Genomic DNA, 72,089 nt, shown 5'->3' with positions numbered 1-72,089 from the left:
TGCAATCCTCAAGGATTAAATCCTTGACTGCATGCATGAGTTTTCTCCATGAGAAAACACATGCAACTGATAGTACAATGTCCTTGACTTTAATCTCAACTGGGTCTTTCTCAAAATAGACATGCATGAGTTTCTGATGAGGGAATCTTCAGTTAACTAGAGTAGCACTAGTTGAGTGCATGCATGCATCAACTCACTGTTAACTCTCTATTAGTTCCTCAAACAGTTTGGAACTAATTTAACTGGACTTAACTCAGTAAACTGAGTTAACTAATTACAACTCAAATATAACTCAATCCTATCTCCTTAATTTAAGGGATAACTCTTGCATGACTTCAAAAAGACTTCTAAATTGAATTTCTCGAACTAATTAATTCAAAATGAATTAATTAATTATTTCCAAGTAGTTGTTAAGACTAAATTCAATTTTAATTCAAATTTTAATTAAAGGAAAAATTAAATTGGAATATTCTTGTTTCCATATTTCAACACTCCCTCTCAACAAGAAAGGGATTATCTGCCACCCCGATCCTGTCTCTATGGAACTCGAATTTACACTTTGGCAATGTCTTTGTCAAAATGTTAGCATCTTGATCCTCTGCCGAAATATATTGTAGCAACATGATCCTCTCGACCTGTGAAAAGCCATGGGCAAAAAATCTTGCCTTATGCTTCTCCACACTACCATCAGTAGGTTGCTTTACCTTGTAAAGCCAACAGGAACTCACAACTGACTTGTTCTCCGGTCTTGGAACCATGTCCCAAACACTGTTACAAATTGTGGAGTCATACTCCTCCACCATAGCATCAACCCAAATCAGCTGATGCACTGCTTCCTCAAAGGAAGATGGCTCGGTCTCAACACATTCCCAGCAAGGGCCATGTATCTAGTGTACCTCTCAAGTGACCTCCTCCGACTAGTAGGCAAGTACACCCGATAGTTGTGAGTTGTATCAGTGTACCCCACAAATATCCCCAACTCTGCTATTGGCTCAAGCTTCTTCCGTGCATCCTTTATCACATGGCAATATACCAATGAGCCAAAGATCCTGAAGTGACCCACATCTGGTCTCTTACCGGAGAAAGCTTCCTCTGGTGTCTTCATCCCAAGTATGTGATGCGGGCTTCTATTTTGCAAATAGACCATTGTGTTGCATGCCTTAGCCCACAAGTGAAGTGGTAGGCCTTGGTCATGTAGCATTTCCTGTGCTGCCCCTACAATAGTTATGTTCTTCCTCTCGGCCACCCAATTCTACTGTGGGATATGAGGTGCCATCAACTCTCGTTTAATTCCTTCCGCTGCACAGAAGTCCTTAAACTAATGAGAGACATATTCTCCATCGTTGTCGCTTCTCAAGGCCTTGATCTTCTTCCCTGACTCTTTCTCGACCAAAGCTTTGAACTCACAAAACTTTGTGAAAGTTTGGTCCTTCTTCTGCATGAAATAAATCCAGCATTTATGAGAATAGTCATCAATGAAAATCACATAATACCTTTGCTTCGTTGTGGATGTCATCGAGAATGGTCCACACAAATCAGTATGAACTCGCTCTAAGATAGCCTCTGCTCGACTGTCTCTTTAATGAAAGGAAGGCTTGGTGTACTTTCCCAACGTACAACCTTTGCATGTGTCAACTTGCTCAAGTTTACCTTTGGGAAGTCCTGTAGATATCTGCTGCATTATCTTCAAATCCCCATGATGCAAATGGCCCAACCGCCTGTGCCACAACTCACCAATGTCTTGGCTTTGCACCAATTCTGCTTTCGTACTCAATGCTGCACAATCATCTACCTCTAGTTTATAGAGATTCTTCACCTAAAGCCCTATCCTCTTGGTCTGACCCGTGGCTATGTGTCTTAGGAACGCCTTTCCTTTACTGAAGACAACATCGTAGCCTTTGTTCTCCAACATCGCGACAATACCAAGTTCTTCTTCAGTCCAGGCACATACATCAGATCTGTCAAGGTGAGAGGAGCTCCATGCTCCCTCTGAAAAGAAACCATACCCACTCTTGAAACACTATACCTTCTGTGGTCACCCATCTTTATGCGCATCTTGAGGTCTTTCTCCTCCAAGGCACTGAATAAATTTTTATCACCAGTCATGTGGAATGAGGCTCCACTGTCAAGATACCAGACACAACCCATAATCGATGACACCATGCATGCGATGAGGATAAAGTCCATTTCGAACTGAGAGGCTAATGCCTCAGCTTCTGATCCTTCCGAGGATCCCTTCTTGGACTTCTTCGATGGGAAATTAGTCGCATAATGTCCCATCTTGTGACAATTAAAGCATATTACTTTAGACATGTCACTCTTCTTCCCTCCATGACAAGAATTCGATTTGAAATGGGAAGTCTTCCCCTTCCCTTTCCTTGCCTTACTTGCTAAGGCCAGATTTTCTTCATCATCATTCTTGGATGAAGAACCATCTCATGTTCTCCTCTTGATTTCCTCCTGCATAAGATTCGACCACAGTCATTCCCAATCCGGCAGTTTCTCCCTTCCATTCACAGAGTCCTGGTAGCTATTCTAATTCTTTGGAAGGCTAAGGAGAGCGAGGCTCACCATATCATCATCGGAAGTAGTTATTCCCACACTGCCAAGCTCATCTCTGCAGGTGGTGAGCTTGTTCAGATATGTGGAAATAGTATCGCCTTTCTCCATCTTGATTCTTCGAAGCTTATCCTTGAGTGCCAATTTCCTCTGGTCGCTATTGTTCTAGTAGAGGTCCTTCAATGTCTTCCACATTGAAAATGGAGTATCCTTCCCATGGATACTCGAGACAATATGGTCTCGAAATCCCTCAAGGATGATCTGTATCACCTTCACCACACACTTCTTCCACTCATCCAACTCTTGTGCATTAGTTGAAGCTGGCTTTGGGATTTCTTGATCAATGAATTCCTTCAAGCCATTGTCTTCTAATACAGCCTCCATTTTATCTTTCCATGCTATGTAATTCGAGCTACCTTCCAAGGCATACTCGAGTCTTAAGCCATAGAATGCCATTGGCCAACCTTGAAGTATGATATGAATTTGATTTGCACCTGCAACCCCGAACTTCAAACTTCAAATTCTCTTCTCAGTATACTGTTCACAGCTCTGATACCATGTAGAAAATCTCTACAAATCTAGCTCTGATACCATGTAGAAAATCTGTGTAGGTTAACCCGATAATGCAATATAAATTAAAGCAGAATACTATAACCTACTTCTACTATCAATTTGCGGAAGCTTAAATATCAAGCTGAACAATATAACCAGAAGAAGAAGAATCAGTCGCACAATACACATGAAAATACTTTGGGGAAAGCCTCAACTAAAAAACCCCACTATATGTATTATCATACAAGGTGGAAATAAATAGGAATTATACAAATCCTTAGCTCTCACAGCTAGCCAGCTCTCAGTATAATCCTCACAGATGCTCACAGGCAATCTTGACTTCTCTCTAGCCTTCCTCTCTGCCCTCCAAGCTCCTATTTCCTTGCATTGTTCCTTGTGGATGATTCACCTTCAACCAAGTGCAAAACCTCCTACCAAGTGGATGATCTCTTGCAAAATTGTGCAATCCTCAAGGATTAAATCCTTGACTGCATGCATGAGTTTTCTCCATGAGAAAACACATGCAACTGATAGTACACTGTCCTCGCCTTTAATCTCAACTGGGTCTTTCTCATAATAGACATGCATGAGTTTCTGATGAGGGAATCTTTAGTTAACTGGAGTAGCACTAGTTGAGTGCATGCATGCATCAACTCACTGTTAACTCTCTATTATTTCCTCAAACAGTTTGGAACTAATTTAACTATACTTGTCTCAGTAAACTGAGTTAACTAATTACAACTCAAATATAACTCAATCTTATCTCCTTAATTTAAGGGATAACACTTGCATGACTTCAAAAAGACTTCTAACTTGAATTTCTCCAACTAATTAATTCAAAATCAGTTAATTAATTATTTCCAAGTAGCTGTTAAGACTAAATTCGATTTTAATTCACAATTTAATTCAAGGACAAATTAAATTGGAATATTTTTGTTTCCATATTTCAACACTATGGAGATCCTACACTAGAATCAAGGAATGTGTGGATCACTTCATCATTCAAATTTGCCAAGAATGCCAGTCGCTAGTTGGCAGTATGAGTACATGTTCGAGATTATCTTGGAGTCATTTGATAGTCGAAGGCACACTTATCTCCTACTGTCAGTAATAGGCCGAGAAGAAGGGGTCATTTACTAAAACAATCTCTTCACTACCAGATTTGATCCCCTTATTTTGATCGTGGCTCTATCATATCTATATTGATGGAAAAGAGTTGTGATTCATCTACTTATCTCGTTTGTAACATACTGGCTTGTCTATAGTGATTTTTTTACTGTAAAATGTATATAATTTAAGCTATGGCTTTTAGCCAAACTAGCATACCTTTGTTAAGGAGATGTTACTAGTTTGATAAGGTGTCACTCCTCAACTGGATCTGGTTTTGTCTTCTGATGTAAAAGATTGTTTTTATCTAATATAAAGGCTTCTAATTCTAGGTTCCTCTTTTTATTTCTTGTGTATTTAATGATCACTTTGGCTCTGTAACTTAATTTTTTTAAACATGGGTGCGAGTTGGACTAGTAGGGCCCACCAAACCAACTTGTTATTCTTTTAGTTGTGTATTTTCTGTATGATTTGTAGATATTCTTTTCGTGTGTATTTCATCTTTATAGTGGTGTGTTAAAAATAAATATTCTTTAATTGGGTTGATATATCTTTGGATGCTTCTGTTACACTTGTTTTATTCATATATGAATGGTGCTTTGACTTGTGATTGATTTAGCACTCAGACCTAGAAGGATCTAAGTTAAAAGTGTGAGATTCTCTTAAAACATTGCACTTCTTTAAACTATCTGATCAAAATAACTATCATGTTGTAATGGTACCCTATTTTGTATGCAAGAAATATTTGGGTTATTTCATTGTGATATTGGTTACCTTGTAATTTTGATTATATTATAGAATTGATATATTATGAAGCGTTATTGGGATATCTTTGAGTGAGTCGAGACTTGTAACTCTTCAACCATTATTGGTTTGAAGAGTGAATAAATATTCTCAACTTTGAGATCTTATGCCATTATACATATATATAAGCACTTGTTCTAGGAACCTTTGAAACTATATTGTTGTGTTGTAACTTGGGGTTGTAGGGAGTTCAACGAGACCCTTAAGATCTTTAATGAGTTGAAAACCCTGTTAGGTCTAACTGGTGTTGAAACTCGATCTATAACTACTTGAGGCTTGTTAACATTGATAAAACCCTTGTTACTAGAAAATTCCTCAAGACACAGACCATTCAAACCCTTCCATAAGAAATCAAATAACTAGCCAAAGACACCTAAAATCTCAAGCGTTAATTTGAACCTAGATGATTTTAGCATGGGAAAATTTTTCTCTTATCATCAAGTGAATCATTTCGAGGAGACATGCCCACAATGAGTTAACTCCATTAAACTAGTGACAAGTCAGCTCTTAGAATAATAGCCACTATTGTATGAACTTTCCCAAGAAGTTAAAGTTGAACCAAGTAAAACAAAGGAAGAGACAACTGAGGGCTTAGCTATGTTCTTGTGGGACTGGGTGGTCAATACAAACATAGAGTACTATATAAGTTTCATTTGGGGAGGCACATGTTACACAAACAACCCTAATAAAACACAATCTCAACAGCAAAGGGCAAAACCTGATAATTAGTGAACTACGAAAGGAAAGTCCTTGCTCAGACAGGTGTTTCCTCTTCAAATAGCTGTCAAGATTGTGAAGCATTCTTCCAAGCCAAAGCCAACTTCTCCTTACAATACTAAGAAACCTATGTCTCCTACACAAAAAAATAAGGAATCTACCTTAGCTCATAACAAATAGCCTTCAACCTTTACTGGTGGAAATTCACTGGAATATAATGTTATTGAGGATATGAAGAAGACTAGGTCCAGTGTGTCCTTGTATGATATTTTCCATCTCTCACAATAGAGGGACCTTATAATGAATACATTAATATTTCTTCAACCCAATCAAAATTACTATCAACTTCAGAAACTTCCAGAAAAGCTAGTACTCTAATTCAAGACAGTGGAAATATGAATAAGTCTACTATGAATGTTGCTAGTATTAGGACTCATTTGAAGTCTTAGACTCACCATTAATTTAACATTTGAGATTTTTTATCATAATGTTCATAATTTCTTTGTGGATTCGACAACATCATCCAACAACAAGTTATATTTTGTCTTCCAAAAGATAAATGTTGTACCAGCAAAGGCAAATACTAAGATTATTTAGTTAGATAGAATTGAGGTTGTTACGAATACAATTTATGTAAAAATAAAATAAGTATGAGTGAAAAAATAATAATCATAATTATAGTTAATTAATGATTAGTTAATGAAGAGGCATGTTTTAATGAACATGACCATTCATGAAAGGGAACCTTCCTAGGTATATAAGCAAGCCCTCATTATAACATTCAATATCCTTGTACGTTCATCTTATTAATAAAAATATTATTTACAAATACATTTGTGTATTTTATATTTAAAGTCAACAAGCTAAAATTATGTTGTTTTAGTGGCATCAGAGTCATGTGAGCCTTTGGACGTTATCCGCTACACAATATTCCATTAAGTTTATGTCCTGAAATCATTGACCAGTTAAGTGAAATTCAAGGATCGTTTCAGCAATTAAAAAAATCATTTGCAGAATATTCAACATGTCTAAAGGAAGAATACATTGACATGAAAGGAACTAACATTAAAGAATTTTATAATTGAGAAAATGATGTTGAAACTGCTGAATTACGATCTTCTTAGGGTGACATGAATGAGGTTGAAATCAAAGTGAGTGTAAGGCAATTGAAGATGAAGCAGCCAAAGATGAGACTATCGGTAAAAAAATTGTTGAATATGATAAACTTGACAATGCAAACCAGGAAGTAATGAAGTTAGATACTTCTCCAAACACAAGGCATCATATAGAAAATGGGTCTAATAAAAAAAATACACAAAAGGTGCAAATTTTAGTTGGTGTCGAACCGTCCGCAAATACATTCAATCACACAAGTCATATGTTGTTTATTAAAACTAAGGTAATTGAAAACTACAAAGACTCTTGTACAACAAAATCAGTTGTGGGGTTTGATGTGGATGAGAAACGGGAACTATTTGTGGATGAACTTCCATATGATTTGATTGAAGATCCGCTTTACAAGTGTGGGTGAATCATAGACATTGATTTGATGTTGACACCACGTCCAACCGGTTATTTCTTCATTAAGTATGGTAAATCTCTAGATGCAAAGGATGCAATCAGAGGCATATATGGCTACAATTTTGATGGACATAGACTTCGGGCTGAAAAGGATCATGGAGTTATGATAACATGGGAAGAATTCTTGGCTATGGTCTTTGTTGGTATCCAAAAATTGAGAAACAAGATGAAAGGAACTAATTGCAACGATGAGTTACATTTGGATGAGAACATAAGAATTTATGAAACTATCCGCAACATGTCCAACCATAACACTTACAAAAGCAAAAGTGAAAACTACTCACATCAATTTTACGATATGCACAAGAAGTCACTTCAAGAATACATCTCTTGGGAAACTCCTGGTCAAACAGTGAACTCTCGGGTCATGTATTCAAAATAAACGATAAAGATGAAGATGAGGAGGAGGATTTTTGGAGCAGTGATGGTGATGGTGAAGGGTATTTGATGGCCCTCAATATGAATGAAAGATAACAAAAAAATGGTTGTTTAGAGTAGCTTATAGAGGACACAAATAAAAAGTGAGATGGATCTCAATTCCACGTGGTTGAAGTGCCTGGAAGCGATCACAACATAAAATATCACATTCTCAGGTGGTGTAAGTTGTATTCACCTTCTCACAATGACTGTTGTGTTGGATTTCATATTGAACTCACTGGAATTTTGTCCCATCACTCTTAGCATCACCACCAGCATGTGTATGAGGCACTTGAATTTTCATGTGCCACGCCACTGGTAATTGAAGTAACGTTTCAACCCCTTTGTAGCAACTTTAAAAGTACAAGCCTGGAAGCGCCGGGAGAGTCACTAAGTGGGGCCTTCGAGAGATTATTGACAATGCACATGAGAGACATGGAATTTAAAGAAAGGAATTTTGTGTTTAGTACTACATGTGATGGTCAAGACGACTTAGATGAACAAATTAGTAGAACCAATCCAATGCATTTGTATGGTCTTTGATCCTTGTTTCCTCGAATTACTAAATATTTCTTCACTTGAGGGGGAAGGGATAGGGATCCAAATTTTTTATTGGCATGCGAGGACAATATATTTGTGAGGTTTGTGCTCTTCACTGGAATTCATCTTGCCTCATTTATTAAGCGGTGTATTTTCTGCGACAAAGAGATCCCATTCATTGTCTCCAGACTTTGTAATTGTGTCGACGAATTATGCCTTTTCGGCTTCGAAGTTTTGGGACTAGGAACTCTGGTATTGTAAGAACCAGCCAATTCCACTGTAATTGATCGATTTAGAAATCTCCCTGGCTTGCATTGCAGAACACAACTATTGTGATGTGTTTGAACCATTTCCTCCTTTTCTCTTGAACAAAAGGGAAATTCGTCACCATTCATAGTTCTAAAATGATAACGAAAACCCTACTAGCAAAATTATTGATCAAAATGAAAACAAGAATATGTGTGCTTTGATCAATACTATAAAATCATTTCCTTCACTTAGAGAGATGAGAATAGTTGTTGATGAAGCTGAGTTAAAAGAAAAGCTAGTGAAATCTTGGTTGTCTATTGCCCAAGGTCAATCAGTGCAGAAATTGGGAGACAAATATTTTGGGAAGGAAGCGTGGCAACTTCCTTATAACGTTCTTAGATTCATCTTGTGCACCAACAAAATATCGTTGGTATTTTTATCTGAGTGTGATGACAAACTTTTCAAAGTCGAGGAAATTTCATGTTCAAGATGAATTTATCAATTTGCAATGGTGCAAGATTCTCCTGAGAGGGAGCATGCATATACCTCTATAAATAATAAGCATGAAGTTTCCAAATTTGGATTTCATGGAAGTCCCAGGGAAAAATGGCATTCCATTATAAGAAACGAATTGCGATGCTTAAGTGATACCAATTTAATGTCAACCGAAAGGAATAAGGGAGAGGGTATTTATTTGGTGGACAACTTAGAACTTGCTATGGCATATGCATGCTACTGGAAATTGAATAATCATTGGAATGATGACATGGTTTCCAGCACAATGATTGTATCCTCACAAGATTCGATAGAAGAGACATGTCATATGAAACGTACACGTTGGTATGAGACAAGATATTAAATAGAACTTAGATAAGAAATTAAGTTAATTGATTATCTATCTATCTATATATATATATATATATATATATATATATATATATATAATTAAAGGATTAAAAATAATAATAATAATTAATATTTAAAAAAGAAGAAGGAATAAACCCCAATTCCAAGGGAATATTACTGACGAGTTATACATGCTGAGACAATTGACGAATTATACATTTCAAGATGACAAACACAAGGTGAAGAAAATTATTAGCATTAAAGATTTGAGGACAAAGCTTTTTGAAGAAAGGGGAAATGTTACAAATACAATTTATATAAAAACAAAATAAATATGAGTGAATGAATAATAATCATAATTATAGTTAATTAATGATTAGTTAATGAAGAGGCATGTCTTAATGGACATGGCCATTCATGAAAGGGCACCTTCCTAGGTATATAAGCAGACCCTCATTTTAACATTCAATATTCTTGTACATTCATCTTATTAATAAAATATTATTTACAAATACATTTGTGTATTTTATATTTAAAGTCAACAAGCTATAGTTTTCTTGTTTAAGAGGTTAAAGTTATTGGTGAGATAAAGGATGTGTTGATCATATTATCCTTAGACCCTAAGGCACTCGAAGTCATCGACATCATAGTGATTGATATCTCTGAGACATATGTCTTGTTGCTGAGCAGAGACTAGTCACAGAAGTTGTAAGGATATTTTCTATAAATTAGTCCCATCTTTGGCTTTCATACAAAGGAAAGAGCAACCAGAGAGGGGTAAATAGAGAGCCACATATGAAATACATAGTGACTGAACTATAAGGACCAAATGAACAAATTAATTTTTCTCATGTCAGTTTTAGGAACTAATTTTTGGAAATAGATCTTGGTTGTTATCAAACCCATCCATCTCCCATTTCATTAGAAATTCAGTCTCACCTCCTTTAATGTTCGCAAACTGGAAGAAATGACCCTTGTAAATTAGTTGTAAATTAAAATAAGTGTATTGATGTAGATGTAAAATATGATTGCTTTGCTAGGTTAGCAGTAGACACTAACATTTGAACTTTATATTATGATGGTTTTAAGTCACATCATGGAATTGGTGTAGGGTGTATTTGAATCGATCCATGTAGATAGAAACCCTGATACCATACAAGCCAGAATTTGAATGTAAAAATAACGTTGGAGAGTATGAAGGACTCATATTTAGTCTTAAGAAATCCATTGACATGAATGTATAATGCTTGAAAGTTCTCAATGATTCAAAGATAATCACATGCTAGGTACACAAGACCATTCATTATTTATCTACACGTAAAATCTTACCAGCAAGAGGTATCAAATTTGATTTCATCTTTTAAAGCATCTAACATTGTTTCCATTCTTTGCTTTAAGAATGTTTCTTCTGAAACTCTAGCAAACATTGTTGCTATACTCTCCCCATTGTGTCACAATATTTCAATCAAGTTAGGTTTTATATCATTGTTTCATAATGTGACTAATTGGTAGGTGTTTAACAATGACCAAGGGTGTTGCAATTCCTTAGGAATGAAAATGCATTTAAGGATTCATTCGTCGATGAAGATCAACATGAGGTGTAAGGGAAATAAGTGAAGCAGGAAGATCGATGTAACCCCATCCCCAAAGGAGTGACTTCACTTGAGAAATATTTTGATCTCTAATCCAGACTTCGAAAGCCAAACAATATGAAGACCCATAGTCTCGCTCTAATGCATGAGTAGATTGACTTAGGCGCTAAAAAGGACCCCAAGTATGTGAACTTGCGTACTTTTTCACTAACAGAATAAAAAACATACATCCAACTGTTTGCAAAATATGGGGATATTTTTTCCTAGACATATGATGATTTGAAGAAACATGAAACCTGCATTATTCGGCATATTGTCTTGATTAGAAAAGGTGCCAAACCTCTTTAGCAAAATCTACACAAAGTTTGTCCTTTGTTGGAGCCCTTAATACAAAAGTAACTCAAGACGAGGTTATCTTTAAGGTTATAAACTCAACTTGGGCTTCCAATCTAGTGTTGGTTCACAAAAATTCAAGTGAAATAAGGCCATGTGTGGATTTATGTAAACTTAAGAGAGCTTCAAACAAAGATAACTACCCAATTCCCCCCATGAAACAGATCCTCCAACAAGTGTTGGGATCAAATAATTTCTCATTGATAGATGGGTTCTCATGCTATGATAAGGTTTTGGTTGTCAAAGAACACAAGCTAATGACTACATTTTGCACTAAATGGGGTATTTTCGCATACAAATGAATGTGATTTTGATTGATTAATATTGGCGCTACTTTTCAAAGGGCAATGTATATTGCTTTTAGAGGGCTTATGAAACATAGTGTAGTATTCTATCTAGATGATGTAATATTTTACTCGAAACATAGAACAGGTCATCCCTACCACTTGAAATTGATATTTGAGAGGTGTTGCAAGTGTGGAATTTCCCTTAACCCTAGGAAGGTAATATATTGGTTCATGTAGTGTCCAAACAAGATATAAATATTGAATCATAAAGAATTAAAGCATGCAAATCCCCTACCCCAATAGTAAAAATCCAATGTAGTATTTTCTAGGTAAGATTGTTTTTGTGAGGACATTTATCCTAGAATTTGCTTAGATTGTAAAACTCTTACATGATATGATCAAGAAAGATGTGCAATTTAAATGGAATTTCACTTAAAATAAGGTAGTCACCAAAATCAAAGAAGTCATTTCCTAGGCACCTACCCTTTACAGTTTGGATTTTACTAAGGAAATTTCACTATACATCTTTGCTTTTGACTTCTCTCTAGAATTCATACTCACATAGAAAGATGGAAAAGGAGAAGAAAATCCCATTTCATTTATGTGTATGGAATTACAGGGCCATGAATCACATTATCCTAATATTGATAAACAGGCCTACATTGTGTACAAGGAAGTCAAGCACTTTAGGTTATACATCCTCAAAAGTCATGTGAAAGTGATTGTACCTAACCTCACATTAAGTTAAGTATTTCTATAGCAAGAGTTGGGGGAGAAAAGGGTAAATTGGATGACCTCATTGCGATGAACTCGAATTTAAACCTATTCACACCATAAAAATCCATAGCTTATGCAAACTCTCTGCAAAGGCTCTAGATCCTAACAATGAAGGTGAAGAAGGTTGGGAGAATGAATTATCCATATATTTATCTGAATACCCTTGCATTCTCCGACGTGAAAATTATTGGTACCATGATTTGAAATTATATCTTCACCAAGGTGCAATGCCCACAAACTTGAACCCTAAGTAGAAAAGAGTGGTAAAACTAAAAACCTCGGAGTATCAGCTTGTCAATGGAGTACTCTTTAGAAAAAATTACAATGGAGTTCTATTGTGTTTCATAGAAAAATACGACGTCGACAAAATTATTTTTCAGTTGCATGGTGGACCAGCAGGTGGGAATTCGAAAGCGAGACTACAACCCATAAGATCCTCAAAGTCAGGTGCTACTATCCGACAATATTCAACGAATCACATACATATGCTAGGAAGTTCCCAATATGTCAAAAGTGTGCTAGTCAAGAAAAGAGGCTCATTGTTCCCCTACAATCAATCAAGATAGAAGAACCTTTTCAATAATGTGAATTGGATGTGATTAGTGAAATCTACCTTCATTTATCCAAATACCACTGATACATCCTAACAACCACCGTCTACTTCACCCTATGGATGGAGATTGCACCATTGAATATTATCAATGATTAAGTGGTCAGTCAATTCCTGGAATAGAAAATCATAATTAGGTTGGTGTTCTTGTTTATTTGGTTTTTGATGATGCAACATATTTTTCATGTTTGAAACTATGATAATCTGCATTAGATAGAGGTGTCATCCTAAGACACTCTACCAACTATTACGTGCAAGGAAATGGTTTAGTTGAGTTCAATAAAAAAAAAATTGGTCTACATCCTTAAGTGAACTATAACCAATTAATAAAGAAAATGGCATAATGACATGCCCAATGCACTATGGGAAAACAAAGTCACACCTAAAGTTGTGCTAGGAACTTCCCATTTCTTCTTGGTCTATGATAATGAAGCCATACTTCTACCTAATATCTTCTTACTCTCTATTCATTTTTCCCAATAATATCTAGGACAACCATGCCCAATCATATAGAAGAGAATTAACACCTTGCTCAAACTCGAAGAAGCATGAACCAAAGATCAGTAGAAATTTTCTTCCCACCAGTGGATGATGGAACGATGGTTCAATAATAAGTCTACTAGTGAAAAATACTTCCAAGTAAGATATAATATACTCCTATGGGATAAACTTCATGAAGAAAAGGGTAGAAATACCTTTTGAGGCCTCAACAACTCCCCTATTTTTTCTCAAAAAATAAAGGGGCCCCCATATAAATTGTAAAAGTATCGCCTTGGTTTTCGTTTGGTTTCCTATTTTGAGTTATTATAATGTTCATGATTCTCCACTTTTAATATTTTCATCATATTCTCCTCATTCATACCTTTCCGGTGATATAAAATTTGTCTTATTTTTACTTTTGGATCAAAAGTTATGACACTTAGAAGTTTTGTGATTTTTGCTTATTTTGATAACGTGGTAGCCTACATGGTGCGTTGATGTGGTAATACCTTGCATTTGGACTCCGTTAATAGTATTTTAGGAGTCTCTCAACCAACAGGGGAAAGGTAAGTAACTTTTGAGGTAGATTCTCCCTCTGTGGTTGATTTTTCAGGATTTGGTTAACCTTCACACAACACGGGGTACAGTGTACTTGGAGGGAAAGATATGGTAGATCATGAAGATGGCATTAGTGAGGGAGTTGGAGAAAATAACTTGCAGAATGATTAGCATGGAGAACTCACTTTTGGATTTCCAATTGTGGACCTTGATGCTATTTTGCAAATGAAGAACATCCTACCATCAATTCTCCCTCATTTCTACAGTAAAGTACATGAAGACCCTGATGCTTTTCTTTTCAAGTTTGATATATTGTGTATGATTTATGATTATTCATTAGATGCCCAAAAGTTGAAGTTATTCCTCGCTACCCTTAATGATTCAGTTTTACACTAGGTTATGGGATTGGGGGGAAATGCCATATGTACCTGAGATCAAATTAAGAGTAATTTTCCTGGTAAATATCTGAAGTATAGTAAAACTCGTGAAATTTAGGATCAAAGTTTGGAGGATTATCTCAAAAGGTTCTTATATATTCTCCAAAGTTATAAACATATATTGGATCCTGCCACTATTATGTCTCTATTTTTATGTGTAATTTTGGATGTATCAATGAATACTTCAAATTTATTAGGACAAGGAGATATTTCCCAACTAACTTTTGATCAAATTTATGACTTATGCAGGAAATATTCATGCAAGAAAGAAACATCCATTGCGTGAATGCCTTGCAAATGTTCATGTTGCTAAAAGTTGTGTTATTTGTGTAGTTAAACATCCTACAGAGGAGTGTCCTTCTATATATGGCTTCAAGGTGGTGATGCAAGAGGATCATTCGGTACCTAAATTGTTGCATGTTATGGGAGTAAAAAAATCATGGAAACAGGTAAGTACTGGTATGAATTTTTAACCTACACCTTATTTCCTTGGTTTTCATGGTCCACCACAACATTTCGTTATGAATAATATATATATAAAATAATACAAATAATGTAAAACAATAATAATAATAAATAATGGTTAAATTAGTAACTAATTAATGAAAATGTATGTCCCTAAGGACATGACTGTTAGTGAAGAGGTACCTACCTAGGGTATATAAGGACGTCCTCACCCTCATTTGTAATCTTATATCTCATCATTTTTTATATAATATTTAATACACAATTACTATCCTACTATGGATGTTTACGTCTTCCAAGTATTTTGAAGATTAATCTGGTGTGTAAACAAACCTTGTTCGTTACATTGGTATCAAAGCATTCCTCTGAGTATACAAAACTTGTTCGTTACATTAGTATCAGAGCATTCCTCTTAGTATACGAACCTTGCTCGTTACATTGGTATCAGAGCCACGTTGGAATATCCTGGTATTTGGCCATCAACTTGTCATCGCAACTAAAGCGTTTCGCTACACAAGTTGGAGTTTCTCCATTTTCGGTCAGGTCCTTGGCCACTTAAAAAAAAATGGAAAAAGTATTATAAAAGAAAATAGTTAAAATAATAATAATAATTATTATTATTTAATTAAAATAAAAGAAAATAAGGCCTTTGGCCATTGACATTTCAATTATTCTATTAAAAAAAATAGTCTAATGTAAATTTTGAAGGAGAACATTCATATATTAAAAAAAGTTCTACATTATTGATAAAAAGTGCATGATAAAGTCCAAAGGGAATCTTTCCAAATATCTTTAGAACTATACATAGGAGAAGGAAGAGTAGATAAGATTATATTGATTCTTCATTAAGTGGTTTACAAGCTCGTGGTTTTAGCAACCCATGGTAATTGCCGTGGTATTTTCAGGGTAAAAGAAGAACAAAAGGAATACAAAATCTCTTTCTACGAATGGTAAGTTTTACTTTTTACATGGAGAAAATTATTCGAGTCAAAGGCACATAAGTGGACATATATTTTATATTATACCCCTAAGAGGTGAATAGCCACGTTTCACTAGGGTTGAAACTTTTCAAAAAGAAAACAAATGATAAATATATATAGAAAAAAAAAAAAAAAAGTTCATAAAAAAAGGGGGGGGGAGGTGGGGGGGTGTGGGTTTAATCAAAATAAAAGTTATTTACCCATTATACATAAGAGAGTATTTAAAGTTAAAGATATAAAGGTTGAATAAAGAGAAGTGAGAGTTATAGTTAAACCATAAAAAGTGAGCAAAAATATTTAATATTCGACAAACAAAATGGAGTCTAATTAAAAAATGATAAAGGAAGGAAGATTCTCTTATAAAGGCATTCCAATTGTAGATTTTAGATTATTTACATTAAATGGATGTATCCAAGGGAAAGAGATTAGTATCGCTATTAATCCAAGCATCGAGTATAATCACATCAATATTAATTTGGCAAATCAACTATTAGTTCTAGAGTCAAATATAGGCGAATGAGAACGAATTTTTGGAAAAAAATAATATGAAATTAATTATTTACAAGTGACTGTTGATCATTATGAGTACATATCTCAATTCTGTGTCGTAACTATGCTTGACATAATTCCCGATCAACCTTGGTTCAAGTAAATAGTTACGTTCATGTTAAACATAAAAATTTAAATTAAAAAAAAAAAAAAAAAAAAAAATCTTCATGTTCCCTTACAAGAAGAAGATGGTCATGTCCCAAGATATGATAATGAAATCAAAACTGATAATGCCTTCATTAAAAGATCTTAAGGATATTTCGAAACTAATGTTTCAAGAGAATCTAGAAATAGTATCAAGGAAGCAGAAAGAGCTTGAAGAAGTCGTATCCAATAAAAATAAGGAAAATTCATGTTTGAAGGAGCATAATTAGAAACTACTTACACAAGTGAGAAAATGTAAAGCTAATAAACACTGGTTAGAACAAGAAAATAAAATTTCTGAAAATAAACTCAATGAAAGTCTATCAGGGAAAGAAGAGGAAATTTTATGCTTAAATAACCTTAACCAAAGGTTATTAGAACAAATCAAGTGTTTAAAAGATGAGAAGCTTGAATGCCAAAATAAAGTTGACTCAGAAAATGGGGGACTTTTATGTCTCAAAAACCATAATCAAGTCCTACTGACTCAAATTAAGAAGCTTAAGGATGATAAGAAATCATTAAAAACCAAATTAGAAGAACTTATCATGAAAGAAGTGTCGAAATCTTCAGTCCAAGGGGAAGAAAGAGGAATGAATACTGATCCAGTAAATATCACAACTCAAGATGATGAGAAACCAATAAAATTTAAAAAATATTTAGATGTTGCAATTCAAACAATGGAAATTCCAAGTGATGATTCAGTAGCCAACTCAAGAACAATAGTATCTGAAGTAAAACAGGAAATTTCCACACACATGATAAGGTAAAGTCCAACCAAAGAACTCGTTATCGACACTTGAATCATAAGAGAAAACAACTAAGTCAGTCTACATATTTGAACCATTTAGAGTAGAAACAACAGATTTATGTTCCAAGGAATGTTGAAATTTGTAGAATCCAGTCCTATGATAACCATTCATTACAAATTTCTAGCGATCAGACGACTCCACAGAAGATTAACCTAGGATTGTCAGATCCATTCTTAGTCCGACAATTTTGTTTATCACTCAGAGCATCATATCATTTAGTATCAATGAAGATTGAAGTTCAGAGGCGAGAAGATACTCGAAATGGGAAAAGAGATCAAGCCCTTCTATCAATCATATTTGAGGACAAATCTTTTTGGAGAGGAAGGCAATATTATGAATAAAATTATATAAAATAATAATAGTAATTTAAAACAATAATAATAATAAATAATGGTTAAATTAGTAATTTGTTAATGAAAAGGTATGTCCCTAAGGACATGACCGTTAATGAAGTTGTAATCTCATATCTCATCAATTAAAATAAAAGTTATTTACTCTTTATATATAAGAGAGTATTTAAAGTTAAAAATATAAAGGTTGAATAAAGAGAAGTGAGAGTTATAGTTAAACCATAAAAAGTGAGCAAAAATATTTAATATTTGACAAACAAAATGGAGTCTAATTAAAAAATGATAAAGGAAGGAAGATTCTCTTATAAAGGCATTCCAATTGTAGATTTTAGATTATTTACATTAAATGGATGTATCCAAGGGAAAAATATTAGTATCGCTATTAATCCAAGCATCGAGGATAATCACATCAATATTAATTTGGCAAATCAACTATTAGTTCTAGAGTCAAATATAGGCGAACGAGAACGAATTTTTGGAAAAAAATAATATGAAATTAATTATTTACAAGTGATTGTTGATCATTATGAGTGCATATCTCAATTCTGTGTCGTAACTATGCTTGACATAATTCCTTATCAACCTTGGTTCAAGTAAATAGTTACGTTCATGTTAAACATAAAAATTTAAATTAAAAAAAAAAATCTTCATGTTCCCTTACAAGAAGAAGATGGTCATGTCCCAAGATATGATAATGAAATGAAAACTGATAATGCCTTCATTAAAAGATCTTAAGGATATTTCGAAACTAATGTTTCAAGAGAATTTAGAAATAGTATCAAAGAAGTAGAAAGAGCTTGAAGAAGTCGTATCCAATAAAAATAAGGAAAATTCATGTTTGAAGGAGCATAATTAGAAACTACTTACACAAGTGAGAAAATTTAAAGCTAATAAACACTAGTTAGAACAAGAAAATGAAATTTCTGAAAAGAAATTCAATGAAAGTCTATCAGGGAAAGAAGAGGAAATTTTATGCTTAAATAACCTTAACCAAAGGTTATTAGAACAAATCAAGTGTTTAAAAGATGAGAAGCTTGAATGCCAAAATAAAGTTGACTCGGAAAATGGGGGACTTTTATGTCTAAGAAACCATAATCAAGTCCTACTGACTCAAATTAAGAAGCTTAAGGATGATAAGAAATCATTAAAAAACAAATTAGAAGAACTTATCATGAAAGAAGTGTTGAAGTCTTCAATCCAAGGGGAAGAAAGAGGAATGAATACTGATCCAGTCAATATCACAACTCAAGAAGATGAGAAACCAATAAAATTTAAAACATATTCAGATGTTGCAATTCAAACAATGGAAATTCCAAGTGATGATTCAGTAGCCAACTCAAGAACAATAGTATCTGAAGTAAAACAGGAAATTGCCACACACATGATAAGGGAAATTCCAACCAGAAGAACTCGTTATCGACACTTGAATCATAAGAGAAAACAACTACGTCAGTCTACATATTTGAACCACTTAGAATAGAAACAATAGATTTATTTTCCAAGGAATGTTGAAATTTGTAGAATCCAGTCCTATGATAACCATTCATTACAAATTTCCAGCGATCAAACGACTCCACAGAAGATTAACCTAGGATTGTTAGATCCATTCTTAGTCCGACAATTTTGTTTATCACTCAGAGCATCATATCATTTAGTAGCAATGAAGATTTAAGTTCAGAGTTGAGAAGATACTCGAAATGGGAAAAGAGATCAAGTCCTTCTATCAGTAATATTTGAGGACAAAGCTTTTTGAAGAGGAAGGCAATATTATGAATAAAATTATATAAAATAATAATAATACTTTAAAACAATAATAATAATAATTAATGGTTAAATTAGTAATTTTTTAATGAAAAGGTATGTCCCTAAGGACATGACCGTTAATGAAGTTGTAATCTCATATCTCATCAATTTTTATATAATATTTAATATACAACTACTATCCTACTATGGATTTTTATGCCTTCCAAGTATTTTGAAGATTAGTCTGTTATGTAAATGAACCTTGTTCGTTACACACTCTTATCAAAACTGGAATTATTCTCCATCATGGAAACAAGGGTATTTGGAAACCTCCTCCTTGGCAAGAATGATGGAGGGGGGCATTCACAACCTTATTTTTCCTACCCTATGCCATCACATCCATCATATCCTACATCGTATACTTCTTATCCACCAGTACAACCTTCATTACCAACTTCTCTACCTCAGCAGACGCAATCTATTCCAACCCCACTACCTTTTCCTCTATGATTTAGGCCACCTCAATTACCAACATAGCCAACCCAAATAATGAATCAGTACAACAAACTCATTCTATTGAAAAAATCCATTTTCTTACCTATTAGATTACGCCAGTTGGGGTCCATGACCTACAAATGAGATCGGGAAGGGTTGTAGAACCACAAAAAAAAAAAAAAAAACAAACAGCAGTTATCATTGATGAAAGACACAAGGAGGAGACTCTCAATCATTTGAATGATTATACTTCCCCATGGCCTACCCCTATACACTAAGAACTTTACCTTCTTTTTCAAACCAGCCTCCTTATCTTACAAGGTTAGCTATGGAGAAAGTTGATCCTACTACTGAGTTCAATCTAGCTTCGAAGTTGAGGAATATTTACATAAATTTCCTCTGCTACAGGCTTTGAAAGAGATCGCTATATACACAAAAACCATTCAAGAACTATGTCTTAAGAAGCCAAGTAGGAAAATAAATGAGCCCCACACTATCTAGTTCGTTGGCAAGGCGACTGAGTTGATGACAGGGCATACATATGTTGATAAATATACCGATCCTGGAAACCCAATCGTCTTGGTCCAGATAGGTGATATCCTTATCCCTAATGTCATAATTGACCTTGGAATGTGTTATCACTCAGGTTGTCCCTTGGCTCCTTAAGGGATACGGCTGAGGTAACCACAAACCAATCTTTGGGCTGCAGGTCCTAGCCTACCTGCAGTCAGAGAGGGCTCTCTCTTTATGATTTAACTTTGTTTTGGGTGGATTTTAGGCTAGTTATGGTGTACATGGGTTTTTTTTTTTATTTTGGTGGGAAGGATGATGTTTTCAAGCAGAGTTGGGATGCATAGAGTGAGAAGTTCAAACCATTGGGCATGGAGTCATGGATTAGGGCTTGCTGTTGCGTTTTCTTGGTCACAAGAGGGAATATGGAGCGGGATAGCTACACAGAGAACAATATCAAGCTGGAATAAAGATGGAATGAAAGTCAGAGATGAAAGGCAATTAAGAATCTTTCATTAGCTAACAGAGAGGGAAGGTGAATGAAAGTTTGTCTAGGAGCAGTCAAGAATTCCTAAATAACAGTCATATGTGAAAGAAACAGGGTAAACATGATCATTTAAGTATGCATATTCATAACCATTTCTGAAGAAAACATATAGAAATGGCAAGAACTGAGCATAGGGTGCAGTCAAGCAAAACCTAAGCTATTCTTCTTTCTTGCTATTTAGATGGTAACGCAATGGTGCATAAACATATATAAACTGTAAACAGAGATAGGATAACACTTATTGAGCCATGCAGTAGCACAGGAATTCCACAGTCACGCTTCAGCCATTAAATAGCACAACAGATAGTCCTTCATCCAAAGCATTCCAGCAGTCTTTGATTACAGAGCTTCTCAAAACATACAGCGCAAGTCCAGAATGAGGATTATCAACCAACCAACCCTTAAACAATGAATCAGGGTGGTTTATATAGAGAAAAAATATCCAAAAATATCTATTACAGCAGACCTAAACAGGTCTGAGGGAAATGAGTCCTTTTAACCTAATCTTGTCCTGAATTTAATGCAAGAAAATATCTTTGAGCTACCCTGGAGGCAGCTGTATCAAAATGAGTTAATGTGGTGTCCATATGGCTCTATGTTTTTTCTGCAATAACTGTGTCTGGTCTTTTATCTGTACTTCTAAGATGGTTGTGTTGCTTTTAGGTGGCTTTAATGTGCACTAATCCCAACCTGATAAGCTTTGAATAGTCTTTACTGCTTCTTTGACTTTTGCTTGGGGGCTTTTAATGTTCACCTGCTTTGGTATTGCCGATCTGATACTCTTTGCCGCTTCACTGATACTCTTCAATTTAATCTAGGCTTCATCTTTCCTCTGGTACTCTTTCACAGTTGATTCGTGCCACTTTGTCTCCCTTGATATGCTTGAAACTTGTCAAATCACCCCTCTTCTGCCTTTTCAAGGCAAAAATAGCTGCTGCGAATGTTTTTCGTGGCCTCTGGAATGATATCGGCGCTGGCCGATTTGAATATGAACCTAAATGGAGAAATCCTACCAAACTGTGAATTTTCGGGCCTGCTGGTAGCCGAGCGATGAGAGGCCTTCCATTTTGACCAATTTTTCTTAGCGATCGCTTAGGAAAATTGCCTCGGTTTTTCATTCCAGGCATCCTTTACTGCAATTTTCACGCTTTGCGCCCTTTTCGGTGATGACGTCAGCATGACGTCAGTGGTGGGTCCCAGTACGGCGGTGACGTGGCAGGGTGACGTCCACAGGGTGACGTGGCACAGGACACGATGGCGGGGTAGGGACGGAGGCAGATGCGGTGGCAGTTGACACGTAGCGGTGGGGGGGTCGACGCAGAGGTGACGTAGTGCCGATGTGGTGCTGACGTTAGGGGCGGAGAGACAGAAGTCGGTTTGTGGTTTCATCAGACCGCCTCCTATACGAGGGTGGTAAATGTCAGAGGGGCTCCGATACAATCAAGGGCGGACACGCGTCCTTCTGTACGATGGCAAAACCGCCAAGCTATCGGAGGATAACCATCGGATGTCAGGGCGGCTCCGAGATGCACCTGGGCCGTTGGATCTGGGCGGGCGGATCGGAGGGCTGACGGAGTGTGGAGCTGGCGGCAGGTTTGTGTGCAGGGCCCGCTGGAATATTCGAATATTTATACAATGCTGCGGGGGTTTAGACTTTGGGTTTGTGGGTTTTATATATGGTTTGTGCGCCGGGGGTAAAGTTTAATCAAAATATTTAAACAAAACCCAAAAATATGAGCGCGCAGGGTAAAACATTAAGGTTTTATGGGTAAGAAAGGGGAAGGGAATGGTTATTAGTTTAACTAGAGGTTAAGCTAACTCCTGGCTAAGACGCGGATGGGTTAATAGTAGCCCCAGGTGGACCATCATTTCCCAAAACCATATATACATAGCTATAATGCTATAAGGTGGGATATGTATTATTTTTGGGATTTTATATAGTTTTTTGTATAATAGGGGATAAGGAAATGATCTAGGGAGCTAGATAATAGAGTCAGGAGTTAATATGAATTTGTGAGGTGAAGTGTAGGGGAGAGGCTAAGTTGGTGAACTGAAACTTAGACATAGGAAGTGATGGACTGTGGAGAAATGATTTTTACACAAGAAATGTGGCTTCTTTTCACTGAAGAAAGTCAAAGCTTGACTTAGTATTTTACACAACTGAAGTGATAACAGGACTGGTTGGGCAGATCCCAATGTCCTCAAGGGGATGTTAGTGAGTGATGTGGGGAATAAGAAGAAGGGGGAATTAGACATGCCTCACTTGAGCTCCTCCAAAGGAAAATTGCCTTGTACTTGTGATCTGAACAGATATAACACTTGAAAACATGAAAAGGATCACATAGCTTGATTCTGCAACCACAAAACTACTTACCCAGCCTACTTATCTAGCATTTTTTCTTCTTTTGCATGGGTGCACTTGGACTTGCAAACCCTCATTGTCCTCTTTTCTTTTAACTGCCTTCCTATCTAAGTGTACCCTTATTTCTTCCAAGGGCCCGGATTAAGCAGTTGGGCTCCTTCATTTCTCTACCTAACTACTGATCTGCCAAGCTTAAACAATTTGGACAGATAATCTTTCTCTATCTTCTAAAACCAGCAATTTAAATATAAGGAAGCCAAGATTACGCTATTTGGCCTTCCCTTAACTGAGAAGTCTTTCAAAAATGGAACTTTTGCAGCATGGAAAAGATGAACATTTTTGGCACTTCCATTGTCAATCATGAAATATGACACCTATTGCAATAGGAGGCTAACAGGATGGCCATCAATGTGATGACCCAGAAAACCATGGAATAACTTGGGCTAATTCACATTCGTTCTACTCCTACCGTTCTTGAAATTGTTGATATATCTAAAATCAAGTCGGAAGGTGTATTCGACGAAGTGATCATATTGATTGATTCATGGAAGTACCCCATAGACTTCATTTTCCTTCAACCCAAGAATCCTATCGGTGACACCCTTTGATTTTGGGACAACTATGGATGATGCTTACATAGGTTGTTGCTCCGACGATATGTTTATTTCACATGGGGAACCAAGGAAGAAGGTCACCTTATACTTGCCTGCTAGTTCCATATAGGAGCTTCGTGATACTCTATGGTGAGATGATAGTAGTAGTGACGAGAAAAGTCAGTCACTCTCTGTCATAGATCAGGTGCATCAGTATACGAAGAGTACTGAGGAGAGTCAGACTCGTGGTTTTCTTGTCAATTTAGACACTATGAAAAACACTAGATTATTTCATCATGTTTTTAGTCTAATTTTTCAAGAGAATTATGATATACGAACCCTGTCACCTTTACATAGCTTGGTAACCACCACAAACACTCATGAGCCCGATCCTTCACGTGTTGAGGTGATTCCAAGAAAATCCCTATATAGTGAACTTGAACTCAAACCATCTCAACAAGAGCAATTGATAGATATGTTGCGAGATCATTTAGGTGCATTCACTTGGAGTTATGAGGATATGAAGGGTATCCTTCCTGATACTTGTATCCACCATATTTATATTCAGGAAGGAACTCGACCTATCCAACAGCCTCAGCGTAGAATGAACCCAGTGCTATGGGATATTGTTAAAGAATAGCTTCAAAATCTCCTAGATGTCGGCCTTATTTACCCAATTTCTGACAGTTGATGCGTCTTCCCAATGGTAGTTGTCCCAAAAAAATATGGTAAATGGTTAATCTGCATTGATTATCAAGAATTAAATAAGGCCAGTCTCAAATATTACTTCCACTCCCTTTTATCAATCAAGTACTAGATTCCCTAGTGGGAAATAAGTACTTCTCATTAATGGGTGGCTTTAGTGGGTGCAACCATATATGGATTGTGCTCGAAGATCACAAAAATACCACTTTCACATGTCCATGGGGAACATTCTCCTATCGGGTGCTTCCCTTTGGATTATGCAATGCCTCTACTACCTTTCAGTAGGAAGTATTAGTTATCTTTGTTGATCTCAATTGCGTAGAGGTTTATATGGATTATTTCTCTGTATTTGGCGATTCTTTTTCAAATTCCCTTTAGAATTTGAAGAAAGTACTTGTTAGGTTCCAGAAAGCCTACATATCTTTGAGAAATAAGAAATGTATATTGATGTGTAAAGCGGGGATAGTTCTTGGACACTTGATTTCCAGTGAGGGTATGCAGGTGGACCTTCTAAATGTTGACATCATTATCCACCTACTAGTGACAAAATATGAAAGGGAAGTGAGAGATTTTCTTGGTCATGTAGGATATTACCAAAGCTTCATCGATAACTTCTCTAGGATAGCTTCACCTCTTTTTCGGTTATTAGCTAAAGACATTGATTTCTCTTGGATCGATGATTGTCCACGCACCTTTGAGGAACTGAAGGAGAAATTAGTAAAGGCACCCATCTTGAGGGGACATAATTGGTCCCTTATTTCCCATATATCCTATGATGCCTCGGATACCGTTGTTGGCACAAACTTAGGACAGGAAGAAAATCAGCTGTCTTACGCTATTATTTTTCCAATAAAAACTTGTCACCAGCTAAATTAAACTATACGGTAACTGAAAAGGAATTTCTGGTTGTAATTATTACTATCAATAAATTCAGACACTGCATAACAGGTTATGAATTATTTGTTCACACTAATCACTCTGCCATAAAATATATGATGAATAAACCTTTGACTAGTGGTAGGGTTACCAGGTGGTTATTACTATAGGAATTTAATATTATGATTATTGATATCCCTAGAAAATATAATGTTGTGGTTGATTATCTTTTTATATTAGACAACCTTGGTCAAGTTATTCTTGTAGATTATTCATTTCCCGATGAACATTTATTTTTTTGTATTGACTAACTCACCTTGGTTTGCAGATCTAACAAATTATCTTGTAACAGGGAAAAACCACCTCACATATATGCTAGAGAAAAACAAAGAATTGTTAAAAATAGTGCTTCATATTATTGGATTCAGGGAGACCTCTATTACACTGGGTCTAATGTGATCACAGATGTGTGAGGAATATGTGTTTGAAATCCTAAAATAAGCCCATGATGAACCTTGTGGGGTCCATTTTGCAGAAAAAAGAACAACATATAAAGTGCTTCGTGCAAGGTATTTTTGGCCTTCCCTCTTTAAGGATGCCAAACAGTATTTCAGTTGATGCAACAATTGCTAGCGAATGGGGTGACCCATACAAGCTGATGAAATTCCCTTGTGCCTGCAAGTTATGATAGATCACTTTGAAAAATGGGTTATTGATTTCGTTGGACCTATTGCACCTACATCATTAAATAAGAGGTATATCTTAGTTTGTGCTAATTTTGTGACAAAGTGGGTAGAAGCTAGAGTTGTTCTTTTTGCTACTGAAAATTTTGTTATTGATTTTTTATTTGATGAAATATTTACTAGATTTGGTGTTCCTAGAGAGATTGTTACTGACCATGGATCACAATTTACCTCTAATATGGTGAAAGACATTATAGATCAATACAAGATCAAGCACCGGAAGTCGTCTCCATATCATCCACAGGCCAATGGCCAGGTGGGGTCCAAAAACAAGGTGATAGAGTCCATCCCGACAAATACAGTGAACATTCATAGAAAGGATTAGGCGACTAGGCTACCTTAGGCCTTGTGGGCATATAGAACCACTTGGAGAAATAGTACCAGTCACACACCCTATGAGTTTGTATATGGAAAATAGGTCATGTTACAAATAGAGTTCTAGATAAATCATTTATAATTGCATTCCAAATGGGTTTGGATCTCTCAGAAGCGCAACAACAACGTCTCTTACAGTTGAGTGAGCTTGATGAGATGAGGAGAGATGTTGTTCAACAAACCATTTTGATTTAGAAACAACGTAGAAAATTGCATGATAAATTGATCAAGAAGAAGCAATTCCAACCAAGTGAGTGGGTGCTCCTTTATGACTCCAAATTCAAAAATTTCAAGGGGAAATTCCACACATGTTGGTTGGGACCTTATGAGGTAGTTAGAGATTTCGAGAATGGAGCAGAACTGAAGACCATTGATGAGCAAGGGACCATTTTCCTGGTAAATGGGCATAGACTCAGACTTTAACATCAACCCATTACCAAGGAAGATTCCATCCATAAGATCAAGCAGCAGCTAGACTTGGAAATGGTGGGAAGGAAGGATTTCCAGCCTACTATGAGTACTCTTTAACTTGTTCTTTTTCATTAAAAAAGAAAAGAAAAATAATAATAATAAAATGTGTGTAATCATGAAAACTAGCTTTTTGGTGTGGTTATGCAGAGGGATGCCCGAAAATTAGGGCACCGACAGTTAGATCCTCCTTTTTAAAATCTAATAAAATGGGAGAGCTGGTTGAATTTTTATGCATTTCTAACATGTCACTAAGAAGAGGCAGGTTTCTGAAGATAGTTCTGGTGGAAATAGACAATATTCTACAAAGGTCTTGCCCTCATCAAAGTTCAGGGTGGTTAATTTTCCTTATCTTCAAGCAATCAACACCATGCTCCTGTTGTAGTTAATTTTATTTTCCACAGGTTGTAACATTTTTGCAAACAAAGGAGATACTATCTTCAGAATTTGGTGACTATGTTTGGTTCTACTTCCCACTTCTTTCTTCTTTCCCCATTTTCATTTATTCACCCTTGTCCCTATTTATATCGTCCCATATGATATTTCCCTAGTTTTACTCCTCCCCATTCTCTAAATTAACCCTTGTCCCTATTTCTATCGCCCCATTTGATATTTCCCTCGTTTTATTCCTTCCAAAATTTCTCCAAATTAACCCTTGTCCCTAATTTTGTTTCCCCTCTATATTCCCTAATTTTATATCCCTTCCCATTTTTATATATGATTCCATGTCACCCCTCTTCTTATTTTCCCCCTAATTTTTTTTTTAAGCAAAATCTTTCAACCTAGTTTTTTCAGTGCTTATGTATATGTACGAGCAACATCTTGTTGGCAGCCCTAGCATTAAATCAATTTTTTGAAAGAAGAAAAAAGGAGATCATTTTGAAAGAAAGAATGATCCAATCTAAATACACCTTCCTTTGGACAATAATTAGCAAGCATCCATCTCTAGATAGCTAATTAGCTCCATCTTTTCCATTTTCTGAGTTTTTGGTAAAAGTGCAGGATCAACACTTAGTGCAGGAACTTGTAACACTTATTTTTTTGTTTCCTACATGAGACCTTTTCTTCAATGTCATCAACTGGTTGGTCTTGGGAAAATTGAAATATGTATAAATTTTATCAAGTCTATATATGTACTATATTTCTAAACAAGAGGTAGGTAACCATGTGATATATTTCATCTTCAACTTTGGTAATTATTGTGGCTTATATTTAGCATAAAAACTTAGTAATGTATCAAGTAATAGTTAAATTTGGCACATTTTGACCTATTTCAACCTTATAATTCTAATATGCAAGTTGGTCCCATGATTATAATCATTAAAAAATAGGGATGTTATGGTATATGCCTTTCCTACCATTATCTTGAGCATTATGAAAAGTTGTGTTCTCCTAATCTAACCACCATCTCCACCTTCCACCGGATTGATTATTGCAACATTTGTAATCATTATCTAACCATATTTCAATTTTCCACTTGCCCTATCATTCCTAGCACGTATATTAGTATGATTATCCTTTTTGTTGATTTGAATTTGTTAGTAATGGTTTATTTTCAAAAAGTTCTAAGCCATATTTTGAAGATTTCAATTGCTATCATAATCTGTTGAGTTGTGTTCCTTCTAGGGTAAATTGTGCTTCTACGGTGCAAATTTTTTTCTACACTCGATTATTTTTTGCTAAAGTGAAGGTTATGGGGTTGAAGCAATGTCTCAGAGGTCTATTAATGTAAATCGAGTGTCTGTTATTGCTTGTTTTGACAGTGAATCGTTATGGCACGTGTGGATCAAACCATGGTCAATCAAAGATCTAGAAAGGACACCTAAGTATAATGTTGACCTTTCGATTTTGGAAGCTATTAGGTGGTTGTCATTTCTTCAGAGAATTAATGGGTTTGACTTAGAAATTGCCAGAGCTTTCAATGATAAATTTTATGGCAACATAGCTACCATCGGTGCTTTGGTTATGAGGGTGTCTGAGCAAACCATCTTTCAAGCACCAGGGCTCCCCTGCAAGGGAGAAGAATGATTTAAAAATATAGAAGTAGAACACAATGTTGGGCAACGATTTATTTTTTATCTAAGTTATAAAGCTAATTGGAAGCAAGGGGTACCAAGAAACTTCATTGTGGATAAATGCAAGATTTTTTTATACATTTTGCAGAAGTTTCTGGCGTGTGAGGAATGTTATTCTACAACCTTCCTATATCACATTCGGCTTCTGTTGCACTTTGAGGCAAGTCAGTATATAAATTTCCCTTATTTTATTTTGAGAAGTCTAACCAAAATGTCATGGCGTGTCCAAAAGAGCTCAACTGTGGAAGTTGGATATAAATGTTGGAAATAATACTGAGAGGGGGGGTGAATCAGTATTATCAGATCAATAAATTAATTTCCCAAACATATTTGTCTACACTACTTCAGCTAAGTGAACTAGCGTGTATACACGACTGTACTTAAAGCAACTAGCGTATATGCAGAGAACTTTTGATTTACCCAATTTATCATGCATTGAACTTTAACCAGTATATCCGAGATTTCTTAGACAGTGTAGTAAAAGCAGAATAAAGCATCACACATAAGCAACACACACGAACACCAAGATATAAGGTGGAAACCCAATGTGGGTAAAAACCACCTGTTATTGTCGTCTTTGTCTTCTTTTAATAATAAGAAAATCTGTTTACAATCTTGTATTGGTGTAGACTTATACCAGTATGCAGGCTTCTACCTGCAGAAGGTTACAACCTTCTCTCGTTCTCCAGCTTCTACTGGAAGGGAGCTACAACCCCCTAACTCTTGTACTAGCCGATATGTTTACTAGTACGTAGGCGGTGACCTACAGAAGGCTACGACCTTCTTTCTTCCTCTAAGGACCACGTTTCATAAATTTTCAGACTGGATCCATCAATAACATCATAACTAAGATTCAATCATCACTTTTTGAATCAACCACAACTGAATCAATCAATCACTTTAACAACCCATCATTAAATCACAATCAATCTGATCATTCATAATACTGTCACCAGAATACAGTAACTAGAACCCAAACCAGAACCCAGAACTCTGCAACAGCAAACAGAAACAACTGAAACATACTTTATAAGGTATACGCTACTTCCATGTGTCGAACTTGCGTGTATACGCACTTTTATCAAAGCCAACCAGCGTATACATCTGCAAATATTAATTCATAATTCTGCAGCTATTCTAGACTTCAGTTATACCCAGATCATAATATTTACAGAATAACACATGCGTCAGTATTCAGATCTAGACTATACATGATCAAACCACATAATGATAATTCATTTGAAGCCTTAAGATCTTGATCCATCATTATATCTTATCCTTCATCAACCGCTAAGGTGCATCCTTGGTTTAGATCAAGCATAGAACCATAAGCCAATAACCTACATACTAGATCTCACACTTCATCAGATATTTTATACTTGCACACATGGTCTAATGATCTTCTCCTCCTTATATAGTTTTAGGCCTTTCTCAATACCATGGACTAAAACCACTTAGGACCAATACCTTGGACCAAATACCTAGGTTCAATACCTCGGACCAAATACCTTGGACCAATACCATGGATCAAAATACCATGGACCAAATACCTTGGACCAAAAACTTAGTTTTCCAAGATATACGTGCTTTTCCTTCTGTGAAAGTGCGTGTGTATGCATACGCTACTTGTGTTCAGTAAACCTATGTGTGTACGCAGCTTGGTCAAGGTGAACCTGCGTATACCTCTCTTTCTTCATTCTTTGTAGTCTGATCTGTAATTCTTTGTTGTTAACATGCTATACTGTGATCTTTCATCTGAGTGAGTTTCTATCAAGGACAACACTTGTATCATAATGCCAACAATCTCCCCCTTTGGACTTGATGGAAACAACAACACCAATTCACTCTCCCCCTTTGACATCAAGGGCAAAGGGTCATGCTCCCCCTGAGTACACGCTGAATTATCTGATATGCTAAAATGTACTGATTGAGCTCCCATGATTGAGTCCATGCTCCCCCTGAGCACAAGAAAAGTCTTCAAAAATATTTTCTAAAAGAATAACATGACTCTATAACTCAACTATATGAGGATGACATTCCTATCACCAATTACTCATACATACATCCATCTCCCAACCAAGTGGGGATATACCAAATTTGACTCATCCACCGAACCAAGTGGGGATATACCAATTGTTTATACATGACAAAAACAAGAAATATTGCATCATCCATCCCATGTAAAGTGGGGATATAAATTACATCATTTGTCCAAGAGGACCCATTCAAATGTATGAGAAGACATATCACACCCTAGACTTTTACATGACTTGAGCTGCAAATGGTATAAATATTGGAAGCCATAGCTGGACTCAGCAACCATAATGCCAACAATGATGAATGTACGTGAAGGCTAATGCTCCCCCTAAACCAGTGCTACCTATGCATTTTTAACAGGTCAAAGATCAATGCATATTTGTTAGTCAGATAAAATTAATGAACAGAGCATATTAATCATCAATATCTGTCAAAGCACCCATATCAGAGCCTGCCCCACTGTTTTTCTTGTCTAAAAAACATATACGCTCCTTGACCCACAGAAACCCGCGTGTGTACGCGAATACACTTCAGAAAACACGCGTATAATCACCTTTCTTTGAAAAGTTTGATTTAACAGGATGACGCAGCAACTACTCTCAACTTTTGTATGAGATATTCAAATGTCTCTTTGGGCAGTGGTTTAGTGAATATATCAGCAACATGTTCTTTGGAGGGAACATATTCTAATTTTACCTTTTGTTCAAGCACTTGTTCACGTATAAAATGGTATTTGATGGGTATGTGCTTGGTCTTGGAGTGCATGACTGGATTCTTTGAAATATTGATGGCACTTGTATTATCACATAAAATGGAGATGGGTGGAGTACATGTGATCTGAATGTCTTGAAATGTTTGCATCATCCAAAGTAGTTGTGTGCAACAATATGCTGCAGCCACATATTCTGCTTCAGCTGTAGATAACACAATTGATCTTTGTTTCTTGCTAAACCAAGACACTAACCTGGAACCCATATAGAATGCTTACCACTAGTGCTTTTTCTGTCATCAACACTTCCTGCCCAATCTGCATCTGTATATGCATGAAGAGTAAGATCTGTATCTCTAGGATACCATAAACCAAAGTTCTATGTCCCTTGAAGATATTTGAAACTCCTTTTGACTGTCTGAAGGTGTGATTCCTTTGGATTTGCTTGGAATCTTCCAACTATTCCTACTGCATGCATGATGTCAAGTCGGGTACCTATTAGATAAAGTAGACTTCCAATCATGGATTTGTAAGTTGGTTGATGTACTGCTGCTGATTAATCATTTGAGCTAAGACTGCATCCTGTCACCATTGGGGTACATACACGTTTAGAATCTTCCATGTCATACTTTTTCAAGATCTGTTTGAGATATTTGGTTTGTGAAAGAAAAATACCATCTTTATTTTGTTGAACTTGTAGACCAAGAAAATAGGTAAGTTCACCAAGCAAGGACATTTCAAATTCTTGTTGCATTACTGAAGCAAAATTCTGACTCATGGATTCTTCATTGCTACCAAAAATGATATCATCAACATAAACAACAATTATTAGCAATTTATCAGTGTCAATCTTTGTATATAGATTGCTATTTGCTGACCCTTTTGAAAAACCCTGTTGGTGTAGATATTTTTCAAGGCGGTAATACCAAGCCCTTGGAGCCTGTTTTATACCATAGAGAGCCTTTCTGAGTCTGCATACAAGTTTTGCATCATTTCCAAGAATGAATCCTTCTGGTTGTTCAATATAGACTTCTTCTTCTAAATCTCCATTAAGGAAAGCAGATTTTACATCCATTTGGTATACTTTGAATTTCTGAAAGCTAGAAAGAGCAAGAAACATCCTTATGGCTTCAAGTCTAGCAACAGGTGCAAAAGTTTCTTCAAAATATATACCTTCTTGTTGAGCATACCCTTTACAAACAAGTCTGGCCTTGTTTCTAATAACTTCTCCATTTTCATTTAGCTTGTTTTTTAATATCCATTTAGTTCCTATGATATTTTTATCATGAGGTCTAGGAACTAATTCCCAAGTATTATTCTTTTCAATTTGCTCAAGTTCTTCATTCATGGCCTTGACCCAACATTCATCTTTGCATGCTTCATTTACATTTTGAGGTTTGGTGGAGGATAGTAATGCTAGATAGCTTGAGGTTTCTGTAATAGTTCTTCTTGTCTGTACACTTGCCTCTTTTTCCCCTAAAATTTGAGTTTCTGGATGATTTTTCTGAACATACCTAGACGAAGTCTTTTCTTCTACCGTTATCTCTTCTTCTGGTGCTTCATTGGTTTCTTCTTCAGAATCATTGTGATTTGATGTGGGAAAATAATCCCCATCTTCTTCATTGTCATAATCTTTGGTTTTTATCTATTTTGGATTTTTGCATGCTTCATCAACTACAACATCAATACTTTCAACAATTTTCCCAAGTATTTTATTATAACATTTATATCCTTTACTTCGGGAAGAGTAACCAAGAAGAATACCTTCATCTGCTCTAGGCTCAAACTTACCAAGTTTTTCATCAGTCCTTTTGATATAACATTTTCTTCCAAAAACTTTAAAGTATTTTACAATAGGAGTCTTACCATACCAAAGTTCATGTGGAGTTTGAGTGCTGTTTACCCGAACATTTGCTTGGTTGAGAATAGTTACGGCGGTGAATGCAGCTTCACTCCAAAAGGTTGTAGGAGTTCCATATTCATCTAGCATAGCTCGAGCCATTTGTTGAACAATTTTTTTCATTCTTTCTACCACTCCATTTTTCTGAGGAGTCCTTGCGGTGGAGAACTGCCTTTTTATTCCATGTTGTTCACAAAAGTCAAAGAATTCATCCGAGGTAAATTCCCCTCCTCGATCAAATCTGAGACATTTGATTTTGCGATCTGATTCATTTTCAACCAAAGCTTTGAAGGCTTTGAACTTTTCAAATGCTTCATCGTTATGCTTTAGAAGACCTATCCAACACATTCTGGAAAAATCATCAATAACCAAAATAAAGTATTCTTCTCCACGAGGTGACTTTTTCCTTGATGGTCCACATAAATCAGTATGAACAAGTTCAAGAGGCTTACTAGCTGACCCTTCTTTTTTAATGAAGTGAGATCTGGTTTGCTTACCGAATTGACATGGTTTGCATATTGCATTTTCAGGAATGCTAATATCTAGAAGATCACCAACAGCCTGGAATTTGCATGCTTTTCTTATTTGAGAAAACCTTAGATGTCCCAATCTTTTATGCCATAGCCAGTTTTCATCATTTTTTCTTAGATAGCATTGTTGTTGTCCTCCCTTGAGTATGTATAAGTTGTTTGGATTTCTTGTACCTTTGATCACGGTTTCTACTGTATCAAGCTCATGAACAACACATCCATTTGATCGAAACACCACTTCATTTCCTTGATCACACATTTGACTGACACTCAATAGGTTATGCTTTAGACTGTCTACAAACATAACGTTCTCAGCTTTAACCTTTTCTTTCAAGAAAACAGAGCCTTACCTTTTATGATAGCAGAAGTTTCGTTTCCAAACAAGACATTTTTTTCCTTTTCTAAGGCGTTATATGAGTGAAGTTTTTCTTTGTCACCTATCATGTGTTTTGAGCATCCACTGTCGATGTACCATTTATTTTCTTGTCCTTATGCATACAAGGCTATACCATATATTTATGTTTGAGGTTCTTTCCTTCTCCATGTCTTGGGATTTAATGGAGTTTGTTCCTTTGGAGATGTTCGCCGAAATTTTCTCCTGAATTCAAATTCTTCATGGCCAAAGTTGTTATAGATTGAGCATTCTATTTCATTTTCAAGAAGAGAAAAGTTATTATAGGAAATTTTCTTGATCCCTGTCACATTCCTTTGATTTCATGCTTCTCAAGTCATGATGGTTTTGTAAGCAACACATTGAGCAGCTTTGTTTCCAAAATTATGACATGAGAAACAATGACCATTAAAGAAGTTCCTGCGATTATCGAATCTATTGACTTTGTGATTGTAGTTTCTATTGATATTCATCTTTGGAGAAAATTGAGTATGATTTACCTGAGGTTGGTTGTGGCTTCTATTCATCCTTGAGGCAAATTGAGCTTGATTTACCTGGTGATCTGCTTTATGCCTTTGCTGACGATTGTCATATTGTTCACTGTTCTTTGCTGCATCAAGATAGCTTTTAGTGGAGGTTGACGGCTTCTGTGATTGAGATGCTTCTTCAGTATATCCAAGACCTGTCTTTATCAGAGGAGAATGCTGCACTTTGATAATTTCATTTAAGGTTTCTGATCCTTTAGCAAATCTAATATTGAAAGATTTTGTTTTCTCAAGATCCTTTCTTAGACCCACAATTTCACATTCTAGTTTTTCATTATGTTTTTCTTTTTCAGCAAGTTGGTATGTCAAGGTATCTATAATCATATTCTTTTCTTCTAAACAGATTTTGAGTTTAGAGATTTCTTCATGAAGGTCATCTTCTTCTAAAGCATCTAAAAAATTATCATTGTCATAAGCTATTAGAAGTCTATAGTCATTACTATTTTCATCTTCATCACTATTTGATAAGTCATCGCTATCTTCATGAGTATAGTAACTCTTTTTACTTAAACTTTGTTTTCTATTCCATTTTGCAGATTCCTTCCCTTTATCATATTTATCTTTATGAGGACATTTGGTAGCATGATGATCGACTCTACCACAGGAAAAACATTTGAAGGGTAGTTTACCTCTAAATCTTTCGGAACCTCGTTGAAGCTTCTTGACAAAGTTTACTTCGTCTTCTTCTTCTTAAATATGTCCTGATTCATTGAGTTCTTCCTTTCCTTTTGCTAAAGCTTTAAATGCAGCTTCTCTCATATCTGATGGGCCTCCTTTTCTCATCTCAAAGGCAATTAAGATTCCGTGAAGCTATGTCATAGTGATAGTCTGCAGATCCTATTTTTCTTCTATGGCAGATACTTTTGATTCAAATTTAGCAGACAAGGATCTTAAAAGTTTCTCAACTAAGGTAACTTCCTTTATATCTTCACCCAGATTCTTACAATTAACAACATCATCTATACGTAAGATGTAATTGGCTATACATTCATCATTGTACATCTTAAGAGTTTCATATTGAATTCTGAGAGTTTGAAGTTTAGCACGTCTTACCTGAGAGTCTCCTTTGTAGCTCATAATGATTTTCTCCCATATTTCTTTGGCTGATTTGAGCTGCATAACTTTGACAAACTATGATTGTGACAGACTTCCCAATAATGTATTGACATCCTGGCATTGGTTTCATATTGCTTTTTACCTGCCGTATCTGTAGGAATTGCTGATGGAAATGTATATCCTCCTTCCACGATTTCCCAGACATCCATTCCAAGTGATTGTAGATAGGTTGTGGTTCTTATCTTCCAATAAACAAAGTTGCTCCCATCAAAGATTGGCGGTCTGATGGATCCCATGCTTTCTTGATTACTCATGATGATGGATCTCCCTTCAAGCGATCAAGCTTCTTCTGAAGGACCTGCTCTGATACCAATTGTTGGAAATAATACTGAGAGGGGGGGTGAATCAGTATTATCATATCAATAATTTAATTTCCCAAACATATTTGTATACGCTACTTCAACTAAGTGAACTAGTGTGTATACACGACTGTACTTAAAGCAACTAGCGTATATGCAGAGAACTTTTGATTTACCCAATTTATCATGCATTGAACTTTAACCAGTATATCATAGATTTATTAGACAGTGCAGTAAAAGCAGAATAAAGCATCACACATAAGCAACACACATGAACACCAAGATATAAGGTGGAAACCCAATGTGGGTAAAAACCACCTGTTGTTGTCATCTCTGTCTTCTTTTAATAATAAGAAAATTTGTTTACAATCTTGTACTGGTGCAGACTTATACCAATATGCATGCTTCTACCTGCAGAAGGTTACAACCTTCTCTCATTCTCCAGCTTCTACTAGAAGGGAGCTACAACCCCCTAACTCTTGTACTAGCCAATATGTTTACTAGTACATAGGCAGCGACCTACAAAAGGCTATGACCTTCTTTCTTCCTCCAAGGACCATGTTTCATAAATTTTTAAACTGGATCCATCAACAACATCATAACTGAGACTGAATCATCACTTTCTGAATCAACCACAACTAAATCAATCAATCACTTTGACAACCCATCGTTAAATCACAATCAATCTGATCATTCAAAATACTGTCACCAGAATACAGTAACCAGAACCCAAACCAGAACCCAGAACTTTGCAACAGCAAACAGAAACAACTGAAACATACTTTATAAGGTATACGCTACTTCCATGTGTCAAACCTGCATGTATACGCGCTTTTATCAAATCCAACCAACGTATACATCTACAAATATTAATTCATAATTCTGCAGCTATTCCAGACTTCAATTATACCCAGATCATAATATTTACAGAATAACACATGCGTTAGTATTCAGATCTAGACTATACATGATCAAACCACATAATGATAATTCATTTCAAGCCTTAAGATCCTGATCCATCATTAGATCTTATCCTTCATCAACCACTAAGGTTCATCCTTGGTTCAGATCAAGCACAGCACCATAAGCCAATAAACTGCATACTGGATATCACTCTTCATCAGATATTCGATACTTGCACACATGGCCTAATGATCTTCTCCTCCTTATATAGTTTTAGGCCTTTCTCAATACCATGGACCAAAACCACTTAGGACCAATACCTTGGACCAAATACCTAGGGTCAATACCTCGGACCAAATACCTTGGACCAATACCATGGATCAAAATACCATGGACCAAATACCTCGAACCAAAAACTTAGTTTTCCAAGATATACGCGCTTTTCCTTCTGTGAAAGTGTGTGTGTACGTATACGCTACTTGTGTTCAATGAACCTGCGTGTATACGTAGCTTGGTCAAGGTGAACCTGCGTATACCTCTCTTTCTTCATTTTTTGTAGTTTGATCTGTAATTCTTTGTTGTTAACCTGTTGTATTGTGATCTTTCATCTGAGTGAGTTGCCATCAAGGACAACACCTGTATTATAATTCCAACAATAAATTATATTATTACAGCCTCATTAAGATGTTAGTTTCAGAAGGGTTGAACTAGAGGGGATCTAATTGGAATGAATTTCTTACACTACATAAGATTGGAAACTTTAAATATAACATTAACCTTCATCAACAATTGACTAGGGTCTTTGCCATGAAAATTACGGGTTTAGGTTCTAATTCTATTCAAGCCAGGAGATTTGATGCAATAAAGGAACAAGGGTCCTCTTAGCAGAATGATCAGGGTAAAAAAATTAATATCAACGAAAAGACATGGTTCCCCTAATTTAAACAAAAAGAGGGAAAAGGAAGGCATGCCATCTAATGTATCAGTGCCAGCACCGACCCAGAGATTAACAAGAGGGACAATAAAAATTGGGCATGCCCCTTCTTCCACCATAAAAACTTCTTTACTAGATGCATTTCCCCAGACTTCTTTACTAGATGCATCTCCCCAGGCCTATAAAATAGATGAGGGACTTAATGCAGAACAAAGACCAGGTGTGAGTGAAAAATTCCATATGGAGACATAAGTACAAATTCCCCTCAATGTAGATCCCATAAAGGAAATTCCCATAGAAAAGGATGCAAAATAAGAAACAAGTGATAAAGAGTATGTTCTTAGAAAAGGATTTGTGTCTAAAAAGGAAAAAAATATTTGTGTTGGTAGATACAGTTGTAGTTATGAACGAAGCCATTGATAGTTATATCAATGAATTCTCTGAAGGTCGGGGAGAATTAGTGTCACTTAAAAATTTGATGGAACAAATTAAGAAAAGAAAGAAAATTCAAATCTTGAAGGTGAAAGTTAAGGAGATGGAAGTGTTGGATCATTTTCTAAAGTCTTAGAACTCCACATTGACAACTAGGAACGAGGAGCTATTGAAAGAACTGGAGGCTCTGAAGGACAAATTTAAAAGGTGGAGGATGAACTCTACCTATTTAAAGATTCAAAATAGAAAACTTAAAAGGAAATTGAAGGAAATTCAGGGCTCAGATACAGAGATCGACATCCAGATCAAAAAGTGATAAGAAAGGAGTCTCACAGTTTTGGTTTCTTGCAGAGAAGCAACACACCCTTGTTTTTGTGAGGAAACACAAAGGAGCTAGGGTGGGGAAGATGTCAGGATCATAAAATGCCCTATTTTTCCCCTTTTAATCCCATGTTTTACCAAATTTTGGCTCCCTTACCTAGCATTTCCCTTATCTTTTTTATGTAATTATGGAGACTTGTATTAAATCACATAAAATTTAAATATTTGATAGGCAATCACTATTTCTAAGTTATATTCTCTCATTTGTATGTATTTCCTAAGTATTATGATCATTAAAAATCCACTAACCAAAGTATATGCAGTTCCTGCACTCTATGTGTAGAAAATATGTGTAGGTTAACTCGATAATGCAATATAAATCAAAGAAGAATACTATAACCTACTTCTACTATCAATTTACGGAAGCTTAAAGATCAAGATGAACAATATAACTAGAAGAAGAAGAATAAATCACACAATACACATGAAAATACTTTGGGGAAAGCCTCAGCTAAAAAACCCCACTATCTGTATTATCATACAAGGTGGAAATACATAGGAATTTTACAAAGCCTTAGCTCTCACAGCTAGCCAGCTCTCAGTACAATCCTCATAGACGCTCGCAGGCAATCTTGGCTTCTCTCTAGCCTTCCTCTCTACCCTCCAAGCTCCTATTTCCTTGTGTTGTTCCTTGTGGATGATTCACCTTCAACCAAGTGGAAAACCTCCTACCAAGTGGATGATCTCTTGCAAAATTGCACAATCCTCAAGGATTAAATCCTTGACTGCATGCATGAGTTTTCTCCATGAGAAAACACATGCAAATGATAGTACACTGTCCTTGACTTTAATCTCAACTGGGTCTTTCTCAAAATAGACATGCATTAGTTTCTGATGAGGGGATCTTCAATTAACTGGAGTAGCACTAGTTGAGTGCATGCATGCATCAACTCACTGTTAACTCTCTATTAGTTCCTCAAATAGTTTGGAACTAATTTAACTGGACTTAACTCAGTAAACTGAGTTAACTAATTACAACTCAAATATAACTAAATCCTATCTCCTTAATTTAAGGGATAACTCTTGCATGACTTCAGAAAGACTTCTAACTTGAATTTCTCGAACTAATTAATTCAAAATGAATTAATTAATTATTTCCAAGTAGTTGTTAAGACTAAATTCGATTTTAATTCAAAATTTAATTAAAGGACAAATTAAATTGGAATATTCTTGTTGCCATATTTCAACACTCCCTCTCAACAAGAAAGGGATTATCTGCCACCCCGATCCTGTCTCTATGGAACTCAAATTTACACTTTGACAATGCCTTTGTCAAAATGTCAGCATCTTGCTCCTCTGTCAAAATATATTGTAGCAACATGATCCTCTCGACCTGTGAAAAGCCACGGGCAAAAAATATTGCCTTATGCTTCTCCACACTACCATCAGTAGCTTGCTTTACCTTGTAAAGCCAACGGGAACTCACAACTGACTTGTTCTCCGGTCTCGAAACCACGTCCCAAACATTGTTACGAATTGTGGAGTCATACTCCTCCACCATAGCATCAACCCAAGTCAGCTTATGCACTGCTTCCTCAAAGGAAGATGGATCTGTCTCAACACATTCCTAGCAAGGGCCATGTATCTAGTGTACCTCTCAAGTGACCTCCTCTATCTGCGCTGAGAAGATGGTGCTCCCACATTCTCTCTCGCATCCTCCAACAATCCGTCAGCTTCTCTTGTGCGATTTTGTCCATCTTTGGAAGACTCTGCTTTAGTGGATGTCTCCACTCCTGGAACCTCTATATGCGGTTGCTCCGCATCAGTCTGAGGCTCCTCCTCCTTAGGAACCAATAGTTCCTCCACAACTTGTATTTGGAGCTCCCTCTCAAGGGAAACTCACATGGACTTCTGCTCATCAAACTTGAGATCTTTGTGAACCATTGTCCTCCGACTAGTAGGCAAGTACACCTGATAGTTGTGAGTTGTATCAGTGCACCCCACAAATATCCCCAACTCTGCTATCGGCTCAAGCTTCTTCCGTGCATCCTTTGTCACATGGCAATATACCGATGAGCCAAAGATCCTGAAGTGACCCACATCTGGTCTCTTACCGGAGAAAGCTTCCTCTAGTGTCTTCATCCCAATTATGCGATGCGGGCTTCTATTCTACAAATAGACCGTTGTGTTGCATGCCTTATCTCACAAGTGAAGTGGTAGGCCTTGGTCATGTAGCATTGCATGTGCTACCCCTATAATAGTTATGTTCTTCCTCTCGGCCACCCAATTCTGTTGTGGGATATGAGGTGCCATCAACTCTCGTTTAATTCCTTCCGCTGCACAGAAGTCCTTAAACTAATGAGATACATTTTCTCCATCGTTGTCGCTTCTCAAGGCCTTGATCTTCTTCCCTGACTCTTTCTCGACCAAAGCTTTGAACTCACAAAACTTTGTGAAAGTTTGGTCCTTCTTCTGCATGAAATAAATCCATCATTTACAAGAATAGTCATCAATGAAAATCACATAATACCTTTGCTTCATTGTGGATGTCATCAAGAATGGTCCACACAAATCAGTATGAACTCACTCTAAGATAGCCTCTGCTCGACTGTCTCTTTTATGAAAGGAAGGCTTGGTGTACTTTCTCAAGGTACAACCTTTGCATGTGTCAACGTGCTCAAGTTTACCTTTGGGAATTCCTGTAGATATATGTTGCATTATCTTCAAAGCCCCATGATGCAAATGGCCTAACTGCCTGTGCCACAACTCGCCAATGTCTTGGCTTTGCACCAATTCTGCTTTCGTACTCAATGCTGCACAATCATCTACCTCTAGTTTACAGAGATTCTTCACCTGAATCCCTATCCTCTTGGTCTGACCCGTGGCTATGTGTCTTAGGAACGCCTTTCCTTTACTAAAGACAACATCGTAGCCTTTGTCCTCCAACATCGCGACGATACCAAGTTCTTCTCTTGTCCAGGCACATACATCACATCTGTCAAGGTGAGATGAGCTCCATGCTCCCTCTAAAAAGAAACTGTACCCACTCCTGAAACAATATACCTTCCGTGGTCACCCATCTTTATCCGCATCTTGAGGTCTTTCTCCTCCAAGGCACTGAATAAATTTTTATCACCGGTCATGTGGAATGAGGCTCCACTGTTAAGATACCAGACATAACCCATCATCGATGACACCATGCATGCAACGAGGGTAAAGTCCATTTCGAACTGAGAGGCTAATGCCTCACCTTCCGATCCTTCCGAGTATCCCTTCTTGGACTTCTTCGATGGGAAATTAGTCGCATAATGTCCCATCTTGTGCCAATTAAAGCATATTACTTTGGACATGTCACTCTTCTTCCCTCCATGAGAAGAATTCGATTTGAAATCGGAAGCCTTCCCCTTCCCTTTCCTTGCCTTACTTGCTAAGGCCATATTTTCTTCATCATCATTCTTGGATGAAGAACCATCTCGTGTTCTCCTCTTGATCTCCTCCTGCATAAGATCCGACCACAGTCATTCCCAATCTATCAGTTTCTCCCTTCCATTCACAGAGTCCTAGTAGCTATTCTAACTCTTTGGAAGGCTAAGGAGAGCGAGGCTCACCATATCATCATCGGAAGTAGTTATTCCCACACTGCCAAGCTCATCTCTGCAAGTGGTGAGCTTGCTTAGATATATGGAAATAGTATCGCCTTTCTCCATCTTGATTCTTCAAAGCTTATCCTTGAGCGCCGATTTCCTTTGGTCGCTATTGTTCTAGTAGAGGTCCTTCAATGTCTTCCACATTGAAAATGGAGTATCCTTCCCATGGAGACTCGAGACAATATGGTCTCGAACTCCCTCAAGGATGGTCTGTCTCGCCTTCGTCACACACTTCTTCCACTCAGCCAACTCTTGTGCATTAGTTGAAGCTGGCTTTGGGATTTCTTGATCAATGAATTCCTTCAAGCCATTGTCTTCTAATACAACCTCCATTTTACCTTCCAAGGCATACTCGAGTCTTAAGCCATAGAATGCCATTGGCCAACCTTGAAGTATGATATGGATTCAATTTGCACCTGCAACCCCAAACTTCAAACTTCAAATTCTCTTCTCAGTATACTGTTCACAGCTCTGATACCATGTAGAAAATCTCTACAAATCTAGCTCTGATACCATGTATAAAATCTGTGTAGGTTAACCCAATAATGCAATATAAATCAAAGCAGAATACTATAACCTGCTTCTACTATCAATTTGCAGAAGCTTAAATATCGAGTTGAACAATATAACCAGAAGAAAAAGATTCAATCGCACAATACACATGAAAATACTTTGGGAAAGCCTCAGCTAAAAAACCCCACTATATGTATTATCATTCAAGGTGGAAATACATAGGAATTATACAAATCCTTAGCTCTCACAGCTAGCCAGCTCTTAGTATAATCCTCATAGATGCTCACAGGCAATCTTGACTTCTCTCTAGCCTTCCTCTCTACCCTCCAAGCTCCTATTTCCTTGTGTTGTTCCTTTTGGATGATTCACCTTCAACCAAGTGGAAAACCTACTACCAAGTGGATGATCTCTTGCAAAACTGCGCAATCCTCAAGGATTAAATCCTTGACTGCATGCATGAGTTTTCTCCATGAGAAAATACATGCAACTGATAGTACACTATCATTGACTTTAATCTCAACTGGGTCTTTCTCATAATAGACATGCATGATTTTCTGATGAGGGAATCTTCAGTTAACTGGAGTAGCACTAGTTGAGTGCATGCATGCATCAACTCACTGTTAATTAGTTAACTCAATTTACTGAGTCAAGTCCAGTTAAATTAGTTCCTCAAACAGTTTGGAACTAATTTAACTGGACTTGACTCAGTAAATTGAGTTAACTAATTACAACTCAAATATAACTCAATCTTATCTCCTTAATTTAAGGGATAACTCTTGCATGACTTTAGAAAGACTTCTAACTTGAATTTCTCCAACTAATTAATTCAAAATCAGTTAATTAATTATTTCCAAGTAGTTGTTAAGACTAAATTCGATTTTAATTCACAATTTAATTCAAGGAAAAATTAAATTGGAATATTCTTGTTTCCATATTTCAACACTATGGAGATCCTACACTAGAATCAAGGAATATGTGGATCACTTCATCATTCAAATTTTCCAAGAAGGCCAGTTGCTAGTTGGCAGTACGAGTACATGTTCGAGATTATCTTGGAGTCATTTGATAGTCGAAGGCACACTTATCTCCTATTGTCAGTAATAGGCCGAGAATAAGGGGTCATTTACTAAAACAATCTCTTCACTACCAAATTTGATCCCCTTATTTTGATCGTGGCTCTATCAGATCTCTATTGATGGAAAATAGTTGTGATTCACCTGCTTATCTCATTTGTAACATACTGGCTTGTATATAGTGATTTTTTTACTGTAAAATGTATATAATTTAAGCTATGGCTTTAAGCCAAACTAACGTACCTTTGTTAAGGAGATGCTACTAGTTTGATAAGGTGTCACTCCTCAACTGGATCTAGTTTTGTCTCCTGAAGTAAAAGATTGTTTTTATCTAATATAAAGCCCTCTAATTCCAGGTTCCTCTTTTTATTTCTTGTGTATTTAATGATCACTTTGGCTTTGTAACTTAATTTTTTTAAATATGGGTGCGAGCTGGACTGGTAGGGCCCACCAAACCAGCTTGTTATTCCTTTAGTTGTGTATTTTCTGTATGATTTGCAGATATTATTTTCGTGTGTATTTCATATTTATAGTGGTGTGTTAAGAATAAATATTCTTTAATTGGGTTGATATATCTTTGGATGCCTCTGTTACACTTGTTTTATTCATATATGAATGGTGCCTTGACGTGATTGATTTAGCAGTCAGACCTAGAAAGGATCTAAGTTAGAAGTGTGAGATTCTCTTAAAACATTGTACTTCTTTAAACTATCTGATCAAAAGAACTATCATGTTGTAATGTTACCCTATTTTGTATGCAAGAAATATTTGGGTTATTTCATTGTGATATTGGTTACCTTGTAATTTTGATTATATTATAGAATTGGTATATTGTGAAGTGTTATTGGGATATCTTTGAGTGAGTCGAGACTTGTAACTCTTCAACCATTATTGGTTTGAAGAGTGAATAAATATTCTCAACTCTAAGATCCTATGCCATTATACATATATATAAGCACTTGTCCCAGGAACCTTTGAAACTATATTGTTGTGTTGTAACTTGGGGTTGTAGGGAGTTCAACGAAACCCTTAAGATCTTTAATGAGTTGAAAACCCTATTAGGTCTAACTGGTGTTGAAACTTGATCTATAACTACTTGAGGCTTGTTAACGTTGATAAAACCCTTGTTACTAGAAACTTGGAAAAGACCTGGGATTGTTGTTTGAGTTTAGTGCCAACTTTGATATCTTTTGGTTTTGTGGTGGAAAACACATTAAAGAAATTTTGAGTTAAAAAATGGGCCTCAAAACAAAAAAGTACAACAAAAATAAACTCTATAAGAACCAATAAGATTCAATATGATGATGTCAACCATGGGGTATGATTCACCATTTTTTGAGTAAAAAGGTAAAAAAATTAAAAAAACATATATTTTTCAACTTGTATTTTAACCTTATCTCCCTATGATTTTACTCAAATTTCAAGCGGAACCATTCGTTGGATGCGTAATTTAATTTTTCATCCAAGGAGTACCCATGTTGCATACTTTCAATGAACCCTACTACATGAAAAATGTGAAATACATGAAAAAATGTGATTGCAATAATGTTTTTTCATGTATTTCACGTTTTTTGTGTTGTAGGGTCTATCGAAAGTATGTAACATGGGTATTCCTTGGATGCAAAATTAAATTATGCATCCAACGAGTGCTCCCACTCAAATTTTGAGTAAAATCGTTGGGAGATAAGTTGAAAAAGAAATTTTTTCTTTTTTCCCTCCAAAACTTGATGAGGTAATGTAATCATATTTTATTATTTTCACTATTATTTTATAATATTCCCTAGGAAGCCCATTTGAGACCTCAAATTTTTTCTAATGGTTATAACTTGTGAGATATTTGTTGATATTTAAGTGGAGGTTTCACCTAATCCTACAGACCGTTTGTTACCATACAAATATATTGATCTGTGAGCATGAGAAACCATGTTGTTTGGATTGTAAATAGGGTTTATAAATTGCATAATAAGGCCTTCAGAATCTTGGATTAATTGATTTGTGCTAAGATTTGGTCCATACTCATCCAAATTGAAGCTTGTTGCAACATTGATAACCCTAGTTGTTGACGATAGCTATCGTCCAGAGTGTTATTTGGTTCATTGATATGATAACATGGTATGTCTATTCAGTTTGATTTGGTTTTTCACTTTATTAATGTTTTTATCTTTGGTCACTATTGGTGAATCAACTATGTACATGAGTATTTGAAAAGTGATCCATATTGAGGTCCTGCACTTGAGTATTTGAACAGTGGTCCATATTTGTGATATCATGCACTTGTGATTATTGATATACACTAAGTGTAGGAATAGGTATTGAAGAAGGAAACTATCACCTATAGTCTTGTTTGATAATTTCTTATTGGTTTGATAAAAAGACATTTTTCTTTTAATATTTATTTTGCGAGAGTGTGGTCACTGTAGATTTTAGTTTCTCAAGTTTGGTTTGAAAAGATTACTTGTCAAAGTGTGTTCTAGGGTTTGAGAAAACATTAGTTGGAGAGGCTGATTTTTTTCATGCACACAGTGGTTGTTTTTACAGTTGATACACCAGATTGCCTTGATAACATAGAAGGAAGATTTTGAGTCATGCTTTTAGTTTTCTGTTGTGGAGTGATTTTGATTCTTTAGTTTGCACAGAGAGTTGAGAGGAAAAGAGGATTGAGTACATGAACTTTGATAGAGGCTTATTTTGAGATTTAAATTTTGTTTGAAATTGGAAGTATTTGGATTGTTTGAGTTTACTTGTTTGAGATATTTTAGATTAGTAAACTAGTCTTTTTGATTAATTTTCATGGTGAGTTCAGGAGTCATTTACCAGGTTGAAGGTTGATTGGTAGTTTAGGGATTTCGTTGATAAACTGCCAAGTGTTTATAGGGTTTTGATCAAGAGTTGACAAGTGCAGTAAATTTAGAAGGTGTTGAAGAATATAGTAGAAGTAGGGATTTAAATTGTAGAAACCTAGAGTCTCTTCAAGAATTTTTTGTGTTGCATCTCGAAGTGTACGAAAATCCGGTTGACATCATTAATACATCTACTACTAGAACCAACACGTGTGGATTTTATCAAACTACAATCACATAATTGCTTACTAGTGAAAGTTAAGGGGTGTCCTTGCATCAATATTGCTCCTGGACCTCTATCGAATGAATCAGATTCCAATAAAAATGTCTTATTAAATCTAATCATATTTAATACTAGAGAAGTGCACATGGCATCCTTTAAAGCACCAAATGCCTATGCTCCTTCCTCACTCTAAGCAAAGGAATTCCTTTTAAGGGATGAAGTTAGGGGAGCCACAATTTTGCCATAATTTTTTCAAAGATTTCATATAGTAGCATGTAACTCTCAATAATCCTCTCAAGCTCTTAAGGGTTTTGCGATTGGGCCAATCTTCCATAGTTGCAACATTATTGGGATAAAATCATTCTCCCTCTTGAATTATGATGTGGCCCAAATACTCAACCTTGGGAGCCCCAAAAGCACATTCGTAGAAATTCATAAATAATTGGTTGTCTTTCAAGAGTTCCAAGGACTTATCAACGTGCTTTATGTGTGATTCCTATGTTTTACTATGTATCAAAATATCCTCGATGAAGACTAGCAAAAATGTAAGAAGGGTTTGAAAATCTTGTTCATGGTACTCTTAAAGGTACAGTATAAACTCATAATGACCTTAATGTGTTCTTAAGGTTGTTTTAGGATGTATGTCTCTTCATTTGTCAGTATCCTGAACATATATCAAGCTTAGTGGAAAAAATTATCCTTGAAGTTCATCTAGGAGATCATCAATATCTAGGATGGGAAATTTGTCCTTGACTAACAATGTAAACTTTGAAACGGGAACTATAAACTCAAAACGAGAACTCTGCCAAAAAACCCCGAAAAAACATGAAAAACAGTGCTAAAAACGAAAAGTGTGTATACTAAAACGATGGTTTTTTCTTTTAGGGTCAATTTTGAACATGTTTTAAAATGGCAGTGAGAACGAATTTTTTGTGCAAAAATTGTGCAAAAACCAGCCTAAAAATGAAAAGTGTTAATAATGGAACGATGGATTTTTTTTAAGGGTTAATTTTCAACATTTTAAAAAAATGCCAGTAAAACCGAATTTTTATGTGCAAAAATTGTGCAAAAAACACCCTCAAAACGAAAAGTGTTGATGCTCGAATAACAAACTTTTTTTTTAGGTAAATTTTCAACATTTTGAAATAATGGTGTAAAAGATTTTGTTATGACTCCGAAAAACATTAAAATTTCAAAAAAAATAATGAAAACATAAAATAAAAAATAAAAACAATGAAAAAACACACAAAAAAAGTTCAAAAGAATACCAAAACGTAAATAAAAATATATATATTAAAAAAAAAAAATCAATCATAAAAATGTAAAAAACAAAAAAAAAACAAAATTAACCTGTAAAATATTAGAATTTAAAAAATGTAAAGAAATAAATAATAAGAAAAACATATTTTCAAAAAAATAACATTTTTTTAATGTGATAAACCATAAAAAAAAATTGGAAAAAAAATAAATAAATAAATAAATCTATAAAATTAAGTAAAAATAGGAAATTTTTAAAAAGCATTAAGACAAACTAAAAAAAAAACTACTACAAAAATTAAGGTTAAAAACATTTTCAAAAAACCCTAAAAAACAAAAATACGCTGAAATTAAAAATAAAATAAAATCCGAAAAACAATTAAAATTTAAAAAAAAAATACATATTTTCAAATTAAACATCGTTTTCAAAAAACATTAAAATTAAAAAAAACTAAATATATTTTTGATATTTTTTAAAATAACATTTAAAATATATATATTTTACAAATATATATAAAATTAAAAAAAAAACAAAAAAAAAAAACACTTAAAATCTATATTTATATTTAAATACAATAAACATATTTAACAAAATTTATTTTTTATTTATAAAAAAACAATTTTATCGGCCACAACCCCTACGGGCGGCCAGGCGGTGGCCATTCGATTCTCGATTCCGAGAATCGAATAGCCACTTCCTGGCCACCCTCACGGGCGGTTGGGCGGTGGCTATCTGATTCTCGGAATCGGATAGCCACCACTCAACCGCCTGTGGGGGTGGCCGGGTGGTGGTTATCTGATTCTCAGAATCGGATAGCCACCGTTCGGCCGCCCGTGGGGGCCGCTGAGCAATGGCTATCCGATTCTGAGAATCGGATAGCCACCGCATGACCGCTGGTGGGGTTGGTTATCTAATTCTCGGAATCGAATAGCCATCGCTCGACCGCCTGTGGGGGTGGCTATTCGATTCTCGGAATCGAATAGCCATCGCCCGGATGCCCGTGGGGGTGGCTATTTAATTCTCGGAATCGAATAGCCATCGCCTGGTTGCCCATGGGGGTGGCTATCCGATTCCGAGGGGTGGCTGGGCGGTGGCTATCCGATTCTCGGAATCGGATAGCCATCTGATTCTCAGAATTAGATGGGTGGTGGCTATTCGATTATCGGAATCGAATAACCACCCCCATGGGTAGTCGGGCGGTAGTTATTCAATTTCGATTACGGAAACTGATATTGTTATGCATTCAATATTTGTAATATGTGATTTTCGGCTTAATTTTTAAGTTAATCATTATTTTTTGAAGAAAAAAAATGATTATTATTATTTTTTTGACATGAAATTCATTAAAAAAAAAAAATATTATTTAACCATTTTTAGTTAAAATTTTCGTATAAAAATTGTGATTTTGACATGTCAATTCTAGCAAAAAACTATCAAAACATGTAGTTTTTTAATTATATTTATGTTAAAAATGGTTATTTTTATGTCCATTGTTAAAAAATATTGTTTTTTAAAAACAATTATTTCATGTGGATTGAAAATTTAATTAAGAATGTATAAATATGTAGAATATCGAAAATTCAAAATATCGACCTTCTAATTTAAAAATGCAAAACAATAAAAACCTCACTACAAAAAAATTAAAATTAAAATTAAAACAAAAAAATAGGAAGAAAACAACCACTTCAAAAATTATTAAATTTACAAAATAGTTATTTACATTTCATACATTAGAAAATTTAAAGTCAAAAAATAGGTCTTTTAAAAAAAGAGTTTGATGCAGAATTACCACTTTTTTAAATCAGCATGAAAATCACTACCATTCTAAAACGCAATGTACATAAAAAAAATTAAAGTGCCAAAAACTATGCTCTAAAAAAACATGTGTGTTTTGCATCACCCCTTTGCAAAATCAGGTCACTTTTTTGCTATCTCTACGAAACGGGTAACAGTATCAGTTCCCGTTTCAAAGTTTACATTGTTGACTGTCAATTTATTAACAATGCTAAAATTAGGATACATGTACCAAGTTCCTTCCTTATTTAACACCATGACTACTAGTGATGAGTAAGCGCCTGTATTAGGGTGTATGACCCCTAAATCCAACAATTCCTAAATGATCTTTTCTATTTCATTCTTTTGTGCAAAAAAGTATCAATATGGACGTATATTTGGAAGTTGATTTCTTTTAATCAAGGGAATTACATCATCATTCTCTCCTCAAGAAGGGTGTAAACCATTTAGTGTCTCAAAGACCTAATGATGTACCTAATGATGTTTGGTAAGGACTAGTTACGAGTTTGGGTGGAATTGTTGTATCAGATTATCCATAACCTATATGGCTTTAAATCGGGCATTAATGATAGAGTGCACTTTCTTTGATAACTTCTTGATATAATGAGAGTTTAATATTTCAAAGGATCATGCTCAAAATGCTTGAAGCGTGTGTGTACAAGTCCCTCTTCAATGAAATTCATATAAGTTCTTTGAAATCCATTATGACTAGCCCCAATATGTGTAGCCATCATGCCCCCAATGTTATATCACAACCACCCATATTGATGGAATATAGATGGATTTGAGTTGATAGTCCCCCATATGGAGTTTGACACTTTCACATTGTTCGAAAATCGAGAGGCATGTAGATTAATTTAGATTTTCCTTACTGTAGTAATTGCTTGTGAAATTAGTTTTCTTCTTTATTATCTTTATTTTGATTCTTTCATCAAATAATTACTAGAACATGAACATGAACATCACATAAATAAAAGAACACGAGATATAGGCTCCAAACTAGGGAAAAACCCCTCCAAGGGGAAAACCCAGAAACTTCTCTTCTTATAGAATCAAATCAAATGAGATATCCAGGACCCATAACCACATAAACCTCCACCTCTAGAATCCAATTGAAACCTTCCTTCTTTCCAGCGAATTCATTAGCAAGAGACCAGCAACAAGAGATGTACCAAGGAAGATTTTCCACAAACTCTAGCTCACGAAGATATCCTCTCTTTCAAACTTCGGCCCTCCACTTCTTCTCCGCCCTCTATGCAATATTTTAGACCACAATCCATTAAGTTTGTGTGTCCAAATGAGCTCCATCTTCCCTCTATTTATATAGTTCAGAGGGGTGAAAATAGACATGTCCATTGGGGCATGATCGACTTGACATGCAGGCTGACTTGGCACCTAGAGGGGTTTCTGACCCAAAATTACATATTTAAAAAATCTTTTTCCTTTTTCTTTACAATAGGGCCAAATAGGACTTTGACACTTTTGACTCAAAAACCTAGAATCATGAAGAACATGCTTGTTTAGAAAAATAATAATAAATTTTGTTTTTATTTTCTTTTGCTTTTTACATAAAATACATGATGGTACAAATTATGAAGACCGAAACTAGTTATATTTTCCAACACTCCCTCTTAGCTAGCCTAGAGGTATTCATAATTGTACACCCAATACAAGGATACTCTCAAACTGAAATATTCTTATAAGAAGAGTCAAGTTGATAAGCCATCTTTAAGCATCAACATCATAACCAACATTGCCAAAATAGTAAGGCCTTTAACTGACAAGCTCTATTTATATCAGAGCATAATGTTGGGAGGCTTTACATGAGACACCACACTACCTCTTAAGGAACATACCCCATATGGATGTTCACTAGGTATGTCCTTTTAGGACTATTCTTATCTTGGATTACCCTTCCTCAAAGAATTTCAATCCTCTTCGACCACTCTTGTCTTGGATACCTGTCCAATCCTCAAAGAGTGTTGATTTACTTCCTATCTTGGATTCTCTGTCCTCAAGGAGTATCAATCTTAGATGCTTATCTAATCCTCAGGGCCCCATTCTCTCTCCATATTCTTCACTAGACGTACAACTGTTAGTCCTGGCCTAGTGCATGACCCATGAAGAATAGAATATAATGTCCATTATCATTCCCTCTCAACCAGAGAGAATATATTCATTCCCTCTTGATCAAGGAATAGATCCTTGCTCCTTTTCAAACATTTAAGGAGACTTCTTACTCCCTCTCAAGCATAAAGGAGATTCCTTACTTCCTTTTAATTGGGAAGTCATAACCACAAGTTCTTTTAGTGTGTCTTCATCAATACATCAACTACTAGTTCTTCATGGAGATCTTCGAGTAGCTACATGGCTCCCTCACCCCTTAGTATCTCATCATATAGAGTTTTTATCTTTCTAAAGATAACATGTGACAGGGTTTCGACCATCAATCTTTCATATCACTTTCCTCCAGTCATTATCAACAAAGGCATTATATTGAGCCAATCGAAGTAGAGTTAAACATAGCTTCTTCTAATCATGAAAGTGATCTTCATCGTCATATGAACATCAGGTTTCCTTTTTGTACTACTACATTTTCATCCAAGTATGATATAGACATCTTAACCACATAATCCTCCAATGATTACCAAAGCCATCCACTCAATCCATGTATTCATTGAATTGAGTTCAAAACAAATAGTTGTAGAGACACTTGCTTCAACTACCATTATGAATTTTTGCAACATCCTTTCAAGTAGAAAAACTATGTATCGACCAGATAAGCAAAACAAAAACATCAATATCAAAATTACCTCAATATGATGGTCTCTTGTCAAAATATGAGATTATGCTTATTGGCTTCCCTTGAGATCAACATTATTCCACATTGTCTATTTCCATATTGTACAAGAATACTTATATATGCATTCACTTTTAATAAAAGTGCCCATAGAACTAATAAGCAAGCTACAATATCTTCTTCCGTGGAGTTGTCATTGTCAACTCTTTCACTTTCTTCAGGAGACCATATATTATGTTGATCAATATCATCAAACGAACTTTCCTTCCAGCCTCTTTACATGTTTTTGCAATATGTCCTACCAGAGATCCAAGTCATATCCCAAGCAAATCATCAATATCATATTTGTCAAATTATAACATCCTCTAGTCAATGTGTTATGTCAAATTATGCTACTTGCTCCCTCTAAAGTCAACAACCTTTTGCATGTTGTATCTTCACATTGCAACAAGGTTTTGCTTCATGTTTTAATCATCAATGTGTTCCTGAAATGAACTAATTAGTTGGAAGCTTCAACATCATTTCCTTTGGGGTCCGTATAGTTCCTTCCTTCAATCATGTTCATCATTTTCAACAAGTACTAACATTGCTTTACTTTGTTCTTTCATCCTTCTTTTTTTGCCTTTGTAGTTTTGACAACCTTCATTATGTGCCTGCAATTCTCGACATCAAGTACAACCAAGCAAAATATACAAAGACAAAAGCATGATGTCAATTTTGTCAATCTAGGGTTTCCATGATATCTCAAAAGGTGTACTTCTAGGGTTCTAGTTACAAACCCTATATTTGATTTAACCCTTATTAGGGTTTTAGCGAAAACATTAGCCCTAGGGTTTCGACTTTCAAGCCCTAGGGTTTATTCAATTCAACTCTCGCTAAGGTTTTACCATATACCCTAGATTATTCTTTCAAAATTTAAATCCGCAAATCCTAGATGTTATATTTCAAGTGCTAGAGTTTCCTTAGAGGGAACAACCAATTAGGGTTAGGGTTTTCGTTCTTAGGGTTAATTCAAACTAAACTAGGGTTTAGAAACCCTAAGTACTAAGAGTCTTCAAGAATTCATAATGTACAAGTCCCATAAACCCTAAAAACTTCATAGTTATCAAGACCTACAAGGAATCGCAAAAGCATACTGTGAACTGCAAAGCCCTAGGAACTTTTCAGACCCTTTGCAAAACCATACTGCGAACTGCAATGCCCTAGGAACTTTTCAGACCCTTTACCTTTATCATAATCTTGACTTCCAACATAAAATAAATTACACATACCTCTTACCATGCCTTCTTCTCGCAAGGATTCGATCCTTCTATGATTATTAAGTGTGAGTCAAGTCATTATCCAACAAAGGTACTTCAGATTTTTCTTTTGCCCTTCACATTAAGTTACAAACCATAGAGATACTCTGCAAAGTCCTTGTTTGTTTCTTCATGGGGTTCCCAAGTTTTCCCAAATTCATAGATTGGGGCCCTTCTTTTTGTCACAAGAAGGTGACTCAAACTTCTTCTCCCATGTACCTAAGTGTTTAAAATGTTGTCAAATCATCCATTAATCAAAGATGACTGCCATATGTCCAATGTCGCTATTATCATCGTACCATTGTTCAACATCATATCTTCTTCTTTCAAAGCTCCAGGTCAGCTTACAATTATTACAATTGCAATGCCACAGCAATACCAGTTTCGATTTCGATGTACAGAGGATCGTAGCCACAGTGAAGAGCCAGATAAGCGTAGTCACTGCATATGTATAATGTAGCAATCCAGAACGTCACCATGAATACGTCAGCCATTGATCCTGAGCCACTGAGTCTTCAATAGGAATGTGAATCTCAAAATAAGAGCCACTGTGCGTGAGCGATTGCACAGTTCAATGAGAAATGTCGCAGAGACGAGCCACGAAACCACTATCCCAATTGTTGGACATAAATTGCGATCCATAATGTGAGTCCACCTCTGAGATGGATGCGGGTTGTCATAGAAATATTGTGCATCAAATGCGAACCACGTGATCTCAGTGCAAGCCAAAAGATAATACAGGCCGAGCGATTTACTGTAAATTTACGAGCCATAATAATATACATCGACCCACAGTGATGTAAAGTCGTGATGATATATTAAGCGAAAAGATAGCCATAATAAATTTACCAGCCGCTGATAGATAGTGAGCCATTCCTGTCCATTAGTGGAGATAGTTGGGTAGTATTTTAACATTTATTTATTTATTTTAATTTAAAATTTTATAAAATTAAAAATAACAAAATTATTGAATTTTTGGCGTGGTTGATGAACCATATTTGCTGGTTCTAAATTGGTAAACTTATGAATTATATGTGATTATTACCAAAAACATATCTCAAAAAATAACAAAATTATTTAATTAATGTAATTTTATATCATTTTATTTTATTGTTTATGTTCAATTTATTTTTAATTATTAATTGAAAAATTAAATATTGTTGTGTCATGTGATCTATGTATATATTAAAAAGTAAAAATAAATTATTAATTTTAAGTTTATTAAATATTAATTCAAGATTTATCAACAGTTGAGAGGTGTCACATACCCCGGTGACCTCGCATGTAAAAGTAGGGAGTTAGAATTTTTTTATACAAATTACCCACAAGTAATTATCAAGTTCACAACTCCACAATTCATCATTAACCATTAGATATAGTGTTCATTAGTACATCAAGTAAATTGCAATAACCGACAGTAAGTTGCATAACCATTAACCACCACCGTGGTAGTGTAATAACATAAACTGTCTCATGAATCCTTGCATCCATTTCATGATTTCCATAACCATATTAATTAATCTCATACTTGGACATTATGATCATGCCATCAAATAAAGAGCCATCAACATCAAGGATTCATCATCATCAAACGGACACAAAAGGCAATCACACCACTGAACACCAATATACCCTGGAAACCCCGTAGGGTGAAAACCAGCAAACGTTTAATCTTATTATTAAACGCTCGTGAGGGATTTCACCCCTCACTCAATGGCTTATAAGGGATTCCATCCCTTAACCATTGTTATAAAATCATTACAATGAATTATCATTAAGTTGTCACATAACTAGCTAAAAGCTAATACAGTTCTCATGTAATCTTTTACTTACATACCACCACATACAACATTCCTTGTGGCATGATTGTTCTAGCAATGTATGTTCCTGCAACTCGAACTCATCTGCATGGACCATTGATCCTCTTCCTGCCACAACCTTAAACATCACTTTTCTTTGGCACCAACCGCCATCATTTCCTGTCAATGTTGTCGACAACAAGCTTGGGCAACAAGATTAGATACCATATTAAAGAATCAATAAACAACCTCTAAAAGAGATCCTTTAGCATCTACTCATATGCATAAGCAAGCATGACTTACTATTTAACTAGTACATATACCCAAATAATATTGTTTGACCCCCACAATGTTTATTTACACTAATGCATAACTCTCTTTAAGAGTTCTAACTCATTAGTTCTACTAACATGTAAAACACATTCGTTATAACTTCATATATGTAATAAACTGCTATTTCTATGCTTAAGCACATATGTTCTTTTCACATAGTTATTTCTAGAGAACTCAACATAATCTCTCTAACATACAAAGAACATAACTCCATATCACAATGACTAATCTTTGTGCATACCATTGCTTATCATATAAGCCCTTCTTTAATGTATGCAACACATATTCCCTTCACTAGAATACTACCATTATTTCATACAACAAACCACATACCTCTTTCTTAAAGGAAGTCATTTTAACCTCATTTCTCTATCTTCCTATGTGAGGGTTTCTCAAGCTTCCCTTTCAAGAAGCTATTAAAGATATTCATCTTTATGCATAAAAATCAAGATACAAAAACAAAGCTTACCTATGCATCCAAAATCAAGAAATCAACACAACTCATCTAGCAAAACAATCTCTTCAAGAGATTGTTGTCTTCAAGAAAGTTAACATGATCACTTTCTCTATGTACACACAGAGTCATAATTCCAAAGTCACAATAGCTACCATTATGCAACATGTGTTTTCCTAACACAATTACTTTACTTCAATGCACATAGTTCTTTTCATGAAACAAGTAAGGAATCTGGTTCTTGTATGAACACTATTCTAATGTGTCTTTAAAGGAAAGAACCTCTATTTTTATTTTCAAGAAAACTCTCATAAAATCCTTATTTTCATGCATGAAGAATGCACTCTTTTCCTAAAAAGAAACTGTAGAAATGAATATCTATGTGCTCAGAAGCACATCATTAGCTATTTCTATCATACATGTAATGCATAAATATTTCACAAGAAGCTTAGAAATTAACTAGCATCCCATTGCAATAAGGCATGTACACCTTTCCAATAAAATCCAACTTAACCACTATTTCTTTATATGCATTCTCTTTTCCATAAATGCAATAATCTATTGTTTGAATATGGGTTATCCTTACCCAAAATCGCTACTTCTATGTCAAAATAAACACAAACTCCTATATTTTCCAAGATTTGGCATAGCTACTTATCTCTTCATGGGATTGAGCGTCCAACAGTGAAGGCAGTGCAGCCTGAAACAGTAAGTTCTTGATTCTCTGCTACGGTTTTGTCTAACAATGGCAACTGCCGAAACAGATCCATTTCTTCACAATGCCATTGAAAGAGCGTTTAGACTCCCGGACGTCAGAGGAGTCTGGCAGAGTCTCCGGCTCTCGGCAGCGTTTTCTGAGTGTGGCTGACATGATTGAACGATGGCCCAGAGATTTGAACACGGAACATGACAATGGTGATAGCTCGGCTGCAGCGAAGAGCTACCCTGCCAATACGAATAACAGAGCAGATATGATACAAGTTATATCAAGATTGGCTCTCTGTAATTTTGGGGCAGCTATATACATATATAGCTGTGCGACTTGACTATTTGGAGTCTGCCAAATGGCAAGGAAGGTTAAAGAAGAGCCTGGAAGGCTGGATATCGAAACCTGCAAGTTTTCCATTCGAAACCTCGGCGGAAGTAATCCCTCAAGTGGCAACCATGCTGAGGGTAAGAACCTTCCGTAATTTATATGTTTAAACCACTAACCATTATAGTTGTTGCAACAAGATCAATAGACGTGAAACTACATGGTTTCGAAATTTCTAAAACTAAGATTCCGTCTTCAAGACCTTAGTCCAGAGTCACTGCTTTCTCCCCAGCAGTGAAGCTACCCATATAGTTAAGCATTTCAAACCTTTCAAAGACTTGAAAGGCGACAAGATCGTAACCGTTGGCAGAATCAAGCGGCAAAAATAATGAACTGTGCAAACTATGAAAACAATATGAACGCCGCAACTTGGGTGGAAAAATCACCCAGAAATACAGTGGATTGACCCTTCACTCCGCGGCGATAGCATCGAGTTGCCCCCAATTTTACTTCACGCCACCATCCAAGAAGTGTTTCCTTTTTACCAAGATCCCTTTCTTGATTTCCCTCAATCCGTTTTACAAATATCAAGAATCAGTTTTATAACTGATTCGTAACTTATTTCATAACAGTTTGATTTACGTTGAGTTAATTACGAGAGGGATATGAAAAGAGGGATCAAATCTTTGGAAGTGTAAATTTTTATTTTGAGTGCAAAACTTGAAAAAAGGTTTGCAATTAGAAAGATTTGATCATTCTATGTATTTATGTATTTAGTATACATAAACTAATAAGGTAAATTTAATTAATTTGACAGTTTCAAAAATCAAATAAACATTATTATTGATCTAAAATCACTGATAAGTTAAAACAAAAAACAAGAAAAAAACATTTTCTTTGGAAAAAAAGGAAAATTCATTGGAATTTTATGCCTTTAAATAGGCTACATTATAGAAGGATACCATGGGAGAATCCATGGGTTCTCAAAACGAGTCCAATAACCTGTAATTTGAGTTAAAATGTTTATATAACATTATAACATCTTTTGCATATTGGGTTGGAAAGTGTCTCTCCTCAAAATAAAGAGGGATTCGCATATTTTAAAATGTAAACTACTTTTTGAGTGAAAATTGAGGAAAAGTTTACATCTCTAGAAATTTGATTCTTCTCAAACTTAGTAGATTCCAAATTAAGATAGGTTTCTTAGTAATTCTATTTATACTAGGTATAAATTTCAAATTTCTTATATATAGAAATATTCTTTTCTTTTTAATTTTATTAAAAAGAAATATAATGCATATAATTACATGTATCTACCACATTTTCTTAATCATGTTTTAGACATTTTTTTTAATTTAATGTTTTAATGAGATATGCATTGCACTTGTGTATTCTTGTTCTAAATATGTAGAGTTTATTGTAAGTATTAAGGTTACATGTTTATTATTAATTAAATTTAAGTAGAGAATTTTAAAAAATCATTTATGAATATGAATCCTTTTTTTAATTAAAATTTATATTGCATCAAAATAACTTCCATACAAAATTAGAATTCATTGGTAGACTTGAATACTATTGTGCTTTGTCACAAGGGAAACGAGACTTCCCAAGAATGAGATCTATTGTTTATCATCCAAAACTATTCTAAAATATAATTGGCTTGCAATTAAGTTTTTGACATGCACTAGGAATATTGATTGCTAATTATTGTTGGCTATGCATAGGTTAAAATAAAATAATGTACATAAGCCAAGAGGTTGGGCTAACATCAAAATATTGATTGTTAATTATGGTTGGCTATGCATATGTTAAAAAAAACTAATGTACTGAAAGTAAAAAACATAAGCCAAGAGGTTGGGTTAACATCAATTATCAGACCTGCCAATAATGGGATCTATTGTTTATCATCCAAAACTATCCTAAAATATAATTGGCTTGCAAATAATTTTTTGACATGCACTAGGAATATAGATTATTAATTATTGTTGGCTATGCATATGCTAAAATAAACTAATCTACTGAAAGTAAAACACGTAAGCCAAGAGGTTGGGCTAACATCAATTATCAGATGAAGTGATTGTAGCTAGAGGCTTGAGGTTCTATGTGAGCCAAGGGAGTGTGAAGGCTAACAAAGCAAAAGCGTCGGTGGCATTGGACTCGTTGGATTTCATTAAGACATGTTATGATTTTATTGCAGCCCTCATACTTTTCTTCGAGGGCCTTCCCCAAGAGCGTCTTCATTTGCCAATGAAGATTGATGTAATTGAGAGATTGGCTCCATCTTCCCCTGGTATGCCTAGGGTCTAGAACCCAACTAGCTACTTTTAGCTTGGATTTCAAAGTTAGAGTAAGCTTGGAAATCATTAGTGGTTAAGGCTTCTAATTGACAGATTTCCTCTTGGATTTCTGGAGTGGAGGAATGAAAGATAATTACAGTGGTTTGAGCTTGGGTTTGAGCCCGAGGTTTTCCCTCAGGGTCTCAACCTTTAGACCCCTGTGGAGAGTGCATATGCTAATGGGACATAACGTTGAAAGGAAAAATAGGCACAGTGAAAGACACCCTCCAATAGAGGGGCATACTAACGAGACAAGTCAGTAGGGACGAGGATAAAATTAGAAAAAACTTAACACTCATCGTCGAGATTGGCCTAGGAATGGAATTAGCTAGTAGCGTGAGAGGAGGGGTGTACAAAGAATAGCTTCAGGAAAGGTAAAGTAGCCATAAAACCCAGGTCACACCAATTAAATTCCACACCACCAAGACGCCCTACAAACCACAAACCACAAAGATTGGACATAGAAAAATTTACCCCACGACTGTATGGCCACTGGTCGTTGAGATGTTGCAGACCAAATCCGATTTCTCTCTAGCGATCTCCCATTTCGCCTTTGACCCTATTGCAACTACTTCCAAAGTCCCAAGAATTGCTACCTCCGCACCTATCTCCCAGTTGCAATGCTAAACTTTGGGGGACCAAGACCTCTAAGCGCCAGAGCTTCCACAAAGTCAGCATCGTGGGAGAAGTATCCCACCTACGACTGAGAAACACCTTTGAGACTGCAGAATAACACAGAGCCACAACAGATGGGCCAAGAGCTCACGATAACAATGAGAACTACCATCTTAATGCGAAGGGATGTGGAGACGACCTCTAAGCGCCAAAGCTTCCACAAAGTCGGCATTGTGGGAGAAGTATCCCACCTACGACTGAGAAACACCTTTGAGACTGCAGAATAACACAGAGCCACAACAGATGGGCCAAGAGCTCACGATAGCAATGAGAACTACCATCTTAATGCGAAGGGATGTGAAGACGATTTACATGTGCACTTGTACAGAGTGGGATAGCCACACCATCCCCCTCTTAATTGCGATGGGAGGTGACAATATGGCAGGGTTCCCCATATCATTTACCATTGTTTCCAACACCCTGATGAGAGAAAATATGAATCATTATTGTAAATTGTATAGTAAAATAGATTTTACTTTATACTAGTATATTTTTTCAAAAGAAAAAGGACTACTTTATACCTAGAATATATATATATATATAGATAATCTTGATATATATTTTAATTTTTAATTATATATTTATTAATTACATCTATACATAAAATTTTGAAATATCATATTTACTTATATGATTTATCGTTATTTAAATTTATTTTAATATAATATATATGTTATAATTTTTTAGTAAATAAATTATTTATATTTTATTAATAAAACCAAAATTACCATATAACAAATTCAACTGAATCAACTTATTATTTTTATTATTCTTAAGATTTCAAATTAATTTTTAATGAACTTTTTTTTCAGAATGAACAAGTTAACGTAATTTGTTTTTATTATCACGCTTTTGGAATGAACAAGTTATGTAATTGTTTTTTTTTTTTTAAATTATCACACGCTTGATATAATGAGCATCTCATGGAAAAGATGTACTGTGTTTTTTTGTTATCACACAGGAGCCATGGCTGAATGAGCATGTACTGGAAAAGATGGACCATTTGCTTTTCCACAGATATAAAGGGGTAAATGCAACCAGGGTTGGAATTTGATGGGTTGTTTGTGATGGGTGATTTGCACTTCAAATACAGGGTAAAAAATTATAAAATTTTCAAAAATCTGCTTTGCAACTATGAAAATAGGTTGGAAATTCTGAAAAACGTCAAATGTGAAGGACCAATTATTTTTGAAATTCCAACCCTGCATACAACCTTAGGATGGAAAGTGAATTTGGATAAATTTTTGGAAATAAAACTAGTTGGATTCACCTTTTTTTTGCAATGAATGGTCAAACGGAGTTTGTGAAATCAGAAAGCATGGGAAAGAGAAATGAAGAAATGAATATGTTAGGGGAAAGAGAAATGAAGAAATGAATATGTTAGGATTGAGTTGTGTGTAAAAAATCATCACTGTATTTTAAAGAAAAGATTTGTGATTTAAAAAATATTAATAAAATTTGTTTTTTCTTATTGTTTTAAATTAATATAAATAATTAATAAAATTATTTAAATAATAATTAAAAAATAATAATATTAATAGATTTAAATTAATATAAATAATTAATAAAATTATTTAAATAATAATATTAATAGATTTGTGATTTAAAAAATGTTAATAAAATTTATTTATTTTATTGTTTTTAAATTAATATAAATAATTGATAAAACTATTTGAATAATAATTAAAAAATAATAATAAATAGTTAGATTTAAGATTTTTGTGATTTATAATGTAGATATAAATTTTTGGGATGAAATCTTGAAAACAAAAAGTCGCTCTCTAATTTTTGAAAATATTTTAATTAACCTCTTTAACCATTACCATTCAAAATCTTTAAATAATAACATGACTACCTAAAATACCTTTAGATTTTAACACCATCATAACATAAGAATATGCCTTTTGACATTTTATTTTGGATGCATCAATCATAAAAAAATATTTATGGTTTCATTTTATAGTGTGTATAATTGGATATATATTAAATCTAAAAAATATATATACATATTTCATAAACCTAACCTACAAAGAGAACTTGATTATTATAATATATTATATTAATTTATAATTATTTATAAAACTGTTTTTAGTATTTTTTATAATTAATTTCTTAAAATATATATAGATGATTGAAGTAATGTGTGTGCTAAAATCATTAAAAGATTTAAAGGTTAAATCCAACTAAGTTTATAGAAAGGAGAGGAAGCTATAAATCCCTAAAGATTTCTCGCTCATTACATGTCAAACAAGTTGTTGGATTACTTTGAAATCAATTAAAAAAATGAATATTATAATCATATATATTAATTTGTATATTTTCACAAAAAAAATTATATATATAATAATTTTAGTTATTTATATTTTAATTTTATTTTATAATATATAAATAATAATTATGTTAAAATATTTAAATCAATTAGATTTATTTTGATTTTAAATTGATAAACTTTATAATAAAAAAGTTATATAAAAATTTTGAAAAGATAAATTAATGAGAACTTATTAGGAAAAATTTAATAAAAACCATTATTTATGTTTTCTTATAATGGTATAATAATATATTATTTTACAAATAGATTTATTACTTACATATTAATTTACAAAATATATTATATTATTCATAATTGTGTTTATAAAGGAATATGTTATTAATTTACAAAATATATTATATTATTCATAATTGTGTTTATAAAGGAATATGTTATTAATTTACAAAATATATTATATTATTCATAATTGTGTTTATAAAGGAATATGTTGATTTCACAATTTCCCAAAAACCATAAATGCCTAGTTTATGGTATTTCTTAAATATTATGAAAATTTCTTCCTTTCAAAGAGATTCATGGTTTCAATTAAATTTGTATGATCTGAATAGATTTGAGATTTTCACTATTTATTAAATAGCTAGTTATTTTTAGCGAAATGTTTTAGAAATTTTTTTGGTGGGTTTTTTAGTCTAATTTCTCTAAAATCCCGCAAGAATTTATTGAAATCACAAGCTTGATAGTAACCCTTGCATGCCCTAGGGATTTTTCTGGGAGCTGAATCCATATATACAGTAAAAAAACCAATTTAAATAACACAAATCAAAATTTCACTTCAAAATTTTCTGCCAAATTCTAACACCGAAAAATCTAAATAATAAATTACACTTCACAGTTCACCACGATTTTAAAAATAGTGAAAATGCATCTAAATCACCAATAGAACGGACAATTTAGTTAGCGTTCTACCATGGCCTCTGCTATTTCAGTACATGCTATGCGAGTAACTTTATTGTTTCAAATATATGATTCGATGTTCTGCATGTTCATGCGTTTGGAATCTAAAACTTTCTGAAATTAAAAGAATTTCTCCTTAAATATCATGAAAACTGTGAGATTTTTTAAGCGTATACATACTGTACAGTAAGTTGCATGAAAACTCTGTGATTTTTTGAAGTGTGTACGCACACGTGGTGAAAGTTTGGATGCATTGCGTGGCATCCTGCATTGAATTTATCCACACACCTCTACACACTTGCTCCTGTTGTACGTCGATCACTGTGAGGAAGTTGCATGAAAACCCTGTGATCTTTTTTAACGTATACATACACGTGGTGATAGTTTTGATGCATTGCGTGGCACCTGCATTGAATTTATCTATACCTCTACACGCTTGCTCCTGTTGTACGTCGATCAAACACAAGAAAAACCCTTTTCTATGCGTGTAACTATCAAACTTACAGCAGCTTGTTCCAATATTATTGCACATTCAACTACAGCTATCATTTCAAAATAAATGATATTATATAACTTTTTTTCAGTATCTCTAGTCTGGTCCCTCCCCTAAACTTTGGAGGAGATCCCCGACTATGCTATAACCTAGCCGGGTGCATTTTAACTAATAGACAAGTCACAAAATAGCATTTTAAGTTTGAATGTGGTAATATAAGTTCGACTAAGATTGTGATTTCTTTATTTAAAAATGTATCTAAATAAATTTAGTGCCGTAAAAAACCCGAAGTGCAATAACTTTACATATTAATGATTCTTAAAAATCTCTACCAAATTCTAGATAAAATTATCTGACTACCACCCTGGGCTTCAAATTAAATGTAATCAAACATCTGTCGAGAATGGTATGAATAGTAGTTTCATTATAGTCCTCTGTCGAGAATAGTATGAATAGTATGAATAGTAGTTTCATTATAGTCCTCTGTCGAGAATAGTATGAATAGTAGTTTCATTATAGTCGGTACCTAGGATTTGAATCTTTTTTCTAAAACTACTCCGAATCTCGAGAAATCCAAAAACATCGTTCTTTCCAGCATGGCTTCCAAATTAAATTTAGTCAAAAATCTGCCATGAATGTTGATTTAATTGTAGCCACCGCCTGGGGTTCAATCTTTTCCAAGACCATCAAAATCTCGTAAAACTGAAAACAATTTTGAATCCATAAAGCATTATTTTTTATGTTTCACCAAATTCCTGCATAGAACATTAGAAATAGGGTGATTTTGATAGTTCTTTCACAAGTCCAAATTTTTTTTCTCTGCCCATAATCCAAATATACTAGAAATAAAACACCCGCGGATAAGCCAAATATACTAGATGCCCATAAGCCTAATATACTAGAAATAAAGCACCTGCCCATAAGCCAAATATACCCAAAAAAAAAAAAAAAAAAAAAAAAAAAAACAAACAAAACAAATATACTAAAAATATAGCACCCAAAACAAATATACTAAAAATATAGCACCCGTACATAAGCTAAATATACCCCACAAAAAAACAAACAAACAAACAAAAAAACAAAAAATATAGCACCCGCCCATAAACCAAATATACCAAAAAAAATATATTACCTGTGATTACCCGAATATACCAAAAATATAGTACTTGTGATTACCGAAAACACTTTGACAACAGTAACACCGACCAATTAAATTAACTTTAATTACAAACAAACAACAATAACACCGACTCACCCTTACCATACAATCAAAGGTGTCCCTATTATACCCCTTATAAATTAATTGGAAATAGGGTGATGAACTAACCCTTACCATACAATCAAAGTTGTCCCTATTATACCCCTTATAAACTAATTAGAAATAGGGTGATTTCGCGGCTCCTTATAAAGCTCTCTTTTGTAAGTCCAAATCCTTTTTCCTTGGAAATAGATCCTCAAGAAAATTCTGGGCACCTTTCCTCATTTCGAACATAGTATTTAAGTGATATAGACTTTCTCTGATTACAGATAACACCCTGACAACAGTGACACCAACCAATTAAACTAACTTTAACAATTGAACTACCCTTACCATACAATAAAATGTGCCCCTGTTATACCCCTTATAATTAACTAAAAATAGGGTGACTTGATGGCTTTTGTAGAGCTCTTCCATAAGTCCAAATCCTTTTTCTTGGAAATACACCCTCAATAAAATTCTAGGCACCTTTCTCATCTCAAGCATGTTATTTAAGCGATATACACTTGGTTCCCCTAACTCTCTGGTTCAACGCATAGCATCTTTGGCTAACAAACAACACCCTGACAATAGTGACACCAACCTTGAACTAACACTCTCAAAACTTACCCTACCATCAAAGGTCCCTCTTACACCCTTTAAGATTAATTATAATGCACCCCTTTCAATAAAGGATTCCTATATAATTTTAACAAAAATCATGGTCCAATACATAATTCCACCTGAATCATGGTTTTGCACATAATTGCATCATATCCCAAGAGCTTTATAACCTGAGACATATCATATTCCAACAAGGATGATCAAAATGGTTACGCACTTTGCTTAACATTTAGACAACGCCCTCAAAGATGGTCTCGGTAGCATCCCTATTGTAAATGGATATGATACGAGTCTGACCTGCGAGGACGTCTATTTATTATAGGAAGAAAAATCAAAAAGTAATTCTGCCACTACACCACAACAACAACAAAAGAGAGAAAATGTTGCTGGTAACAAATTTGAAGGACAGTCCTGCCAAAAAGTTTCCACCTTGGCTGAGATCGGGCATAAGCATATCCAGCAAAATGGGTGAACTATATTTGACTTCGACGATAGTTTTTTAATATTTTATAAAGTTCCTTTTCGCGTAAATAATTCAAAGATCAAGAAATAAATATAAACAGTCAGAAGTATAGCGTGATAAGTTTCAAGAATTCATCGTTGTTGGAATGACTGGTAATTGGTAACTGGCACACATGAACAAAGAAGGGTTTCATTTTTGAACATGCAAATGGATCCCTATGGCTTTGGGTAGTTTGTTGAACATCGCTTTTAATAGAAAACCCAGGAAACACATTGAGTAATCGGGGTGATCAAGCAACTTAAAACAAGAAAATTAGTCCTTTTTGACACACAGACAAGCTTATATTCGTCTCTGAAATTTTCTCTTCATTAAATGAAATTCATATGAAAGTGACAAAATAGAGACTGGCTGGCACTGTTGGTGAAGAATCGTCAACAGGCCCAGTTCATTATAATGTTGGAATGCTAGCAATTCAATGATAGATCAATACAGACAGATTCAGGACATACAACATGGGTAATTTGGTAATCGTTGTGTATAACTTTTTGTTCTTGTCCACGTAATTAATCCTTTACTAACCCCTTGAAATATGCTAAACTTTGACTGGGATATTAAATAAATGGGTGATCATGGAGGTAAGATATTTACTAGCCCAGAAAGAAAGAGAATGCACGAGTCCCCCAGTATTCCAGAAAACCAAAAACAAATTTTAGAATAAAGCAAATAGCGCACTTGCATTATGGCATGGAAGTCATCTCCCACATTGAACAACTGCAATGCATCTTAGGTTTATAGCGGCATTAGGTGTCAAAACTACATCCCGAACAGGGTTCTTATTTTAAAAGATGAAATCACACAAGTTAAAGGAACTTAATTTAAAGGGAAATGCTTGGAATCTTTGGATTTATCTATAAGCTTTTCATTTTGAAAGAATGCTTCTTATATTAAGTGAAATAAAAAGAACAAACCAGCTCACATTTATCTAAAGAACAGCAAAAGGTCCTTAAATCGATTGAGCTGAAACATCACAATCTCCAGCATCTTTCCTGATGAGGGTGCCCTTGGCTATAAACCAGGCTTTAAGTTCAGTGTTCAACAACAGATCAAAAGAATCTAAACTGCGTTACATTTAAATCTCCAACTGGAATACAAACAAAACATGCGATGGATATTTTTTTCCAAAATATGTGAACAACAAAACCACATTACCTTTGGTTTATACAAAATATGGGAAGCATTTAAAATGTTCCTGAAAAGTCACTTTCTATTGTTTCCACAATTTGATGCATCTGGTGAGGGCTGATGCTCGACAAAGGAACCCACAGGAATCGAACTGACAACCAGGTGAGGACTAAACCCCACACTAACGAACTGGCTACCAACTGTGAGCGTTTTACAGTAGTTACTTACCTTTGGATACATTATAACATATTATGTTATAATATATATGTTTCATGTCAATTATGTGACAGGAAGCAAATCTTGGGAACTGCTGGAGAAACCCCCATATTTCAGGGGGCAACAGGGTACAGGGCATAGGGGACAGAGAAAAAGTGCACAAAATGAGAAAAAGCAAACTTCTGAGATTACGACACAAACTCTTATCTCATTCCTCTTCTTCTTTTGCAAACTGAATTTTTTAGGAATTCGAAGGGAGTAGGACGTTTAAAATGCAAAGAGAAGCCCCCTCAAGAGAAAAGAAAAACCTATACTTCTACTTTCAGTTTGCTCCTCTGGGAGGTTACACATGGGTGTTCCCCGTGGCGGTCGAGGTACATCCAAATGTCCTCTCTCAGGATTCCAACAGATGTTATTTTATTTAATATTACTACTGCTCCCAGCATAAATGGTGACCTGATACCAGGAGGGCACTGAATTGTCTGTTGTATATGCTGCACCTGCATCCCCATCAGTGGTTCCAGGAAAGTATATTGCTGCTGAAAGTTCCCGTTGAAAGAAGAAAATCACTGTTCATGCTCAGCAAAGAAGAAATTACAGATGCCCAGTTTTTATGTTAAGATGGACTAGCTATAGGTAAGAGTGACTTAGAGGCTGTATGGCAACCTTGGAATATGATAGCTTAAAGAGTATTTAGTCATATCATTAGAAAAGCATCTATACAATATGCCAAAAGCTGATGGGTCGAATATAACATAAAAGTTATAAAAGGGGCACGCATGTCGGGTAAGAAAGAGACAGCTAACTCTACATAGGCCCTCAGGCTTCATAGCAGGTATGTGTGGAATTTGATTTTCTTGCAATCGGACAGTTATTGAGCCAAGTGCAACGTCCATACTGTCCTTGGATATTATGGGTCTGAGTTGGCATGCATACTTTCTCAGAAGAGTATCTTGTCTATTGAAATATATTAGTTATGTTTTTTGTCTAGCATTTATCTCTGCTCTTCAGACTGTTGTTCTGAAACTGTGTTGTATTTTAAGATTTATCTAAATGTTCATATTACTTCTACAGCACTGCATTTGCCAATTTTATTATCTCGAATCTACGGTACAATAATTCCTAAATCCATCACTGTCGACCTGCCTGATTTTCTTTTGCTATTTCAGGAATATCCATCTGCTATCAGGTAGTTTCTAAGGCTCATAATAGCAGGGCTCGCTTTTTAGAGTGGTAGTATTCAATGATGTGTTGTTAAATTTAACAGTCCTACTGTTAAAAGGTCAGAATAAATGTTAACGACCTACATTAAACATAGGCTAGTTGAAAAGGTATTTATATAATTTACCACTTGATGTATAAAAGAAGCGTACAGTGACGTATTCAATGACTTCATTATAAACAATGCATTCTCCATATATCTGTTTCTCTCTCAATTTTATCACAGCAGACAGCATTTGGGGCCAAACGGGAATTCTCTCGTTTAAGGTTGTGCACCTCTAATTACCAACAGTGGCTTAGAAGGAGCAGCGTTTGGAACCTATGACTGGAATCAAAAGTTCAAGTGAGACCAATGGCAGAGTTAACAGCACAATTTTTCAGACAGAATCAGAAATGGGAGGATACCAAGAAAAGGAAGACTGATTTTTCAGAGAAGCAAATTCTACACATGCAGAAGCAATACAGCCACAACAGGCAAACCGCACAAAACTGCAAGTAGCTGAGCCACGAGCAAAATGTGAGAGGAAAAAAAATATATTAAGGCAGACAACAATGTTGGGGGAGAATTCAGTGTGACATCGGGCACTAAAATGTTAATGGGAGAGGGAAGCATGAGTATGAATGGCGAAGAGCATATTTGCTGCACTCTGATCATTGGATGCATCTTGTCAAGAAAAATACACCCAGGACTAGCACCTAGGCTCATCTGTAAATTGGTTGCATTAACAGAAGCATGTACTCAATGTCACATGGTTTAGGTTCGAATTCAAGTTCGACAATGATTAGGTTTGGTTCGAGTTTGAATTTTTTGATGGGGTTTGGATAAGGTTCGCCATTAGGTTCGTCTATATACATTTTCTATATGTATAGATATATTAACTTGAAAATGAAATATGGGATAAAATTGTAAGAAATCAACATCAATAAAAAAAAATGCTATCACAAACATGGAAACTGCAAGGATAGATTACAAGCTTGAGTTGTGACATGAGGTTATGAGTTTTGATCTATGGACTTGGTTAATGGCCATGAGGTTCGATGAGGTTCGCCAAACCTCAAAATATTTTTAAGGTTCGCCAAAATTCGAACCTCAAGGTTGAAGTTCGACGAACCTTGTGACATAGCATGTACTTATGACAAGAACCTGCTTCACTTTTCTTTTGGCAAGCCTTAACAAAAACATGGGAGTGGACTTGGGTCCATAATATGTAGACAGAGGTTATGACCTCTTCTTGTCATAAGTTCAACCCTTACCTACAAATGCTGCCATGGCTACGTTAAGGCTTAATGTGCTGAGTAAAGCCCACGAAAATGAAACCTGGTCAATGGTATATGCCTTAAGGAGAATGTGGAAGAGGGTTTGGGTTCGTGCACTGTACTCACAGCTCATCACCACCCAGTGTCATAAGTTCAACCCCTACCTTGCAAGTTGCAACCACAGGGTACTGGGTAAAAGCCCATGGGAATGAAACTTTGACTAATGTTGTGAAAGTCTTTGTTTCTCACTGTTAGTCCCAAGCCTGTTTGGGTAACTTTGGAGTTTATTTCAATTTATCCTGCAATTATAAAGAAAGCATAAGAAAAGTCATAGACACCAAATTCATAAGCCTCAAAAAGCTCTAAAATGACAGAACTATCATTCAAGAAAACTTTCAGGGGAGTACACAGTTCGTATGAGAATTTGAATACTAACTTTCATTGCATACATAGGCTCTGAGATTGCACAGCAACTCAAATGTACAACTACATTAATGGATTAAAGTAAAACAAAAGGATTACAAGGAACAAGGCTGCCTTGCTCTAGAACAGCTTGAATGGCACGCATAAATTCCCAAAATAGTTCTGGGAAAAACAATACTGATAAAGGAATATACGCGAATGAATTAGAGAAACGTGAGTGTATATACCTCATTAACATGAAGCACGACATGATTAACTT

This window comes from Pinus tabuliformis, chromosome 4_2 (assembly GCF_031772625.1).
Source record: "Pinus tabuliformis cultivar Carrire ecotype Pingquan chromosome 4_2, CPIR1, whole genome shotgun sequence".
Lineage (NCBI taxonomy): Eukaryota > Viridiplantae > Streptophyta > Pinopsida > Pinales > Pinaceae > Pinus > Pinus tabuliformis.
Note: the sequence above shows the minus strand (reverse complement) of the source record.